Here is a 72,089-nt window from a genome sequence, read left to right on the forward strand (position 1 = left end):
CAAATGCGTAATATCTTCGTTAATTGCTTGTTTTTCCGGTGCTGTTACAAATACGGATGTGGTTGCAGACTCTGTGCTTGTTCGATCCTGTTCACTACGCTCTTCAGTGGTTTGCAACAACTCTGTTCGCAATTTCTGAAATTGTCGCTTCGTTTGCGCTTCTATTTTGACTATGCGGTTATCATATCTTTTCAGCGCTGCTTTTGTGATACGTTTGTATAACACACTGTTTTCAACAATTTCACGCGTTGTACCTGCTGCTTGTCTAGTAATTTCGTTTATCTGTTTCTCTAGTTTCTTGACTTCTCCCTGGGTGTTGTTACGTAATGTTTTGATCTTGTCCTGAATGTCGTTACGCAATGTTTGTACGTCCGCTTATACCTTGTCAATGTCTGTTCTCAATTGATTGTGACCTGTTATTAAGTTTCCTATCACTTCTCGAGATTCTTTTGCCTCGTCTTCAATATGACTAAGGTGTAATTGAATTTTTTTTGTTTTGTTCTTTAATCTCACGTATTTGTCTCGTGATTTCTGCATTCTGAATTTGAATTTGGTTCGCTATGTCTTTATTTTGCCTTGTCACAGTTTCCGTAATTTGTTGTAATAATTCTGCCAGATTGGTGGGTCCTATTGCGTTTTCTTCCGACGTCTTACGCTCTGTGTTTTCGCCCAAGTGCAACCGATTGCATTGAACTGTGCTGTGACACGTTTCTGCTCGCATTCCTTGTACTCTGTGTGAGGGAGCTCTGATTACTTGTACTATGGGTTCTACGTACTCAAGACGCAAATTAGAATCCTCATCGGCTGTCCCTCTACTTTCCTGCTCCTCTGTCGTATGCTGACCTACGTTTTCTATGCCTTGACGTGCATCATCCTCATTATGGTGCGTTATATGTCCTATTTCTCGAGATACTGCATCGTCTGTTGTACTGTCCTCTATTCTCTGTCCATTTTCATGCTGGGTCTCTACCTCAATTTGGTGAAGGTCTCGATCTACCATTGCTAATCTTTCCGAATCCCTTATTTTCTGTTTTAAATGCAATTCATGCGCCCTACTTCGCGTCAACATGCGCTCATACGATCTCACGCGTTTCATAAACTTTTTGTTCACACGACTAGACAATCAATTCACTTACTTGCTGGGTCAGAACCAACTTGTCAACGATGTATCCGCCACCTGTGCGCTTGCATTGAAGAGAAAACTTAATTCTAACAATATTAAAATTCATAACTTAATTATACTATTGTCTCTGCTAGAATGTCTCACTATCTATCGCTGCAGCTACTGTTTTCAACTATTCATGCCTTTCAAAAAAATTTTTTTAATATGATAATTTTTAACAGGATATTTTTCTGACCTATTTAGGCATGTGGTCGACCTTCAATCATGGTATTTTACTATCCTGGCAGGGTCGCCATTTTCTAACATTCTGCGTGGTGTCTGTTTGTTCTATATCGTGTCTCCCTACCACTTTTGCACAACGACGCTCTGAGCATGTTTTTTAGGGAATTGACTAGTTTGGACCTCGGACCTGTTGCTGGTAAGGAGACGCCAGACCACACATGACATGTAGAGTTGAGAAGAGTTCAGTGAGACTAGCGATGATGTAACCAAATACTTAATGATTTCAGCGTCAGCTCCACTGCACTCCCTGTAAAAGTATCTTGATACTAACTAAATTTAGTGGAAGGGGTTCAAGGCTTTACTATTTTTAGTTAGCTGGTAAAATAACGTCGAAAAAGCAGTTAAGTTTACCATTGGAAATTTTATTCTACTCACAAAACATTGTTTATAAATTGCACTATTGATAAAAGGAAATGTTTTAATACAGGATGGTAAAAACCAACTGCATTCAACAAAAATGTGAACGAATATTCCCTGAGTGGGTTTCCAAGTTCTACAATGGACGAAAGATGACCTATGCCATATCACATCTATAATCTAGGTTTAAATTAAGTTTCACAAGAGAGAAAACTATCAAAATGGTCTACAGTGTCCCTCAATTATCTTTAATTACTTATCTAACTTGTCGTAAATTACAGTAGCTGATGTGGCTTCTCAATAACTATATAACAGAAAAATCATCGCATTTCAGATTTTTACTTCAAGTGGCAAATGTGAACACCATGAGCTTTAATGGACGATCGACACTAGTATTACGCAAAAAGGGGGTGTAACAGATGAGACTTCTGCAATTCTGAGTGAAGCTTTATGCACTGTTATGCGGCCTCGCGTGCGTTCATTACCTTGTCGGTGTTCATCAGGGGGTGGCGGGCAGCACAGCTCCGCTCACCTCGCTGTCTCATAAGCAACTCTCCTAACTTCTCCTTACTACAATTTACCGAATTTGGTTTAAAAAAACTATCTGGCTGTGTTTTCATCTGACCAATCAGGGTCTCAATGTTAACCTTAAGCTCCACCTACAAAAATTCTGTCTATCGAATGAGAAACGATATACTTTTCGTGGTGGGGCAATGTTTTTTTATAGTTTGCAACGTAACAGAGACGCGAAAAAGTCTCACGCTAAAACTTGCAGCTGTTGTGGTCCTTATAGTGTTATCGTAAGATCTATACTGTTCTTCTGGAGGGCTCTATCATTTAACATGGGCTCGGGGGTGGTCCTGACGTAACAGAGACGCGAAAAAGTCTCACGCTAAAACTTCCAGCTGGTGTGGTCTTTTTAGTGTTATCGTAAGATCTATACTGTTCTTCTGGAGGGCTCTTGCTTTTAACATGACGTAACAGAGACGCGAAAAAGTCTCACGTTAAAACTTGCGGCTGGGGTGGTCCTAGCAGTTAGCTGGCGACGTGGGTGTCCGTCCCTTATCGTAGGGCCTTCCAGCTTAACACGGTTCTGCTCTCGGCTTCTGTTCTCGTTTCTCCCTTCGGTACTGCGTCTGTCTCACAGTGGGAAGGTATGACATTCATTTAGGCATTCTTGTGTTAGTGTGTGGTATTCCATTTCCTCACTCGTTATTCGTATTAATATGGTTAATTTAATGTCACGATTTATTCGTAGCTATTTGACACACTACTGGATTTGCTTATCATGTCAGGGTTTTCATGGAGGGTGTTGGACTTACCTGACACCTTACAAATGAAATACCAAAAGGTTTTTGATTCATGAAAAAGTGAGGCGTGTAGTGTCAACAATATCCAGCAAAGCAGCCTGTGATCGCTGAAGGTGCCACAGGTTACCTAGTAAATCGCACAAATCGCACATATAGACTGTTTGATCAAAAGTATCCGGACACGCCAAAGACATACGTTTTTCATATTAGGTGCACTGTGCTCCCACCTACTGCCAGGTACTCCATATTAGCGACCTCAGTAGTCATTAGGCATCGTGAGGGAGCAGAATGGGGCGTTCCGCGGAACTCGCGGACTTTGAACGTGGTCAGGTGTTTGGGGTCACTTGTGTCATACTACTGTACGCGAGATTTCCACATTTATAAACATCCCTAGGTGAACTTTTTCCTATGTGATAGTGAAGTGGAAACGTGAAGGGATACGTACAGCAAAAAAAACGTACAGGCCAGTCTCGTCTGTTGACTGATAGAGACAGTCGACAGTTGAAGAGTGTCGTAATGTGTAATTGGCAGAAATCTATCCAGACCATCACACAGGAATTCCAAACTGCATCAGGAGCTATTGCAGGTACTATGACGGTTAGGTGGGAAGTGAGGAAACTTGGATTTCATGGTCGAGCGGCTGCTCATAAACCGGTAAATGCCAAACGACGCCTCGCTTGGTGTAAGGAGTGTAAACACTGGACGATTGAACAGTCGAAAAACGTTATGTGGAGTGAAGAATCACGGTACACAATGTGGCGATCCGATGGTAGGGTGTGGGTATGGCGAATGCCCGGTAAACATCATCTGCCAGCGAGTGTAATGCCAATAGTAAAATTCGCAGGCGGAGGTGTTATATATAGTCTCTGACTGTGACTGAAGGCTAAATATAAATACACAGTAGTAGAAAGATGATAACTCTTACACAGCAAATACAAGATCCAAATTATTCAAAGTACAAGACGATCATCTGGCTAAGACTTGGGAATAAGATGAAATCGGAAATGAGGCCATTTGATTTACCTGACTCTGAAATATACAGGATGTCCCAGATGGAGCGGACAATATTTAAGCACATGACAGGAACGATGATTCGAGGCTAAAAAGTCTAGTAAACATGCGCACTAAAGTGCATAACTTAACAGCCATGAGCGCTTTTCATCTTCGATACTCCGAAACAAATCCCTTCTGCTACAAGTTCTTTGCTTTCCCTATTTTGAGAGGTGGTATTATGGGTCAAAACAAAGAAAAAAGTCCATGGGTTAAAGTCCACACACCTCATGAGCTTTCGTCACTTCGTCATTGTCTTTGCTACTGTGAAACACGTCTATTCTACTGAACGAGGGCTCATAGGTGTTAAGGTACACATTTTAGAGCCAGTGTTTACTTGTGCAGTTTTTCTTGGTTTAGTTCATACTCTCCCCTCTAAAAATATGGAAAGTAAAGAGCTTTCAGTAGAAGGAATTTGTTTCAGAGTATCTAAGATGAAGAAATGCTCCAAATTCTCAATGTATGCATTTTGGAACCCATGTTTATTAGACTTTTTGCTATGAATGAGCGTTCCTGTCATATTAATGAATATTGGCCATTCCTCCTGAGCTACCCCGTGTAATAAAAAAACTATTTATATTTCCTTTATTGACTAGTACCCACCGGATAAAGGAGGTATAATCTTCCAGCCGCGTATTATGCAATTAATACTTCTCGTCACTAAAAGAAATTTATGTAAGTACATAGAGAGCAAGTAGTATCTGGAAACAGATTATAATATGTAGTAACAGTTGCGACCCACCCGTGGTTATGGAAGTTCTATTCTCTCTTGCAAATAGATACATAAAAGCACTGGTTTGGGGATGGTGTTGGTATGATACTTTGAACCCCGGTTTTACCATCACAACGTTCATAGAAACTATTGAGTGAAGCACTTTATCGAAGAATATGCATTGATCATAATTCTGCAGCAAATTTCATTCTAATGTGAGTACAAAGTTAACACGAATTCCGCGAACGACATTAATTGTTTGCGTCTAACATGTACGATCACCAGGGCACAAACAATATTCTGTTAGGTTATTGAGAGGGATACAGCTAATAATAACGAAAATACGCTAATTTTCGCTTTTATTGCGCCAAGAAGCAGACGATTTTGCTGTTTCGATCCAAAAGAAATTTTTTCCAGTGTTAGTTGGGTCCTCGACTGTCTCTTTTACCATACCGTCTGTATGACAGAATTTTTATTATAGTTATCTCTCAGTATTCTGTTGCTAAGTGAAGTTAGTCTTGCTTTTCTTAGACTGTTTCGTATATTAAAAGTTTCAGATTCTTCGCAGATCATTATTTTCCAATTTCTCTTGACTCCTGCAACATTTTACGAATGTCAAGAATCTCATCTCTGGTCCCTGTATCTTAGTAAAATATTTAGTGTTGGTCACTTATGACAGTGAGCAACATATCAGAAATGGCACAAGTATAACAATACAAAATCACGTTCTTGATTCTTTACTCGTTTTCCTAGATAATGCTCTTTAGATGGTTCCATATGCGGCCTACTACTTACCCTGTTTGTGATCGATGTCAAGATCAGCTTGATGAACTTTTTTACTTTCATAGTTTTGTGGGGTTGTAAGCGAGAAACGTTTTCGTAAAGTTTTAAAATTAAGTGTTAGGTTTGTTGCATGTCACAGAATGCTCTGGTTGTCACATGTTATTGTTGTTGTGGTCTTCAGTCCAAAGACCAGTCTGATGCAGCTCTCCATGCTGCTCCACCCTGTGCAAGCTTCTTCATCTCCGAGTAACAAATGAAACCTACATCTTTCTGAAACTGCTTAGTGTATTCATCTCTTGGTCTCCCTCTACGATTTTTATCCTCCTCACTGCCCTCCAATACTAAGTTGGTGGTCCCTTGGTGCCTCAGAACATGTCTTACCAACCGATCCCTTCTTCAAGTCAAGCTGTGCCACAAATTCCTCGTCTTCCCAATTCTGTTGAATACCTCCTCATTAGTTACGTGAACTACACATCTGATCTTCAGCATTCTTCTGTAGCATCACATTTCGAAAGCTTCTATTCTCTTCTTGTCTAAACTATCTATCGTCCAAGTTTCACATCCATATATGGCTACACTCCATACAAATGCTTTACTCCGTACAAAGACTTTTAGAAAAGATTTCCTGACACTTAAATCTATACTCGATGTCAGCAAATTTCACTTCTTCGGAAACGCTTTTCTTGCGATTGCCAGTCTACATTTTATAGCCTCTCTACTTCGATCACCATCAGTTATTTTGCTCCCCAAACAGAAAAACACATCCATTACTTCAAGTGTCTAATTTTCTAATCTAATTCTTTCAGCATCGCCTGATTTAATTCGACTACATTCCATTATCCTCGTTTTGATTTTGTTGATGTTCAACTTATATCCTCCTTTCAAGTGACTATCCATTCCGTTCAGCTGCTCTTCCAAGACATTTACTGTCTCTGATTGTGTTACTATGCCTTCAGCGAATCTCACAGTATGGTCCGTATTGCCTCGCGTGTTCCTACATTTCTACGGAATCCAAACTGATCTTCCCCAAGATGGGCTCCTACCAGTTTTTCCATTCGTCTGTAAAGAATTCGTATTAGTATTTTGCAACCGTGATTTATAAAACATAGTTTGGTAATTTTCACACCTGTCAGCACCTGCTTCCTTTTGTATTGGAATTATCATATTATTCTTGAAGTCTGAGGGTATTTCGCCTGTCTCATACATTTTGCTCACTAGATGGTAGAGTTTTACCAGGGATGGCTCTCCCAAGGCTATCAGTAGTTCTAATGGAATGATGTCTACTCCTGGGGCCTTGTTTCGAGTTAGGTCTTTCTGTGCTCTGTCAAATTCTTTACGTAGTGTCATATCTCCCATTTCATCTTCATCTACGTCCTCTTCCCATTTCCATAATATTACCCTCAAGTACGTCGCCCTTGTATAGACCCGCTATATACTACTCCTTCCACACCTCTTCTTTCCCTTCTTTGCTTAGAACTGGTTTTACATCTGAGGCCTTGATATTCATACAAGTGGTTCTCTTTTCTCCAAATGTCTCTTTAATTTTCCTGTAGGCAGAATCTATCTTACCCCTAGAGATATATGCCTCTACCGTCTTACATTCTTTAAATTTCTCCTCTAGCCATTCCTGCTTAGCCATTTTGCTCTTCCTGTCGATCTAATATTTGAGATGTTTGTATCCCTTTTCGCCTGGTTCATTTACTTCATATTGTATTATCTCCTTCAATTAGTTAAATTCAATACCTATTCTGTTACCAAAGGATTTCTACTAGCCCTCGTCTTTTTACTCATTTGATCCTCTGTTGCCTTCACTATTTCATCTCTCAAAGCTACCCATTCTTCTTCTACTGTATTTATTTCCCCCGTTCTTGTCAATCATTCCATGATGCTCTCTCTGAAATTCTCCATAATTTCTTTTTATGTCAGTTTATGCAGGTCTCATTCCTTAGATTCCCGCCTTTTTGCAATTTCTTCAGTTTAATTGTAAATTTCACAACCAATGGATTGTGGTCAGAGTGCACATCTGCCGCTGAAAATGTCTTACAATTTAAAACCCGGTTCCTAAATCTCTGTCTTACCATTACATAATCAATCTGAAACCTTCCAGTGTCTCCAGGCCTCTTCCACGTATACAACCTTCTTTCATGATTCTTAAACCAAGTGTTAGCTATGATTAAGTTATGCTCTGTGCAGAATTCTAGCAGGCGGTTTCCTCTTTCATTCCGTATCCCCACTCCATATTCACCTACTACTTTCCCTTCTCTTCTTTTTCCTACTGTCGAATTCCAGTCCCCCGTGACAATTAAACTTTCGTCTCCTTTCACTATCTGAATAATTTCTTTTATTCATGATACAGTTCTGCAAAGGGTTTTGACATTCCACGCTCCGATGCGTAGAACGATAATTTTGTTTCTCCTGATAACGACGTCCTCCTGAGTTCATACATACGGATAAATAAAATCTGGGTATTGAAGCGTCGTGGCCTACAATCCTCTTTTATTCATCCTTACCCCTTTGAAAGTTGAATCGTACCCCCACAGAGATTCTTTCCAGACGGTAAGTGATATGTTTACCAAGTTTGGTTGAAATCGGTCCAGTGGTTTAGGAGAAGCTGTGAGGCATACATAGATACATACAATACGTTTCCTTATTCCTGATACGATTTTGATGAAATATAGACTACACAGTGCCCTTAGCTAAGCTGAAGTTACCAGTGAAAACCCTATAAAAATCCTTCTGGTAGTTCTGGAGATTAGAGTGTTCAGACAGACAGATAAGTAAGATTTAGTAAAACTTTAAATCACGGTGTCTTTTTTCTCCTTGATCCGGTTTTGATGAACTACAGCACAAATCCCATAAAAGAAAGTTAACGATGTCACATGCAGTGTGCAGCATTAAATGTTACGTGTGACATACTGTTTATTGGAAACTTACGCTGTGTGCATCTAGAGCGTACAGAAGAACCAGCTGGAAACGTTAAAAGAACAGAAAAGTGACTGATAAATCACAATTCAATGACTGTTAATGGTTATATAATTGAAATGTACTGTTTGGACTAACAAGAAATGTGTAATGAAATAATTTATGTTGTAGACCATAGATGATGCCTCTGTAACGTCCCCTTTGGAAAATAATTAATTAATGTGCTGATAAACCTCTACGTTATTTGATTTTCAAACAGCTGAGCAAAACTGAACGTACTCTAATATTTCTCTCTTTACTTGTTCTGATCAGCACTAAACTGACACACAATATTTTTAGCGCAACGCAATCTGACTTTCAATAATCCCTACAAAAGAATGGCCCTGACTAACAATAACCTATACCTTTCATGAATCAGTTACCTCACAAAAATCTTCGTTACTCGAACTACTGTAATACAGTGAGCGCCAGTACTGCGAGCTGTACAAAACATTGTAACTACTGAAGGCACTAACTACTGATAGGCATAGTTAGCAAATGAAAGAGTTTGATAGAGAACAAACAATGTATTTACCTCAATAGTGTTCAAAAGTCATCATATATATATATCAGTTCATGATATCCAGTATTACAAATTTACTGTTTCTGATGGACACACGTCCAGATCGTCTCTCTCCCCACGTCCAGCACTGCTGGCGGCTCACCTCCAACTGCACAACGCTACGCGCTGTTCACACCCAACTGCCCAACACTACAATAGTGAATATTCCAACAATGCCAACCAGCCACAGATTTCACACAGCACAGACAGTGATTTTCATACAGAGTGCCAGCCTACTTACACCTCGTAAGAATAGATGAAACACGTTGGGCCCTACAGCCACAATAAATTTGGAAAAAAAAAAACACGTTACTTCACCAGACTGCGTTTTAAATTATTTTATTGGCACTACTGGTTTCGGGCCTGCCCATTCTCAGGTGCATCTACAGTAACACATGTGGATATATCGTCCTCGCTCCATCAAAAAATCACGTGCCGTGTACGTTTGTGCACAGCACGATCGTCAGCGGTCGTCATCTTGTAATATTTACTACAAATCAAACAATACACTGAGGTGACAAAGTCATTGTTTTCTTCCCAATATCGTATCGGACCTCGTTTTGCATGGCGTAGTGCAGGAACTCGTGGTGGTATGGCCTCAACAAGTCGTTGGAAGTTCCCTGTAGAAATACTGAGCCACGCTGCCTCTGTAATCATCTACAACGGCGAAAGTATTGCTGGCGCAGAATTTTGTTTACGAACTGATCTCTCGATTATGTGCAATCATGTTCGTTGGGATTCATGTCTGGGAGGCCAAATCATTCGTTCGAATTGTCCAGAATGTTCTGCAAAACCAATCGGGAACCTTTGTGGCCCGTTGCCATGGGCATTGTAATCCATAAAAATGAAGTCCGCGAATGGTTGCAAATTGTCTCCAAGTAGCCGAACATAACCATTTCCAGTCAGATGTCGGTTCAGTTGGAGCAGAGCACCTGGTCAATTCAACCTAAACGTAGCCCGAGTGCCTTATTGACAACTTGGGTCCATGGCTTCGTGGAGTTAGCGCCACTCTCGAACCCGACTATCAGTTCCTACCAATTAAAATCGGGACATCTGATTAGGCCACCGCTTCCGGGTCATAGTGTCCAGCCGATATAGTCACGAGCTCAGGAGCGGCTCTGCAGGCGATGCCATGCTGTCAGCAAAGGCACTCGCGTCGGTCGCCTATTGCCATAGCCTTTAACGCCAAATTTCGCCGCACTGTCCTAGCAGATACATTCGTCGTATGTCCCACATTAATTCATAGCTTATTTTACGCAGTATTGCTTCTCTGTTAGCACTGACAACTCTACGCGAACGTCGTTGCTCTCGGTCGTTAAGTGAGGGCTATAGTCAACTGCGTTGATATTAGTGAGAGGTAATGCCTGAAAATTTCTATTCTTGACACTGTCAATCTCGGGATACTGAATTCCCCAACGATTTCCGAAGTGGAACATTCCATGTGTCTAGCTCCAACTATTACTCCACGTTCAAAGTCTATTAATTCTCGTCGCGTGGCCATAATCACATTGGACATCTACTCACACGAATCACCTGAATACAAATGACAGTTCCAGCAATGCACTGCCCTTTTATACCTTTTGTACGTGATGTTACTACTATCTGTACTGGTGTGCATCGCTGTCCCACGACATATCTCACTTCAGTGTATACAGGTGTTCGTGTATTCTTCATTTGTGTGGCCGCATTGTCCGTCGTTGCTTTACAATTCCTGAGGGTATTTTTGTTCGTCGTTACAGCTATAAGAACATACATGTTTTTTCTGGGAGGAAAATATGAGTTTTCTTGTAGTTATAACGACGGAACGAAAATACCCTCAGAATTTGTTCATGTAACTGATCGTGGACGTGTGCCAGTTACATGAAGAAATATATATAGTGTAATACGTAGTAAACATTACAAGATGACTGGTGACGCCCATGCTGTGGACAAATGTGCATCGCACCTGGTTATTAGATGAATCGAGGACAATGTCTCTACATCCGTTACTAGAGATGCAGTAGATAATGGGCAGAGCCCGAAAGTAGCAGAGCAGATAAAATAGTTTAAAATGTCCTTCTTCAAAAATAAACTTTCAGTAGCTAAAGGCGTATTTTGTGCATATTTTCATGATAAACGCAATTAATATCCTATTTTCATTTTATAACCAAGCAGATCTGTCGATAATAATTCACACATCCCTGAAGGACAACTTCAATTAGTTGAAGAACAAATTAATCATCAGCAAACAGCATTCTGAAAATTCTAATCCACATGTAAATCTGGCACTATCGTCTGGCAGACAGTTCGTGAATGGTACAGGCGTTATTCATTGCAGGAGACAACGGTATGAGTACGTTACAACAAAATAAAAAGTCCGCGACAAATTTTTAAACTGTCGCATTTTCTGATACGCGGATCCTAGTGATTTTAGCGGGAAATTGATGTTCCAGTTTTGGTAGTCTCTTCCCACTTCACACGGATTAAATTTAACAGTCCGTACGTATAAGGAAGTAATCCCATTCCATACAATGGGGTAGAAGAATAAAGTCAGACCACTCGAAACAGAAACAAACAACTGCTTAATCTCTGAATTACAGAAGGAGAAGAAGAAGAAGAAGGAGAAGAAAAATGGAAAATTTCATGAATAATTTATTAAAAGCAGATGCAAAAAACACAAAGACAATCAAACTCTGGCTTCGTTTACGCATCTGTGATAATCGTAAGGAGGCGAAGTGTGTATCTGCAAGACGTCAGACTCTAAACTGAAACCGGGTAACTTTTACGGTTAAAGATCCACACAGGCAAACACAAAGGCAAACACACGTAAAATAAACGGTAACCTGCTCCGCGTTTTTCCTCTCAGATATATATTTTTTTTTTTTTGGAGGGAATTTTGCCCCGTGATTGCACGCCACGCCTCGGCGGAATGGCATTTTCAGCGCAGCTCGCCGCGTAAAATGAACGACAGAGGGCTCCCCGAAGGGCACCGCGGCCCTCGCTGTCTCCTCCGGCCTGCGACACTGCAAAGTGGTCCACGAGACGCCCCCCCCCCCCTCACTTCTCTACCCTACCCCCCACTCTCTACTACGTCCCCACCCACTGGCAGAGTGCTTGGCTTTTATCGGCGCCCGAGCGGCGATCCGGCTTTGCGTAGCTGGCGGGCGGCCGTCTCTCAGCTGATTGCATTTCGCATGCGAAAGAGGAGCCGCAGCCACCGCAGAGTCGGGGCTAATTCTCGCTGGGGTAGGGGTGAGAATAGGGGAAGGGAGGACGGGGGGGGGGGGGGCTGGGTAGTTCTGAGGCCGCGCTGCTATCTCGCCACCGTTTGTCACGCGGCCGCCTTGAAACTTGGCGTCCGCGTTCCGATTAAAGAGCGGCAGCCAACCACACTGCTGCGCTGCTACAAATTTATGCGCCGCTAGCGGTCTCGTTAGGTTGTAACACGGCCTGTTATGGCGGCTGCTACTAGACAGCCGTTACCGGCATCCCTGTGGTGCCAGTACAAAGGGAAGCGGCAGACCGCGGCGCAAGCAGTGCGGGAGCAAATGGTCACACCAGCTACGAGATCACTTCTGAAATTATTTAGACAACAATAATATTAAGGCGCACAGTATACATTATGTGATAAAAAGTATCCGGACACCAGGCTGAAAATGACTTACAAGTTCGTGGCACCCTCCACCGGTAATGCTGGAATTCAACACGGTGTTAGCCCACCCTTAGCGTTGGTGACATTTTCTACACTCGCAGGCATACGTTCAGTCAGCTGCTGGAAGGTTTATTGGGGCATGGCAGCCCAATCTTAACGGAGTGCTGCAGTGAGGAGAGGTATCGGTGTCAGTCGGTGAGGCCTGGCACGAAGTCCCACAGGAGTTCTATAGGATTCAGGTCAGGACTCTGCGTTGGCCCGTCCATTTCAGGGATTTTGTTGTCGTGTAACCACTCCGTCACAGGCCGTGCATTATGACCAGGTGCTCGATCGTGTAGAAATATGCAATCGCCATCCCCGAATTGCTCTTCAACAGTGGGAAGCAAGAGGGTGCTTAAGACGTCAATTTAGGCCTATGCTGTGATAGTGCGAGGCAAAACAACAAGGGGTGCAAGCCCCTCCATGAAAAACACGACTAAACCATAATACCACCGCCTCCGAATTTTACTGTTGGCATTACACTCGCTGCCAGATGATGTTCACCGGGCATTCGCCATACCCACAACCTGCCATCGGATCGCCACATTCTGTACCGTGATTCTTCATTCCGCTGTTTAATCGTCCAACGTTTAAGCTCCTTATACGAAGGATCATTTACCGGCGTGATGTGTGGCTTACGAACAGCGGCAGCGGCTCGACCATCAAATTTAACTTTTCTCACTTCTCGCCTAACTGTCATAGTACTTACAGTTGATCTTGATGCAGTTTGGGATTCCTGTGCGATGGTCTGGATAGATGTGTGCCTAATACATATTGCTACCCTCTTCAACTGTAGGAGGTCTCTGTGAGTCAACAGACGAGGTCGGCCTGTACGTCTTTGTGCTGTACTTGCCCCTTCACGTTTCCACTTCACTGTCTCATCAAAAACAGTGGACGTAAGGATTAGGAATGTGGAAATCTCGCGTACAGACGTATGACACAACTAACACCCAATCACCTGCTCTCTCACGATATCTAATGACTACTGAGGTCGCTGATATGGAGTACCTGGCTGTAGGTGGCAGCACAATGCACCTAATATGGAAACTTTTTTGGGCCTATCCGGATACTTTTGATCACATAGTGTAATTACAGTCACGATGGTACATGTTACACAGGCCATTCAACACCTCGCTACATAGTCGGTTAATGCCTAAGTGGTGTATTAGCTTCAACTCCACCACTGGAGGCTCAGGATTTATTCGCAAGGTTTTCTCCTCTAAGCAGGCAGTTACGCCCAAAATCCTTTAGTACGTTCTTCGAAAAAACGAAAGCCATCAAAAACTAACAGCATCCGAAATCATAAATAAATTGTTCAAGGAATTGAGGTAGAACGCCAAAAATGCTGTAAGAGAAGGAAGGAAGTTTAAGAGTAAAACGTCCTGTCGACAGGGCCGTCATTAGAGAAGGAGCAAAAGCTCCGATTACAAAAGGATGGGGAAGGATATCGACCATGTCCTTTTCAAATGAACTATGCTGGCATTTTCTTGAAGTGATTTGGAGAAATCACAGAAGAGCTAAACCTGAATGGCCGCTCAGGGATAGAAACAGTCTACGTACTGAAAGCGCGTCACAGTGCTAACCACTGTGTCACCACGCTCAGTAACACTGTAAAAGAATCCTTGTAGTACCAGTGCATCGAACAAAGAGCAGATAAGCAGCAGTTGTTAGCATCCCACTTAGTAATTGAATCGACCTCATTCACTTCCGGTACGATGGACGTGGAAGAATTATGGGCAAATTTTAAACACATTGTAAATCACGCATTGGACAAGTATGTGTCGAAAAAGTGGGTTACGGACGGAAAAGACCCACCGTGGTTTAACAGTGCAGTTCGGAGAATGCTCAGGAAGCAAAGGCAGTTGCACTCGCCGTACAAGAAAGATCGGGAGAATGAGGACAGGCAAAAGTTAGTAGATATTCGTGCTGCTGTAAAAAAAGCGATGCGCGAAGCATACAACCACTACCACGGTCATACCTTAGCAAAACATCTTGCTGAAAACCCAAGGAAATGCTGGTCTTACGTAAAATCGGTAAGCGGGTCGAGGGCTTCCATCCAGTCACTCACTGATCAGTCTGACCTGGCAACGGAAGACATCAAAACGAAAGCTGAAATTTTAAATTTAGTATTTGAGAAGTCTTTCACGCAGGAGGATCGTACAAACATACCGCCGTTTGAGTCTCGTACAGATTCCCGTATGGAGGACATAGTGATAGACATCCCTGGGGTTGTGAAGCAGCTGAATGGGTTGAAAATAAATAAATCGCCAGGTCCTGATGGGATTTCAATTCGGTTTTGCAGAGAGTACTCTACTGCATTGGCTCCTTACTTAGCTTACATTTATCGCGAATCTCTTGCCCAACTTAAAGTCCGGAGCAACTGGAAAAAAGCGCAGGTGACGCCTGTATATAAGAAGGGTAGAAGGACGGATCCTCAAAATTACAGACCAATATCCTTAACACCGGTTGGTTGCAGGATTCTCGAACATATTCTCAATTCGAATATAATGAACTTCCTTGAGACAGAGAAGTTGCTGTCCATGCATCAGCACGGCTTTAGAAAGCATCGCTCCTGCGAAACGCAACTCGACTTTTTTTCACCATGGATGAAGGATATCAGACCGATGCCATATTCCTTGACTTCCGGATAGCGTTTGACTGGGTGTCCCACTGCAGACTCTTAACTAAGGTACGAGCATATGGGATTGGTTCCCAAATATGTGAGTGACTCGAAGACTTCTTAAGTAATAGAACCCAGTACGTTGTCCTCGATGGTGAGTGTTCATCGGAGGTGAGGGTACCATCTGGAGTGCCCCAGGGAAGTGTGATAGGTCCGCTGTTGTTTTCTATCTACATAAATGATCTTTTGGATAGGGTGGATAGCAATGTGCGGTTGTTTGCTGATGATGCTGTGGTGTACGGGAAGGTATCGTCGTTGAGTGACTGTAGGAAGATACAAGATGACTTGGACAGGATTTGTGATTGGTGTAAAGAATGGCAGCTAACTCTAAATATAGATAAATGTAAATTAATGCAGATAAACAGGAAATAGAATGCCGTAATGTTTGAATATTCCATTAGTAGTGTAGCGCTTGACACAGTCACGTCGATTAAATATTTGGGCGTAACATTGCACAGCGATATGAAGTGGGACAAGCATGTTATGGCAGTTTTTGGGAAGGCGGATAGTCGTCTTCGGTTCATTGGTAGAATTTTGGGAAGATGTGGTTCATCTGTAAAGGAGACCGCTTATAAAACACTAATAAGACCTATTCTTGAGTACTGCTCGAGCGTTTGGGAACCGTATCAGGTCGGATTGAGGGAGGACATTGAAGCAATTCAGAGGCGGGCTGCTAGATTTGTTACTGGTAGGTTTGATCATCACGCGAGTGTTACGAAAATGCTTCAGGAACTCGGGTGGGAGTCTCTGGAGGAAAGGAGGCGTTCTTTTCGTGAATCGCTACTGAAGAAATTGAGAGAACCAGCATTTGAGGCTGACTGCAGTACAATTTTACTGCCGCCAACGTATATTTCGCGGAAAGACCACAAAGATAAGATAAGAGAGATATGTAGGCAGAGACATATAGGCAGTCACTTTTCCCTCAGGGAGAGAAGATGCTAGTTGTGGTATGAGGTACCCTCCGCCACGCACCGTATGGTGGATTGCGGAGTATGTATGTAGATGTAGATGTAGATGTTAATCACCCGTAGGAGACAAAGGCCACAATATAACGATGAATTAGTCCACAAGTTTCTTCACGTATTGCACAGTCAACGGAAACTGCTTGTAGTTGATTAGATTCCATAGAGCTAACGAATTGTGGTTAGGTTGCTAGCTGTTTCACACACTGTGTCAAACAGCCCCTGACATGTCCTATGAATAAAAATCGGGGGATAAGGTGAGAAAATCTAGGTGTGATGGGGTGGCTAATGGTTCATCGAACTAGGTATTAGAGGACTGTTTTCCGGAGACAGTGATGTAAAGTATGTACATTCTTAATGAAAGTCCTGTTTGATTGGAATATTTAATTGAGTCTGAGGAATATGATAAACATTAGTAGAAGTGATGGTCGGTAAATGACTAATGCAACCTTACTATTATTATTAATTTGAATTTGTATGCATTGTAGAACTGAGAAAACTTTTAAAGCCTTCTGGATTGTAAGAAGGCACATCAGTCACCAGAGGTAGTAAGCTCCTTAGAATGAGTTCGTGGAAGGACCATTGAGGGAGAGCTTAGGGTCAATAAACTTCTCTTTGTTATGCCAGCCCAGGATATCTGACCTCTTCGTTTACAAACAAAGCTAACGTCTGCCGTGTAGCTGATTCTGGAAGAACATTTTACAACGTGGGAGTGGAGTGAAAAGGCTCACATTTTAGCAGAAGACACCTTTGCGTTAAAAATGTAGAAAGCTGACCTTTCTTCAGAACGCATTGAAAGCTAATGGTAAACATCTTGAAGACGAATTGGGGACCCACAGTGCTGAGCCTTTGAAGACTTGCTGAATGCTTTTACTCGGCAAAACGCAAATGTTTACGCAATGTAGAACCTGCCAACACTGGCTAAAGTAATTAAATTGTAATTTAGAAAGAGATATATGACGGTAGTGGCAAGGGGAACCTCATTGGTCATAGAGAGGAGTGGATAGTGAGACGTAACTTTTTTCTGAGTAGGATAGTAGGAGATAAGGTACTGGTTAACCATTAGAGTAAAGGATCTCGTGTTTTGCAAGGAGCAGTTTTATTGGTAGCCCACGGAATGTCCAGAATACACAATCAAAATTCAGTAAGAGACTCCAAACGTGGCAATGCAATGTTTCCTTTTAATTTTCAATCAGAATTCACTCCACCTTTAGCCTCCATCTCAAAAATTGGGAGTCTTCGCTGTGAGAGTTCCATGCTGAGATCCGCCGTTGGACTGCCTTGCTGCCTGAGTTGATGTATTGCGGACATTGAAAATTTTTGTGCTGGTCTGCACTTAGCCACTGGAAAGAACGCTGGTCCCACCAATGGCCGCATCTGCAGCCACTGCAGCCTCCACCTGCAACACTGTGGTGAGATCGCGTCACCACAACGAGACGGTATGTAGGGACATTAGACATTTTATGCTAATTCAGTTACTTCAAGCTTTACTCCGAGGATACTTTATAGCCAATGAAGAGTTTACTTTCAACTCCGAGAGCAATTTTTGATTACAATTAATTCACTTGCGTGATTGTTGGTAACTTCCACCTCCCTCTCCCCCCCTGCCCCTCCCCCTCCCCTCCTCTCCCCCCAGAACATCTATGTCGGAATACGCCAAGATCTTATCATACTAATTTTGTTACAGGTTTCCATTTGTTTATCAATCATTTTGTTGGAATAAATCAAAGTAACTGTTATTTGTTTCTCGTTCAGTAGTCATAAATTTCTCGTCATTCGATTTTGGAGGGTACCATTGTAATTTCTTTTGTGACGCTTCCCAGGATTCCAATTCAGTAACCTGGAGCGCCAACGTACAGATTTTAGAAAGTCCTCCTGCACATGGACGTATGTGTTCAGCCCTGTCAACGCTTCTGTTCCCATCTTGGAAGTGACGACAGTACACTCGTCATGAAGATGCAGAAGAAATGCTTTAATTGGACTACAGTCGTTTAGATAAGTGTGTTGGCTCATGTTCAAGGCAATATGGGCGAATGAGGTCGAAGTGATAGCACTCCAAACATTGCGAAAATAACACAGAACCTTCTCTAGTCTGAACTACACGCTCCACACGCTGCTTCTTAAACTCCTCATTGGGCTGTCGGTGCAGTTGACGCATCATTTGAAAAGAGTTAAAATTACGTCTTGTCGGACCCCGCTGGAGTCTCCAGTCCTGTTCAGTTTCTGTCTGGTTTGGCCCAGTGCAAAGGGGCAGCCTTACGTATTGCTTTGGGCAATTGCCTTTTGTGAGGTACCCGACTCCAAATATCCATTATATCCAGTTCCCTCACTATATTCGGTAGGAAATTGTTTGACATGGACATACATTCTCAATAGCAATTGCGGTCCGGTTTGAAACCGAATATTGACTTGGCGGGATACTCGTCTCTGTATCTTACGGTCTGTTTACAAACACATTTTTACGTCAAGTTGCATGAATGGGAGCGCCAATATTCGTTGTACATAGTTTGGAAAATCCGCGGTGATACACCAATAAAACGTGCAGCGTCATTGACAGCGTGATCTCCGGCATCTGTCATTCTGTCAAGTGTTCTCATCGATCCATCTTGTTGTGATGACCCGACACAACCATACAGTTTACATACACAAAACTTGCTTCCGTGACTTACGTCAGCGATAGAGGGCCACAGGACCGCCTGGAAGCAGTTCTACTCAAGCTACAGCGCTCAAAACTCATCAGATTGGTCTTTTAAGCGGGTGTGTAATTTTTGGGCGGTGAGCTTACGATTATAAAGAGAATCTTTGCAGATATATGATCGTGTTGATCAATATTTTTACTAATACATCACATTACATTTTGCTGGTCGGCGGATGGTCAACAGAAACGAAAGTATTATTCGACTTTACTTCGGAGGCATTATAGACCATTTAATGTTTTCAATAAACGTGAATTATTTACCAGATCTGCTGTTATGTTGCTAAAAACTTGTATTCTCTTCCCTGTGCTGCCAGGCGGTGCTAATCTGGGAACCTTACTGACAGTTTCCACGTTCTTGCCGTGATCTAGCATCACCTTTCATGTCCTACTGGCAGGTATAATTAACCCCAGACTTAATCAATGTTGAAGATGGTATCAGGAAATAAGATCAAGTGCAAAACTTGCGATGCTGCAAAAATATGAGATATAAAACTTCCTGGCAGATTAAAACTGTGTGCCCGACCGAGACTCGAACTCGGGACCTTTGCCTTTCGCGGGCACGTCCTCTACCAAGTTTCATATCAGCGCACACTCCGCTGCAGAGTGAAAATCTCATTCTGGAAACATCCCCCAGGCTGTGGCTAAGCCATGTCTCCGCAATATCCTTTCTTTCAGGAGTGCTAGTTCTGCAAGGTTCGCAGAAGAGCTTCTGTAAAGTTTGGAAGGTAGGAGACGAGATACTGGCAGAAGTAAAGCTGTGAGGACCGGGCGTGAGTCGTGCTTCGGTAGCTCAGATGGCAGAGCACTTACCCGCGAAAGGCAAAGGTCCCGAGTTCGCGTCTCGGTCGGGCACACAATTTTAATCTGCCAGGAAGTTTCATATCAGCGCACACTCCGCTGCAGAGTGAAAATCTCATTCTGGAAACATCCCCCAGGCTGTGGCTAAGCCATGTCTCCGCAATATCCTTTCTTTCAGGAGTGCTATTTCTGCAAGGTTCGCAGAAGAGCTTCTGTAAAGTTTGGAAGGTAGAAGACGAGATACTGGCAGAAGTAAAGCTGTGAGTACCGGGCGTGAGTCGTGCTTCGGTAGCTCAGATGGTAGAGCACTTGGCCGCGAAAGGCAAAGGTCCCGAGTTCGAGTCTCGGTCGGGCACACAGTTTTAATCTGCCAGGAAGTTTCATATCAGCGCACACTCCGCTGCAGAGTGAAAATCTCATTCTGGATATGAGATATAGTTAGACTTATATTGAGGAGTTTAATTACAAACCACAGAAAGATGACTTAGACAAATGTAAACGAAAAACGATTTCTTAAGTACTTGAGCATACGGAAAACGCGGCAGCCACCGTTTGCTAATTGGAGATCACAACTTAACAAGAAAATAAAGAAGGACGTTAGATAGCAAGTTGAGCGAGACGAATATAATCAAATAGTGACACAATGGCAGCAGAACATATAGTGGTACCTGAGCGGCAGAATCAATAATCAGGTGAGAGTGACCATTGTAATATTGAACTATAATTGCTAATGTAGCTTCAGTGTGTTCGTTACTACGAATACCGAGCAATAAAGTGATTAAAATGATTGATCGTTGAAAACCGATAACCTTCGATAATCTCCTGTGCTTGGGCACTTAAGTTTTTACACGCATGACACCTACACTGAAGGTCTGTATGTTCCAGATACAAGAGTCACCTGTGACGGAAGTTCATGTTGTTCTCTCGAACTACCAATGAAAGCGACTGCTCTTGTCGGGTCCGAGTTAAAGCCTCTGGCAGCAAAAAAAATATTCGGCTGACGGAAGTGACACTGTCTTTTTAAATCAGCCAAAGTTGGTTATTCTGGACTGTTATTAAACGCCTTCTCTGAAGTGTTACGTTGCCCGGCTCTAGCGGCTTTTTACCATATACAGCGCTCTGCAGGGGTGTCCCTTTGGTAGAGCGAGTGAGGTGGCGCAGTGGTTAGCACACTGGAATCGCATTTTGGAGAATGACGGTTCAAACCCGCGCCCCGCCATCCTGATTTAAGTTTTCCGTTATTTCCCTACACTGTTTCAGACAAATGCCGGGATGGTTCCTTTGAAAGGGCACGGCCGACTTCCTTTCCCATTCTTCCCTTATCCGATGAGACCAATGACCGCGCTGTTCCATTCATCTCCCCCACATCCAGTAACCAACCTTTGCTAGAAAGCAGGCTCTTATTCAACAACGACATCGTTTTAACGGATGTCATCTTTCTTGGCGATAATTTGTAAATTTTTAATGCCTTTTACACCGTCCGTCCAAAAAGTCCGAAACTGATTTTATTCCTGGTGTACAAGAGACGTCAGCGCAGTAACAGCGATGGCAGCTTGAACTAACAACTGTAAACAACCGATGTGTAACTGACGGGGCAGTCTTAAGCAGTAGACGAAGCAGTAGACGTGCGACCCTGGTGTGTCAGTGTTGTCGAGTCACAAGCCACAATGGAGCAAGGAAGTGAACATCTCTATAACAAGTGTCCAACACTTCCTCCTGAATGTAGTAAGGACGAGAAAAGTATGTACGAAGTTCATCCCGCAACCCTTTTACTCTGAAAAAAAAAAGCAACGATGCCTGGACACCTACCGCAACTTTAATGAAATAAAAAATAATGACGCACGTTTTCTGGAAAAAAATCATCACGGGGTCTTGGTGTTATAAATGGAAACATATCACAAAACAACAGAGTGCAAAATGGGTCTCCTATGGATCCCCGCCAAGACCGAAGAAGGTGCGAATGTGACACGCGAGTTGACCAACATCCCAAAGAAGGATTTTCTGACTTCCCGCAAGGTTGTATGAATATTTTGGTATTAAAATGGTGCAATGTTGGGGGGGGGGGGGAGGGGGAGGGGAGGGGGACTATGTTGAACATCCGAAGCATTAAAATCACCATTTTAACCTTTCTCTCCCTTTTTAATAAATGCAGTGTCGAAACGTGTACGGCTGATGGGGCATATTGACAAGCAAAACTATTCACATATTTATCGAATGCTATTATGTTATCGTCATTTCCCACTCGCCTCGAAGCAGCCTTAAAATTAATATTAATATTTTCACACTCCATAATTAATAATTAGTTTTCATTTAATTTTAACCTCAATGGATTCTCTAAATTCTACGTGATTATGGAATGAAACATTGGTATGGCGTCCCCTTGAAAGTGAAACATCACAATGGGATCAGCGACACTAGCAGATTGTTTGCTTCCGATGCTGTTATCTACATCGTCGCACAATCGTACGGAAAAACAGAATGACTTGGACAAATTTTAATTTAATGAATGAAAACTACATGTAATTTCACATCTATACTCCGCAAGCCACTTTACGGTGTGTATACCAGTGTTCAAAAAAATGGCTCTGAGCACTATGGGACTTAACATCTATGGTCATCAGTCCCCTAGAACTTAGAACTACTTAAACCTAACTAACCTAAGGACATCACACAACACCCAGCCATCACGAGGCAGAGAAAATCCCTGACCCCGCCGGGAATCGAACCCGGGAACCCGGGCGTGGGAAGCGAGAATGCTACCGTACGACCACGAGATGCGGGCGTATACCAGTGTCACTTCATACTTTTTCCTTTCACAGTTTTCTATGGTTCGGGAGAAGAATGACTGCAGGTAAGCATCTGGGTGGGTTCGAATATCTGTAATTTTATCTTCGTGGTCTTCTCGCGTGATACGCGTAGGAGAAACCAATGTATTGGAGCGCACGCTCTCGGAAATTTAATAGTAAAACACACCCCGATACAAAACGCCTATTATACAGCTCGTGCCACTGGAGTCAGGTAAGCGAAACAAATGTATTGGAGCGCACGCTCTCGGAAATTTAATAGTGAAACACACCCCGATACAAAACGCCTGTTCTACAGCTCGTGCCACTGGAGTTAGCTAAGCGAAACAAATGTATTGGAGCGCACGCTCTCGGAAATTTAATAGTGAAACACACCCCGATACAAAACGCCTGTTCTACAGCTCGTGCCACTGGAGTTAGCTAAGCGTCTCTGTGACTCTTTGCCGCTTACTAAATGAACCTGTAACGCAAGGTGCTGCCCCCAATTAATTTTATGTGGTCGTTCAGCTTCAGAACGCTCAATACGATACTCCTAGATATTTTATGCCCGTAACTGCTTCCAGAAATTGTTCTGAAATCTTGTTATCATGCAGTGATGTGTCTTTCTGTCTGTCTATAACTAATATGTTATACACTTTCATGTTGAGGATCAATTACGACTCTCTGGAGAAAGCGACAATAGACTGGATATCTTCCTGCATTTCGCCATAATTTTCTAGCGTTGCGACTTCTCTGAATACAACATCACCCGCGAAGAGCTTCATGGAACTTCCGACGTTATCTACTAGCTCATTCATATAAATTGTGAAAAGCAGTGGTCCTACAACAAGCCCTTTGGGGCACGCTGGGAGCTACTTTTATATCTGAAGTCCTTTCTCCGTTGAGACCGATGTATTGTGTTCAGTTTACTAGAATTTACTCCGGTTACACAGCTTCGTTCAATGGGAAGCAATGGGGAGCTGCATCGAAAGCCTTTCGGAATTCAGGAAGCACGGCATCTACAGGGGTGCCTCTGTCTATTGCTTTCTGCGCCTCGTGGACGAACAACCCTCGCTAAATTTAGATAAATAGAAGATAATACTTATAACAAAAATAGTCCAAGAATATACGATGACAAGATTAGTAGTGAACATTTGAAAAATATCACACGGAACAACGTTTAAGTATTTCGTGGTTATGCTGAGAAGCGACTTGGAATGCGTCGAAAACATTAGCTCAGTAAAAGGAAAGACGAGTAGAAGGTATAGATTTATTATAAGAGTTCTTGGAAAGTAAAGTGCCTCTGGAACGAAAATCTCAAAGAAGTCGCTCGTGTGATCAACTTTAGCGTATTGTTCTAGAGTTTGGAGTTCTCACGAAGTCAGCGTATCTTTAGACATCGAACGAATTCAGAGCGACGCTCTTAGGTTCGTAAAAGACTGGAACAGCCGTAAGAGAGCGTAAAGTAGATGATCGGAGGATTAAATGGCAATCGTTCGAAGAAAGGGAACTAGCTCTAGGGAAATACTGTTCGGTAAATTTAGAGAATCAGCGTTCAAGAAAGACGATGCGACCAAACTGTTGCCTACATCGTATAACTAGCGTAGCGTCTTTAAGAAGACAGGAGATGTTATGGCGATTACAGAGGCATACAGATCGTCATTTCTCTCTTGCTCATTTCGCTGATGGAACAGGACGGAAAATATCAAGTAATCGTACAGACAGTGCCTCTTGCGAGGTATGTATGAAGGGCTTATTTCAATAGTGGTACAAGTCCATTACCTCCACTTTTCTGCCTATAATGCTTCTGAAATTAATGAGTCAAACAAACAGAAATAAAGGTTCATCTCTAACAAGAAGCCATATGCTTGAATATTTCTGGTATCTCAACTGCAGATTTTTCAGCGCTCTGTATCTCAAAATGAACAAAAATGGACTTGAACCATTACTGAAATAAGCCCTTCATATGTAAAGATCGATTTAGAGCTCTTTCGGATACAATCATCATCGATAATCTTTAGGTGCTGTTATGATCATAAGATCAAAGGTTGATTTGATGTATTTCCCCATTCCTATCTTTTATCAGCTTTTATCTTCGTTTCAGCACATCGTTTACATCCTAGAACACCAACTATTTTTGTTATATCTTCATATCTACACCTCTATCTCTCCTTCCGTCAACTCTACAGTTTCTATCAATGTCACACGGTGAAATACTGTCAGGTACAATCTGGAGACGAGGGTCACATACGAGAGCAGGGTTGTCAGTAAGAACTAATACTTCACATTGGAAGCAATTTCATTGAGAAACTGCAGGCCGAACTGTCGGTTTCAGCAGAGAGTAATTTTATTCATAGATAATGAGCGAACGTAGTTTTTGAGAGGAAAAACGTAGTGCATCTGCCCATTTGTTTAGGTTGACTACTGCACGCTGAAAATATTGACAGTTACGTTAAACATTGAATTATGAGTAGAAGTGTTATCACTACAATAAAACATATAACTAGAAACATTATTAAAATTCACGTTAGTAACGCCATTAGAAAAGCATCTGCATTGTACTGCTTACGTTGGATTTTCTAATACATTGCTGATTTTAATACATGGTGTAAGAGGTCCGAGCGGATGTAATTTCGATGTATTGCTCATGCGCTGCCTGCGATATGCAAGGTATAAGAGAATCTCTGACCAGAGAGCAGTGTTGGCTGCAGTGGGAACTGTGTAGCTGTAGCAGTAAGTTGTTGCTAGTCTGCAGTCTGCTCTGGTCTGGTCTGTTGTATCGTGTTGGCTGGTCCGATCGTGGTGCAGCGATGCCGGAGCCTGAGTATTATTGTATAAGGTAAAAAGTAGCGTCGCGCATATGTAGTAATGTTATCTCAAGTCCCATGTAAATGTTTTAAAAATCTCGTAATAATAATCTTCTTCATAAAAAGTAACTTTTTACAACCATTCATTTCAGTTTAAAGAATTTACTAATTTCTCCCATCCATGATCATCCCGATTGTTGCAAAAGAAAAAAAAATCTGTTGCTTCCTTTCATAAATGACAGATCTATCGGCCAGCATTGCACAGGGCTGTGCCAGAAAAATTTATTGTAAGAGCAGATATATATGCGTTATCCGGCGACTTCATTGAGGTAAGAATTTTTCCTTTTTTTATTCAGAATGATCTTTCAGGGCCATGACGCAGCACTGCTGTCGTCCAAAATTTACCAGGTTAAATTCACAGTGAATTATTGAAAAGTCATAAGTGAGCGACAGTTTAATTGAGAGGTTAGTTACATTGCATTACTACCAGGTTACTGAATTTTTTTTTATTGGGACTTTACACTGAATGTGAACGACATAATTATAATTTTTACTGTGGAGAAGTTTAGGAATTTTTCTGTTTTGAGGTTACACTAAATGTGAATGAATTTTGTGGGGAGGTTAAATGTGAAAAATATTTTGTGGGGAGGTTACAATGGCTTACAGTAATTCTATTCAAAGAAGTTTCACTTTTGTCATAGAAACAGCAATGTCTTACCCTTTGTGGACAGAAAGGAGTTTCAAGGCCGCTACCAATCACCAAGATTGCGTACCATACTGATTTCTATTGATTTCCAAGCTTGCGTTTGGAGTCGAAGACACAAAGTCTGTTCTAGCTGAGAACTTCATCAAGCATCACATGGAAGCGAGAGAATCCGTGGCTAGGAGAAAATACCGGAAGAAGCGCCAGACAATTACAGGGCGGCCAACCTTCCCGCTCCCCTCATTCACCCGATTTCCCCCCTGCCACTCGTATCTGTCTGTTTTGGCTATTAATAGTGTTCAAAACTTAGGAGTGGCTTTCGTATGATGTTTCATTACCAAGTGACATAGCCCGATGAAACAGACCATACACAGAAAGGAATGCTACAGTATGCTATAGTACTTAAGGTAACTGAAATGAATACGCAACGATACGAACAGAAATGAAATCTATATTCAAAGACAGTTTTTACCGAGGCGATTGTGACTATGGTTAAAAGATTATCAGGTACATCACAGTTCAAGAGCTTGCTGAATGCTTCTGCCATGATTTGTACACTGACGTCATAGCGAATCATGTGACCTCCTGGACATTATAAAAGGCGGGACGTTGTTCTTAATTGAGAGCATGATCACGACGGACAGTAATGCATGCTCTGGAATGTGACCCCACGCTGACGACAATATTGGTAAGGAGTTCTTGTGGCGGGGCACTCAGTTCCTCCATTAGCTTAGTTGACAACTGCTGGATGGTCTTTGGTTCACATGGAAGTGCTGGAATACGTCTCGCCAACGAATCCTAAATTTGCGCTGTAGGATTTAAGGAGAGGGAACGGGCAGGCCAGTCTATTAGACGAATATACTCTCTTTTCAGGACAATACTATTGTATTTTGTGTGCTTTTCTGATATTTGTCATTTTTGATTAATTTATGTGGGTCACACTTTCTTTTATTTCCAGTTGCACTCTACCTTCTTTTCCTTAATGGGATGAATCTGATTTTGATTTTGACCAAATAATGATTTGAACCTGTGTCTATTTCTTGTATACGTGAGATCAGTGACACGTCATTTGTGGAACACTGAGGAGGTACGAAGGAGGGATATTTTCGAGGATGGGGTTTATCATACGCACGTATATACAGGGTGAAGAAAAACTCGCGTACTCGGACTTCGCAGCGTGATTCCTTACATACTAGCAGTACAAAAATATCTCTCACAAAATTTCGTCCCGAGCATATTTCCGGCAGTAAATGGTCTTTCAAGGCTAGCGATCTGGCAACACTATAATGACATGTACGATAACTATCTCGCCCAGCGCACACGACTAGCGCTGTACAGGTGCTGCAGTAGGTGGCGTTTTGGGTTAGCGAGCAGGACGTCGAGGGTTTGATTCTGTGTTGAAGCGTGTTTGTCTTTATCTGCCAGTTCCGTTCAGCCATATAATACTGTCGTATACACCTTTTTTTAAACCACGTGCATCCACATTTATAGTGCATTCTTGACGAAATGTAATGGTTTGGTATCTGGTAGATGCAGTGGTGCGAAACAATTCGCGTCCACGATGTGCAAGAGGGTTCTTTAATGGTTGACCAATGAAAACGATTGTACTTCCATTTCTGCGTTTATAGTATGTAAGTGCAAATATTTTTCAGAATACCCGCTGTAATTGCTGTAGGATAATTAACACGACAGACACCGTACTACGCAGACTACATTTAGCAAATGAAAACAAATTTGCCTCGATCCAGAACCGAACCTTAGACCTTCCGCACGTTAATCCAGAACACTGCCCACTGCAGCAATTGCACAGCACTACGCTGACACGCTGACAGAGGTATTTATCGTAGATGTGATCACAGCGTTGACAGACTGCCAATCTTTGGCGTCAATTTGCTGCCGGAAATAGACGCAGGACGAAATTTTTTGAGAGACCTATTTGTATGTTAGTATGTGAGGAACTGCGTTGCGTAGTCCGAGTGCGCGAATTTTTCTTCCCTCTGTATATCTCCCTCTCTCACCTCCTCTCCTTTCCAACTTGCTGTATGGTGCTTTGGGAACTATAACTGGGCAATACAACTGAATTCATTTAGTTAAACTGCTACTGTGTTAGTATAGGGAAAGATATTTTTCTGTGTTATTATAGGGAAAAATATTTTTCTTTAATAAATATTGTTTGCCAAAGTAAACCCGGACCAGCACAATCTACTACCCGAGCCCTACTCCAGCCAAATGTTATGCTTCAATTGGTACCAGAGTTTGGCTGTGTATTGTGCCAGTACGGTGGCTATGGGGCTGTAGAATACTAAATTAGGGGTTGTGTCTTGCTTCCCTGTCTGCTTTGTCATGCATACGCTGCAAGGTGTGGCTGTTAAAGGTGAAGCTGTTTTATAAAGTAGCTATTCGTGGTCAGACCCCTGCAAGCACAGTGGCAGAGCATCTCAGCAGGTTCGGCAGTTCATGGGTGAGCCTGTGGAGTTGATGGATGGAGAGTGGACGGAAGTGAGTAGTGAATTAAACAGTGTCTGGTAGCATTTATCAATCACACATTTATCTATCATTGGCATTACTTACAGTGGCTTACATAATGTCTGACTTATCGCTAGTGACCAGTCCAATGACACCTGCTTCTGATACCTGCAAGAAATCCCATCCAAGGATAACATTCTGACTACATTCTGGAAAGACGGCCAATTTAATGGCTGTGCCTATCATTGATAGATATCCTCACGACTCAGGTTTCTGTCTGCTGGACGTACTTTCGTTTAGAAACAGTCGGTACTTTGGCCATTGTAGCTCTAAACATAGTCTTCTTCATGTCGCGATGATGGCATCCGATTTCGGTCTCTGACGAGCATCGAGAAACTCTGTTTGTCCCAACTGAACAGCTTTCTTACTGATATATTTTTCAAAAATATTCAACCAAGTAATGTCCTCAAGTGTAGCCGCACAGTTAAGCATAAACCAGTTACTTAGCATATCACACCGTCAGACCCAGAAGAAGGTCAGCGCAACCCTGTCCGAAACGCTGGTTTTCCTGTATAATTCGTTATGTTATAACGCGTTAGCATACCCGAAACCCTTTTATATAAATTGACTCTGGCTATGGGCGTATAGGTGTTTGAGTGTATAGGTCGTCTTACTCTGTTAGAAGAACTCAGGTTTTAGGGAATTTATGGCTTTGAACACAGCAAGTGTCAATCATACATAACGAAGGGAAAGCTAAAGTCTGAGCTGAATGATTTAAACAATGTCGAGGGTTAAAAAATTATTGTGATTGAGAAAAAAAAATTACAGTCCCATAGGGTTCAATTTTGGGTCTACTTCTCTTTCTTACAAATGTGAATGGCCTTCCACTCAACATTCAAAAAGCAGAATTAGCACTTTTAGCTGATAATGCTACTGTTATAATAAATCACATTACATGAGAGAAAGCAACAGAAAAGTGGTAAATGATATTGTTCAAAGAATTATAAATCAGCTATCGGAAAAGGGACTTTTGAAAAAAAGAAAAGAAAAGGGAAAAAAACGCATTCCATTCTGTACAACAAATAGACTCTTATTAATAATTGATGTCCAAATCAGCAGTAGTCAGTAGGTAGGGTAGAATGCTCCAGTATTTGTGGTTACATACTGACGAAAAATTGAACTAGAAGAAGTATCTTACCGAACTTCTCAAACAATTAAGTTGAGGTAAATTTGCACAATGTATGATTGTTGATTTTGGAAACAAACGAATTAACCTTCTGACCTATTTGCATGTTTCCACTGAATAATGTCTTGTGGAATAGTTTTCTGGAGTAGCTCACCACTAAAGAAAGAAAGTACTGAATGCACAAAAAATGAGCAGTAACAATAACGTGTAGTGTTCACCCACGACCGTCTTCTAGGTACCTCTTCAAGGAGCTAGACATTTTAAATACACCATCACAGGACATATACTCGATAATGATATCGTCATAAATAATCGCTTACAATTTGAGAAGAACACTGAGGTCCATACCCACAACACTACAGGGGGAAATGAAGCAGATTTTAAATCTAACCTAAACTCATTTTTCCTGCACAACTTTTTCTATTCCAAGGATGACTTTGTCTTTAAAAATTGGTAGTCTGTAAAGAACTAAAGAACAACGTCACTATTAACGTTAGCACTAATCATTTATCATGCATACCTGTAAACTGACTCGTTCTACATTATTTCGATAAAATATTCGTTCAAATGATCTGTGGAATATGTACGTAACTAACTAATTAACTAACCAAAGTAACGCGATAGGCTTCATCACGCAGGTCTCCTTTAGTCATCTCCTATCGCCTGCCGAGCAAAATACGTCCTGTTACTTGACGTCTTATGGGGTAATAGTCGCTGTACGAACTTTTCCTTTCTTTACGGTATAATATGATGCATCAAAGGCGTTGAGATTCTCCCTTTCCGACCAAGAATTTCAAGTCTGTTCGCTAGATGACGTTCGGGGTAAAGTTAGAAATCCAGTGCCAGTACAACAGTTGCGGGCCAAGTTAGAACACAGTATTTGTGTAAAAACCTTCCCATATGAATCAGTGAGTGCATTATTGATTAACGTTTTTCTTCTTTCTTTCTTCTTTTTCTTTCTTCAAATCCGAACACTGCTAAGAAAGTTTTCTATTGTTTCAATGAAATCACAAAGCTTGCGTCGTACCATCTCTTGAGATTTGTTTGTCAGAAGAAAGACTGAAATTTAACGTTCAATCATAAACAGGTCGTCGTGGACAAAATATAATCTGGGTTTGGGGAAAGATGAGAAACGAGAACATTCGTGCCTAAGAAACGGCTCCATCCCAACATTTGATTAATAAATGAACTAAATTCCTCAAACGGCTCTGTGATCACTATAATTCTTTTTTTACCATGAAATCCTTTAGTTCGCTTAGCATATTTCTTTCATTTATTACAACGTTTTGGGTACTGCTGTTATCACACAAAAACAAAGTTCAGTGTCAGTTTCAGTGGAATCTATATTTAAGCAAGACTCCATCATCTCCTTCGTCGGCCTGCGGCCCTTACTGAGTTGGATAAAGGAAACAAGCAGAAAAAGTTGAGCTGTGCAGTTTCTCATATATTTGTTTAATCAGCTTGAGTTCGTAGTGGAATTGTGGAAAAAAATTGCAACGAGAGATGTCCTGCGAGGAAATGGCTCTGAGCACTATGGGACTTAACTGTTGTGGTCATCAGTCCCCTAGAACTTAGAACTACTTAAACCTAACTAACCTAAAGACATCACACACATCCATGCCCGAGGCAGGATTCGAACCTGCGACCGTAGCGGTCACGCGGTTCCAGACTGTAGCGCCTAGACCCGCACGGCCATTCCGGCCGGCCCTGCGAGGAAAGTTTACGTTCGTATATCACTTACAAGGGAGACGCTGGAGGGCATTACGTTGAGAATTTCGAAAGATTGTGTTCCAATATGAGTAAAAACGCATTCATTTAGCATCAGAGCAAAATTAAAAAGTTATTATCTCTTTAAGAAGCTATTTTTCTCATTGTCAATCACCCAACTACTCTCGCAAATTAATTTTGTAAAGATTGTCTTCATAATTCCGTTACAATGAGGTGCAGCAAAACTCCTTATTATTCCGCGAAGCGCAGCGATGAATGGCATTCATTAACACGATGAAAAGACGGGATGTTCTTAAAATCACAGAAGTGGGTTAGCACTAATTAAAGCACGAAAGGGCTGTCTGTGGCTGAGTTTCACTTTGTAAAAAAGGAAACATGGTTGCCGTACAAGCTGCTTTATTGTGCTGTTTGAGTTCGTGCTTGCAGCAGGTGGTGTGATTAAAACTCCGGGCGCGGCCTCCACAACACAGCTAGAGGTAGGGCGTACCCGCACGCGGGAAAGTGCACGCCGCGATTGAAGCCAAAGATGTGGGCTCCAATGCGGAGGTGCAGAACCTGAAAAAGATTTCAAGGCAGCGTGAAGTTAACCTCATGTGGAATTTTCATCTACAAATATCACACACAATTATTTTTTAGATATTTTATATCTTCAAGAGAAACACTGAGAATAACAGACGGCCATCGAAGCCAGATTGGTGGACCATAAAACGAGTTTTGAAAGCCCAGCCAGTCATATAACTAGAAATTTTTCAATAATTCTTCATCAAGAAATCATAATTCTGACAAAGTAATTAACACATCGTAATTTTTCTAGACTACTCAGATTTAGTTTAAAATAAAATAAAGCAAACAGAAATACCAGTTGTTTCATCAAGTGCAAATATCCTACTCCCCCCCCCCCCCTTTTCAGTCTATAATCATAGTTCACATTTTAGGAAGTACATATGGTCTTCAAATGTTAGACATTTTAAACTGTACTCGTTCTTAAGTGCCTCTGAGAGTTCACAAATGGCTCAAATGGCTCTGAGCACTATGCGACTTAACTTTCTGAGGTCATCAGTCGCCTAGAACTTAGAACTAATTAAACCTAACTAACCTAAGGACATCACACACATCCATGCCCGAGGCAGGATTCGAACCTGCGATGTAGCGGTCTCTCGGTTCCAGACTGTAGCACCTAGAACCGCACGGCCACTCCGACCGGTTCCTCTGACAGTGTGATACTGTTGTCGTACATGGTGAACATCAATAAAATCGAGAAACTGTATGTACTAATTCCTGACTGGAAATGTAGGGGAAAAGATCCTGTGAACATGTGTCCGGAAATGAGTCGTTTCCACATCAGATGGCGCTGGCGAATGACTGTTCCTCTGATCAAGATTCGTGTGTTTTTTGTATGTTGTAGGTTGTGTGATTTACGCAGCATACTATTAGCAGCATAATGGTGCGGTACCAAAGTTGGGAACAAGCCGAGATTGTGTTTGTGCGTGGCCAAGCAGATAGAAACGGTCGAGAGACAGCAAGGCTATCCAGAACGTGTACCTTAACAGACACCTACCACATCGCACAACTTTTCAAGCTCTTTTCGGGTGTTTGTGTGATCGTGGGTCCTTTCAGACAGACGAACGTGCAACGTGGCGGCGGACTGTGCGTACACTCGATTTTGGCGACCTGGTGTGCAGACCCTTCAACAGCGTGTTCATGGCGACTGTGACGCTGTTCGGAGGGAGACCGAAAAGTGCGGAAGAGTGCTTAGTCCATGATGAGAGGTGTGAACGCGTCCATTGCATCCAATGGAGGCCACTTTGAACACCTGTCGTGACATGGGTGCGCTGCAGCTCTGTGCGTGTTCCGGGACGATTTGTTTTTGTTGTATGCACAACGTCCGTTTTCGGAACCTTGTTTCCTCAATTTGCAGTCAGGAATCCATCCTTGCTTTTTGACAGTTTTGTTATTGTTGTTATTTTTCCCCCAGTATACTTGGCTATATTAAAATACATACACAGATGATAGTCGGTAACAGGGTACACAATGCACTAGTCGATTTTCTTTACCTTTTTCGAAACATTTTTTGAATTTAGAACGCCCGTGATTTTCCGTTTTACGCAAATCATTAATGAAGATTTTTTTTTTTTTTTTTTTGTATCCGGATCGCGCTCCAGCTACTGCTAGGTCTGGGTGCTGACGAATCCTCTCCATTTGGCTCGATCCTCCCACCACTTTTCTTCCTCCACTTTCTGCCAGATCACACTCTCCTGTACACAGATATTCTCACTCCTGTTTTCCATCGTGTTTGGGCGCACTCTAGGTCTTTGTCCAACCATCTTTTTTTGTTCTTCCATAAGTTTGGGAAGTCTTTGCCCACGCATCCTCTAACATGCCCGTAGCATCTTAGTCTCTTTTTTTCGATTTCTTCTCTCATATCTTGTTTAAAGTCCTTCCTAATATCTACATTCCTTACTCTGCCCAATCTTGTTTCATTTCTCCTGCTTGCAGTATGCTCCTGCCTCCACGTCGGGGGGGGGGGGGGGGGGGCATCCTACACTTCAGTAGGCCAGAGTGATAAGATGGCTGAGATCAGGGGCAGGGATCCAAACCCTTGGGGTATAACAGGGAACCCATGCAAAGGGTTATGGGTGAAGACCTTAATGGCAGCGACGACGGAGAAGAATGACTTCGCAAACGCGAAGCTGGCAGATGAGGCAACCCTCCTTTCTGGGGGTTAAACGAGAAGAGTTGTTGTTGTTGTGGTCTTCAGTCCTGAGACTGGTTTGATGCAGCTCTCCATGCTACTCTATCCTGTGCAAGCTTCTTCATCTCCCAGTACCTACTGCAACCTACATCCTTCTGAATCTGCTTAGTGTATTCATCTCTTGGTCTCCCTCTACGAATTTTACCCTCCACGCTGCCCTCCAATGCTAAATTTGTGATCCCTTGATGCCTCAAAACATGTCCTACCAACCGATCCCTTCTTCTAGTCAAGTTGTGCCACAAACTTCTCTTCTCCCCAATCCTATTCAATACCTCCTCATTAGTTACGTGATCTACCCACCTTATCTTCAGCATTCTTCTGTAGCACCACATTTCGAAAGCTTCTATTCTCTTCTTGTCCAAACTGGTTATCGTCCATGTTTCACTTCCATACATGGCTACACTCCATACAAATACTTTCAGAAACGACTTCCTGACACTTAAATCTATACTCGATGTTAACAAATTTCTCTTCTTCAGAAACGATTTCCTTGCCATTGCCAGTCTACATTTTATATCCTCTCTACTTCGACCATCATCAGTTATTTTACTACCTAAATAGCAAAACTCCTATACTACTTTAAGTGTCTCGTTACCTAATCTAATCCCCTCAGCATCACCCGATTTAATTGACTACATTCCATTATCCTCGTTTTGCTTTTGTTGATGTTCATCTTATATCCTCCTTTCAAGACACTGTCCATTCCGTTCAACTGCTCTTCCAAGTCCTTTGCTGTCTCTGACAGAATTACAATGTCGTCGGCGAACCTCTAAGTTTTTACTTCTTCTCCATCAATTTTAATACCTACTCCGAATTTTTCTTTTGTTTCCTTCACTGCTTGCTCAATATACAGATTGAATAACATCGCGGAGAGGCTACAACCCTGTCTCACTCCTTTCCCAACCACTGCTTCCCTTTCATGCCCCTCGACTCTTATAACTGCCATCTGGTTTCTGTACAAATTGTAAATAGCCTTTCGCTCCCTGTATTTTACCCCTGCCACCTTTAGAATTTGAAAGAGAGTATTCCAGTTAACATTGTCAAAAGCTTTCTCTAAGTCTACAAATGCTAGAAACGTAGGTTTGCCTTTTCTTAATCTTTCTTCTAAGATAAGTCGTAAGGTTAGTATTGCCTCACGTGTTCCAACATTTCTACGGAATCCAAACTGATCTTCCCCGAGGTCCGCTTCTACCAGTTTTTCCATTCGTCTGTAAAGAATTCGCGTTAGTATTTTGCAGCTGTGACTTATTAAACTGATAGTTCGGTAATTTTCACATCTGTCAACACCTGCTTTCTATGGGATTGGAATTATTATATTCTTCTTGAAGTCTGTGGGTATTTCGCCTGTCTCATACATCTTGCTCACCAGATGGTAGAGTTTTGTCATGACTGGCTCTCCCAAGGCCATCAGTAGTTCTAATGGAATGTTGTCTACTCCCGGGGCCTTGTTTCGACTCAGGTCTTTCAGTGCTCTGTCAAACTCTTCACGCAGTATCTTATCTCCCATTTCGTCTTCATCTACATCCTCTTCCATTTCCATAATATTGTCCTCAAGTACATCGCCCTTGTATAAACCCTCTATATACTCCTTCCACCTTTGTGCCTTCCCTTCTTTGCTTAGAACTGGGTTGCCATCTGAGCTCTTGATATTCATACAAGTGGTTCTCTTCTCTCCAAAGGTCTCTTTAATTTTCCTGTAGGCAGTATCTATCTTACCCCTAGTGAGACAAGCCTCTACATCCTTACATTTGTCCTCTAGCCATCCCTGCTTAGCCATTTTGCACTTTCTGTCGATCTCATTTTTGAGACGTTTGTATTCCCTTATGCCTGCTTCATTTACTGCATTTTTATATTTACTCCTTTCATCAATTAAATTCAATATTTCTTCTGTTACCCAAGGATTTCTATTAGCCCTCGTCTTTTTACCTGCTTGATCCTCTGCTGCCTTCACTACTTCATCCCTCAGAGCTACCCATTCTTCTTCTACTGTATTTCTTTCCCCCATTCCTGTCAATTGTTCCCTTATGCTCTCCCTGAAACTCTCTACAACCTCTGGTTCTTTCAGTTTATCCAGGTCCCATCTCCTTAAATTCCCACCTTTTTGCAGTTTCTTCAGTTTCAATCTGCAGTTCATAACCAGTAGATTGTGGTCAGAATCCACATCTGCCCCTGGAAATATCTTACAATTTAAAACCTGGTTCCTAAATCTCTGTCTTACCATTATATAATCTATCTGATACCTATTAGTATCTCCAGGATTCTTCCAGGTATACAACCTTCTTTTATGATTCTTGAACCAAGTGTTAGCTATGATTAAGTTATGCTCTGTGCAAAATTCTACAAGGCGGCTTCCTCTTTCATTTCTTCCCCCGAATCCATATTCACCTACTATGTTTCCTTCTCTCCCTTTTCCTACTGACGAATTCCAGTCACCCATGACTATTAAATTTTCGTCTCCCTTCACCACCTGAATAATTTCTTTTATCTCGTCATACATTTCATCTATTTCTTCATCATCTGCAGAGCTAGTTGGCATATAAACTTGTACTACTGTAGTAGGCATGGGCTTTGTGTCTATCTTGGCCACAATAAGGCGTTCACTATGCTGTTTGTAGTAGCTAACCCACACTCCTATTTTTTTATTCATTATTAAACCTACTCCTGCATTACCCCTATTTAATTTTGTATTTGTAATCCTGTAATCACCTGACCAAAAGTCTTGTTCCTCCTGCCACCGAACTTCACTAATTCCCACTATATCTAACTTTAACCTATCCATTTACCTTTTTAAATTTCTGACCTACCTGCCTGATTAAGGGATCTGACATTCCACGCTCCGATCCGTAGAATGCCAGTTTTCTTTCTCCTGATAACGACGTCCTCTTGAGTAGTCCCCACCCGGAGATTCGAATGGGGACTATTTTACCTCCGGAATATTTTACCCAAGAGGACGCCATCATCATTTAATCATACAGTAAAGCTGCATGTCCTCGGGAAAAATTACGGCTGTAGTTTCCCCTTGCTTTCAGCTGTTCGCAGTACCAGCACAGCAAGGCCGTTTTGGTTAATGTTACAAGGCCAGATCAGTCAATCATCCAGACTGTTGCCCCTGCAACTACTGAAAAGGCTGCTGCCCCTCTTCAGGAACCACATGTTTGCCTGGCCTCTCAACAGATACCCCTCCGTTGTGGTTGCACCTACGGTACGGCCATCTGTATCGCTGAGGCACGCAAGCCTCCCCACCAACGGCAAGGTCCATGGTTCATGGTGGAAGACGAGAAGAGTAGCACTGCCTTTTGGTGGAGGAGAAACTCCAAAGGTTAAGGGAGACAACCCCAACAGAAAATCCTTTGTTGCGTTAGGTCTAGCAAGCCAGTAGGAAAGTCTTCATATATTGCTTTCAAAACACAATGAATATTATGAAAGCATTGTTAGTAATTGATTTCGGATAGTATGTAGGAATAGTATGTACGAACCTGAAATTTGCTTTTGTGAGAATCGAGACAGCAGTGAGCTTAGAATGTTTTACTGCGTGTTTATACACCGAAGCGCCAAAGAAACTGGTATGGGCAAGCGTATGCCGTCACCACACTCGTCACACGGCTCATAACTGCTCAACCTGGGCAGTACTGGGCCGCCATACAAACAGCGCTCACCACACTGTTTATACCCATACATGGATAACACGCCACACCCGGCCCCCATCACAAACAAACAGACACTGACACAGATCCTTTTCTGGAATGCAGACGGGATCAACAACAAAAGGGCGGAATTTGCCGCGCTCATGGAGCGTAAGGGTATCCTTATCGCACTACTGAGCGAAACTAAGCTCAAACCACGCAAACAACTAAACTTCACCGGCTACTGCGTCTATCGTACCGACCGACCGGACGGCTCCGGTCATGGCGGAACAGCCATCATCATACACAAAGACATAGAACACACAAACATAGTGCTCCCTGAACTTGAAAAACTAGAGGTAACCGCCGTCAGGGTCATGTTCAACGGAACCTACACTACACTGGTGTCAGTATACAACAGCCCTAAAAACATCAAAACACGCCACATCAGCACAATACTCAACATATCACCGCGCGTAATCGCCGCTGGAGATCTTAACGCAAAACACCCGGACTGGAACTCACGAATACGAAACTCCAACGGCAAGAAACTATAGGAACACGCACTAGGACGAAACTACATCACACTAGCGCCGACCGAACCGATGCACATTCCCTACCGGAGGGGACACGGGCCAGAAGTGTTAGACATGGCCCTCATCAAGGGCATAACAACAACACTCAACGTTGCCGTTGAAAACGATCTGCCCTCAAATCACCAACACGTTATACTGTACATTCAAGAAACACTGCAGCACATGGAACAGCACAGGATGTTAGACTACCGGCGCGCGAATTGGACCCAGTTCAAGGAAACGCTTGACAGTCGCATCCCACCCACCCACGCGATTAGCGAGACAGCCCAAATTGATGAGGCATTTGAAACCCTCACCAGCGCTGTCCAGGACGCAATAGCCGACACCATACCAATCCGCACACCAGAACAACACAGTACTGCCCTGCCCCAGGAGATCCTGGACCTAATCTCAATGAGGAACCGCCTCAGGAGACATTGGCAGCGTACCAAGCGCCAGCACATTAACAGGCTCCAGGTTATAATCCGGGAAAAAATACAAACATTTAAGACACAACAGTGGGACCAGAAACTCGAAGGGCTGGACACCACGCGACCTGGCGTGTGGCAGCTGGCCCGACACTTCACCAGTGAGGAACTGTACACCCCCACCTTACAAGGGCCCGACGGACCAGCATATTCTGCGGAAGAAAAAGCGGAACTGATGGCCCTCACACTCGCAGCGTCATTCACACCGAACCTGGATCCCTCAGACCCAGCGTTCACACTTGCTACGGACCAGGAGCTCACATGCATTTTGGCCCAACCAGCGCGCAACATCATCCGACAAGCTAGTACAGCTGAAGTCAAATGGGCCATCATGCATACCACCGCTAGGAAGGCCCCTGGTCACGTTGGTATTCAAAACCGTGTCCTCCAGGAGTTCACGGACAAAGCTGTAGACTACCTAACACACATCACGAATGCCATACTCAAGCACCAACACTTCCCCGCCTTTTGGAAGTCGGCCAAGGTTTTGATGTTCAGGAAGCCGGGGAAAGACCACTCCCTCCCACAAAATTACCGACCCATCAGTCTGCTGAGCGCGCTCAGCAAGATCGTTGAGTAGGTAATATTAAAACGACTCACCAGGCACTGTATCACAAACGACACCCTGAGACCGGAGCAATTCGCTAGAATTGCAGCCGTCTTCCTGTGTCATGTTTAACTTAATTTAATTCATTCCTTCATTAATGAAGTGTACCAGCGCTATCTTCTGCCTTGTGGCCGTTGACGATCCGGTAACCTGCCCTGCTCGTTGACGTAGTTTTCGGCAGTGTATTTTCCTCGTCATGTTGATGCTGTCCAGCAAGGCGTGTAGTTCAACAGCTGAGGTGATGTTGGTAGTTTTGGGCGTTTATTTTGACTTGGCTGCATTGGGCACCAGTATCCACAACGTTGTGGTATTGACATCTTGTTGTCGATTTGCTGGTCGGGTGTAGCAGAACTGATCTTGTTGGTTGGTTCGTCGGATGGATTTCGGTTGGGTTGTCTTCTGATTAAGAGGTTTTCGGTCTGGCTGCCTGTCTCACCTAAACGTGCATTAGTGTGACCTTCCCAGGCTGACCCTTGGCACCTTCTGAGCGCCGCTCCTTGTGTTTCAAATAGTGATTTCCTTTTTAGTCTTAAGTACTCTATGTAGCCTTCAGCCGAGTTTTAGCTTATTAAAATTGCAAGGATTCTTCTTAGGCCTTAAGCTGTAAAAAAATTGTTTCTTATTTGGTATGTGGCTTTCAGCCGAGTTTCAACCTTTCAATATTAAAACTGAAAATTCTTTGTGTCTAGGCCTTAAGCCGGAAATTTGTTTCGAGTTAGTGTGTGGCTTTCTGACGAGTGTTCAGCCTTTTCAAATCAGAAGTTGAAATATTTTGTCTAGACCTTAAGCCATGTAGCCATGTAGCCATGTAGCCATGTAGCCTTCAGCCGAGTTTTCCAGCTTAAATTAAGAATTGGAAGTTTCTTTGTCTGGGCTTTAAGCCGTGAGATTGTTTGGGTTTCATATATGGCAGAAAAAAAATGGTTCAAATGGCTCTGAGCACTATGGGACTTAACTTCTGACGTCATCAGTCCCCTAGAACTTAGAACTACTTAAACCTAACTAACCTAAGGACATCACACACAACCATGCCCGAGGCAGGATTCGAACCTGCGACCGTAGCGGTCTCGCGTTCCAGACTGTAGCGCCTAGAACCACTCGGCCACTCCGGCCGGCTTCATATGTGGCCCTCAGCCGAGTTTTAATGTTAAGCATTTTAGGATAAAGCCTTTAGCCTATTTTACTTGAAAATTAGAAGCTCTTCCCTTTAGGACTTAACCTGTAAAATTGTTTTCTGCGTAGTGTGTGGCACTTAACCAAGTTTTAATCTGCCTTAAATTTAAAATTTAAAATCGTTGACTTGCCCTTAAGTCATAAGATTGTTATTCCTTAGTATGAGGCCTTCAGCCGAGTTTTACACGAAATATTTTTATATATGGCCTTCAACTTTTTCAAATTGACGGCTCATCTTCGTAGGCCTTAAGCCATTAAACTGTTTTGTCGATAAGCAGCCTTCAGCCGAGTTTTAAGCCTATTTAGACTTAACATGGAAAATCTATGTCTCGGCCTTAAGCCGTAACACTGTTCCTGATTAATGTGTGGTTTCAGCCGAGTTCTATGGGAAAAATTTAAGCTAAGGTTTTCAGCCTATTTATGTTGAAGATATTTTTTTTTTCTTAAGAACCTCCAGAAGAACTCCTGTACCTCAATTCCTTGCTTGTGCCTTGGATTTTCGATGTGGCCTTCAGCCGCTCTAAATTATATCAAACGAGGTCTTTCGTTAAAACCTCGAGAGTTTTTGATTCTTGCTTGTGTGATTGTCTCTTTTAAGAAACAAAGTTGATATGTCGAGTGGAACTGAAAGTAACTTATTTTGGCCCCTTTCCACAAATATAATCTCATCTTCTCTGTCCTGCTAGCCCAGGGATTTCAAACATATTGTGCTTTGACTAACTGATAACAGTCTAGTATTGGTATCAAACCGCGCAAACCCCCATCTCTTACATTTGGCCAAACACAATCTAGTAGCTGTTATGAACCATTTTTAAATGAAAAAATGTATGAAACCGGCAAACATCGAAACGACTCCCTATTTAAATGACTGAATTACCGTAAAATGATTATTGTTTTCCCAGTACCATAAACTGAGTTGTTGCACTTTACAAATTTCCCCTAGTGTGATTCATTCCCTCTTTCTACAGCCAGAGTTCTCACGCTGAAGCATACGCAGCTAATAGACAAACAATATTTATTCATTAAATGCTTAGCATTCACACGATAATTCACATTAATAATTAAATTTGTTAAATCAACACCAATTAATGAAAGAGGTAAGCGTCACAAAAGATGAAGTATAATTTACAAAATATTTATTTAGGTAATTTAGGGATTTGGCCTGTAAGATGCTGACACGTTTCGGTTACAGCCGTAGCTACTAGCAGCTACTCCCGGAGCCGAATGCACATCCGTCACGCGAAAACTATGACTCATTGTCTGTATCATCTGGTCATTACCGTCTCATGCACACACACACACACACACACACACACACACACACACATGTGAGTTACAAGAAACTACACCTCAAGTGGTTAGATTTGGATATTCACCGCAATAGGAACTACTGTGATCTAATCTGTAGATAGTCCACCTATGGAAAGTACAGCATTCTGCAGTAAATCGAGCACAACTTAGATGCGACAAATGTGCCAGAGAGTACTCAGAAACGGCAAATTAATCATAACACCCATTGCCCAACATGTAACTAGTAATGAGACTTAGAGCTTTCTCTCTTTGTCGAAATCACAAACACCTTCATGATTCAAGTACTTGAAGGAAAGGAAGGAAGGAAGATTGGATTTAACGTCCCATCGACATCGACGTCGAGAGATGAAGCACAAGCTCGGATTGTATCAAGGATAACGAAGGAAATCGGCGGTGCCCTTCAAAGAAACTATCCCAGCATTTGTCTGGAGTGATTTAGGGAAGTCACGACAAACCTAGATCTGGACGGCCGGACGCGTGGTTGAACTGCCATCCTCCCACATGCGAATCCAGTGTGCTAACACTGCACCCTCTCGCTCGGTCTCAAATACTTGAAACAAGATCCTCTCTCTTAGGTAACGTAATACTTTTTACCGTACCACCCAAGGTCACATTGAAGTAGTTACTTTGCAGTGGAATGTACGCTATTAGGAATCTTCCTGAGACGTTTGGTCTCTGCTACTTGCCGTCGACGTAGAATGAAATGTATGAAGAATCACTCAGTACTCTGGACTTGGCTGCTTCTATCTCACCTGCAACGATAAGCTATTTCATAATTTTGACTCAGCAATTGGACACAGTGGCGAGTCAGTGTTTTCTTCAGCATAGGTTAACCTACGTACTTGAACAAGTGCCCTATGCAAACTAATGCTTTATCATGGAATCACCGTCCAAGCTCTGTCAACAGAGAAAAGTTGAAAACAGGCTTATAGGTCAATTATAATCAGATTAAAAATTACGCATAACAAATATCCTGCAAAGAAAATCAGGTTAACATTGAATGCATGGAACAAGTGGATGAGCTTTGAATTCAGAAAATGGGTGAGTGTGGAAAATCAAATTCATTTTTCAAACTTACAGCTTCTGTGAGACTGAAAAGGAATGTTTAAAATCAGGTGTATCACTAGTTTTAACTTAGGCAATGAGAAATGGACTTTTAGTGTGAACACAACCAGAAAACTGTTTTCTCAGTGAACAATACATAAATGAATGTTGGGTAGACAGTAGGACAAACGAACGGATCATACACTGCTTTGCAGAAAGTAAGGACGAGGTAGACAAAGTAAAATAATATATTAACTACTTGGTAGAAACGAATGAAAATGCGGGAACATGTTGCTGGATGTCTCCCAGTCTTGCACAGAATCTTGTCTGGTTGATTTGGGAGAGAGGACCAAACAGCGAGGTCATCGGTCCCATCGGATTAGGGAAGGATGGGGAAGGAAGTCGGCTATGCATTTCCAAAGGAACCATCTTGGCATTTGTCTGAGGAGATTTTGGGAAATAAGGATGGCCGGATGCGTGTTTGAACCGCCGTCCTCCCGAATGCGAGTCCCGTGCGCACAGATGGTGACGGCACATGAAGCCAGATGGGGCTGGCCACGCAACACGAAGTAGTTGCAGTGACAGGAAACGACAGTATGTGTGTGTCAATGTGGGAACAGTTACCGTGCATTGTGGTGGTGCCCTTCATTACATTTTGTCCCGTAGACAACATATGGATGGCCTGACATGGCGCAGGATCATCAGGAGACAGGAACAAGTGAAAAGTCTAAACAGTGTAGCCCAGGAGTTTGGCGTTTCCCACAGTACTGTATCACACGCTTAGGGAGTGTTCCGAACAACTGGCACAGCTAACTGTAGAAGAAGAGTGTTCGACAAAAGTCAGCTACGACGGCAGATGACAACTACGCTGTGCAACAGCCAAGAAAGGACCCTGTGTTTGTATGTTCATCCTCATCTTCAGGCTGTAGTATCGCATCAGTGGCCAGCGTAACTGGATACGCAGATAATCTGAAAACTTGGGTGTCAGCACTCTAACCATTAATTCCGAACTCAGTTGATGCTTAGAGTGCTGACACACAAGTTTTCAGATTATCTACGTATCCAGTTATGTTGTCCACTGATTCGATATATACAGGGCGAGTCACTAACTATTTCCACCAAGAATAACTCCGAAAGTATGATGGGAGCTGAAAAGTTTGTGGGACAAAAGTTGCATGGTACAACGGGGGCCAAAATATGACGTTGGCCTTTTGTTGCTAGGTAGGTCGCTTCAGAGATATGAAGGTCAACTTTGTTTATGGGATGCTATAGTTTGGTACTTATTTTCTGAAGCAGCTATCAAGACGAATCCAATGATGTGTAACGGTAAGATCTTTGGAGCTCAACGAAGGTCAAAAAGGCGGCATGAACGTCCATTTACAGAAGGTGTTCGAAGTGATGATTGGTATCAATGCAGTGATGCAATCTTCTTATCATGGACTGAGTGGTATTCCTTATCATATTGGCACTTATCGTAGCACGTGCTCTGACAGTTATCTCTCGCGTATCTTCAGGTGTAGTTGAAACGTCTTTATAAAAAATGTCTTTTACGAACCCCCACTAGAAAAAATCGAGAGGTGTCAAGTCTGGGGAACGATCCGGCAACGACACATCTTCTCCGCATCGACTCCAACTATTTGGGAATTGTCTCCGCAACCCATTTCTAGCCATCAGTGAAAATGTGCCGGACATTCATCGTGTTGATACTACATTCTATTCCTTGTTCCTAAAGGTATTTCTTCCACTAACAGATCTAACGTTTCTTGCAGGAATGTGGTGTACTTTCTACGATCCTTTGATGAAACAGGGACCTTTAATTCTGTCCTCCAGAATCCCACACCATACATTCACCGACCACGGTTTTTGGTGTGCAACTTGCTGCAGCCAACATGGATTTTCTGTTGCCAATTAATACGAGTTATGCAAATTAACATTTCCACTGTTCGTGAATGTAGCCCCGTCAGTAAAAAAAAATCAAATTAATAAATGTGTCAACCCCCTGCATCTGAAGTTGAGCCCATCGCCAGAATTCAATGCGACGCATACAATCCGTACCAATTAATTCTTGGTGGAGACTGATATGGTAAGGATGATATTTATGGCGATGCAGAAAACGAACAACACTACTCTGGCTCATGCCAGATTCCCTTGCAGTTTGACGCGAACTAACACAAGGTTCTCGAACCACAGTGCCAAGAGTACCAATTTCCGTTTCCTCGTTAGTAACATTCCTTTGCCGGATATGATTCCGATGCGTTGAAGACCCAGTTATTCTCAGTTTATCATACACGTATTTAAATGTACGACGTGTAGGGTGAGTACGTTGATGATATCTTTCAGCGTATAAGTCTCTAGCTCTCACTAAATTTCATTGGCATTCTTCGTAAATGAGAAGCGTATCCACTTGTTCTTTGAAGGAATGCATTATTTCTCATTCGCTTGATTCTATGATACTAGTCTTACCGTTTCTATTAGTGTTATATTGCGAAACCCCTAACTGTGTTTAGATGTCAATGGCACGTTAGATGGATACGCCGTATTCGGTGAATATTTACTATTTGCACGATATACGAGAGAGAATTGTCAAAGCATGTGCTTCGATAAGTGCCGAAGTGATAAGGAATACCACTCAATCCATTATAAGAAGATGGCAACACTGCACTGATACCAATGGTGATCAGTTCGAACACATTCTGTAAATGGACGTTCATATGCCACCTGTTTGACCTTCGTTGACCTTACTGTTACACATCATTGGATTCGCCTCGATATCCGCTGTCAGAAAATAAGTACCAAACTACAACATCCCATTTAGAAAAACGGAGTTTACCTTCAGATCTCTGAAGGGACCCCGCCTAGCAACAAAAAACCAACGTCATATAATGGCCCCCGTTGTCACATTCAACTTTTGTCTCACAAGTTTTTCAGCTACTATCACACGTTCGGAGTTATCCTAGTTGGCAATAGTTAGTGATTCACCCTGTATAGGGATCGTATCAACCCCTTCCGCATCAACTACAGCCTGAAGATGGCGCGCTGAAGCTCCGAAACTGGTTGCAACAAAATAAATAAAATCATAAGGACGGCTGTAGGGGTTTTATTTTCTCACAAAAGAAAGTATCTTCGTCAAACAGCGGGTACAATTGAAGCCACATAGTAGGAGTGCAAGACATGCAAACTCACATTGCACCGTGGTGCGTCGGCCGAAAGGATCCGGTCTCTTAGCCCAGTGACCAGTGCGTCGTATTCCGTTGACACCCGCACATCGGCGTACCGTTTGCAATGGTGCCAAGAGCATGCGTACTGGACCATCGAGATGTGGGATCGCGTGCTCTTCTCGGAAGAGAGCAGATTGTCTGAGTAGTGATTCTGGACGTATCCTCGTGTGTAGAGAGGTGGGAACACGTATTTCACCCAGGAACGTTGTAGAACATGATCGTTTTAGTGATGCAGGAGCTATGGTTTAGGGAGGCATGGGTGTACTGACCTCAAAATTTTCGAACACGGAAAACTCACCGGTCAACGTTGTTGTGACTCTGTACTCCTCCCCATGTGCGTCTTTCGAGTGTTGCGTTCGGCCCTGACTTCATTCATGTGGACGAAAAAGCACGACCACATCGAACGGCGCAGATGGAGAAGTTCTTGGAACGAGAAGATATTCGGCGAATGGACTAGCCTGCCCGTTTCCTCCACTTAAATCCCATCGAACACGTGCGCTAAACAGGGGAAGGGAGGCGGTGGAAGGTGTAGAGTAGCATGTCCACAGCACCGTCGACCATCCATGCAGTTGTCAACCGCACTGGCGGATAAACAGAACGCCCTACCACAAGAATTCCTTACCAGTCTTGCGGCCAGAGTGGAGACACATGCACGATGTACAAATAATTGGAGTTCAGAAAGGCCATGTAACACTGTGACTCCACAGAACGTGATGCATGCGCCAGAGAAACGGTGTTCTACATGCTATACGTACACTCGGTGTAGCGACAGGTGGGAAAACGTAAAGAGCCCAGGGACGTTGTCAAACATGATCGTTTTAATGACCAAACTGTTGTGCAGTGAGGAGGCTTCATGCTGCATGGGCCTATTGACCTCCAAACCTTTGAAGCCTACTGCCTTGCTGTGACACTGTACACCTTCCGCGTGTGTGTCTTTTCAGAGATGTATTTGGCTTTGAGTTCATTTTGATGGTTGGTGATGGGCGACTACATCGAACACCACAGATGGAGGACCTTTTGGAACGAGAGGATATTCGGAAAATGGACACGCCTGCCGCGCCCCCCCCCCCCCCCCCTTGGGAAAATCTATAGTAGAACGCCAAAGACCACCCATTAGTTGTCAACAGCGCTGGTGGAGGAATGGAACTCCCCACCACAAGAACGCCTAACCAAACTTCTGGTCGAAATAAGATCAAGTTGCAGAGCATGCTGTGATGTTTGTGGTGATCAGAGATCCTACTAAGGACCTTGTCCTGCCGTTTGTAATGTCCAAGGGATATCATAAATCGCGGTCACTGCAATGTAATGAAATGAGCGTTTGGCGTCATTGGCCGGGAGGCCCCTTGCGGGGCAGGTCCGGCCGCCTTGGTGCAGGTCTTATTACATTCGACGCTACATTGGGCGACCTATACGCCGGATGGGGAAGAGATGATGATGAAGACAACATAACACACCGTCTCTGAGCAGAGGAAATCTCCGACCCAGCCGGGAATCGAATCCGGGCCCGTTTGACGGCAATCCGTCACGCTGACCACTCAGCTGTCGGGGCGGACTTCAGTGTAACTATGATCTTTGAATGAAAGTGTCTTTTTGGTTCGTTTCACTGCGTATTTCTTTCAGTTAGCTTCTGTGTTATACTGTACCAATTATTTCTATGAATGGTCCAAGTTTGATCGAGCTGTTGTACTTGCTAGTGAAACATCAAGCGAAATTTGCTTTCGTTCTCAAGTTCTGCCACGCCAGTGTAGAACCGATGTAAGTGAATTACCTCATTGTGACCGAAATGAAAATGAAACCGATGTTAGAAGGGAATGTCTCCTGCCGACTGGATGGTAGATGTCCCAAAGAAATGCTGCAATCGCTGAGAGAGGGATATATGACGGTACAGAATGGAAGGTTAATAGGTTGCACTAGAAAACTTGCTGGAGCTGCGTAAAAGAGCGTAAGTAAAGTACGAAACGCATGGAATTTTCTGGAGGATGCTTTTGTCCAGTAACAGATGTACAGTAGCCGATTAATATGATGGTGACGATGATGAACTCCATAGAGCGTGGCCGCTAATGCTACAAAATGTAGCCTCTTATAAGTAACTAAGCTTTATGTGACGTGATGTAGGGACAAAAATACTGTTCATTTGCCAAATGTAACACTCCATGCTAGTTCAAAATTAAGACGTGACTATAAAATCTGTAGACAACACCAGTGTCGTACGTAAGCGAGAGACAAAGGACAAGAGTTAGGACGCTGAAAAAAATTATAGCACTTTTTCCAAGAGTAAATGGTCACATACAAAATTGTAGCACTTTCGAGACAGAGCTATCCACGGAATATGTAGATATAAAGCCGTAGCATGACTAACAGCGAGAAGTAACATCGATGAAAGTGCAGGATGACAGAAGCAAAAACGTTTCCGCAAATGAGCCATTTATGAGATAATTACGAATGTGTGCTTAGCACTCGCCACTGAATTCGTTACTAAGTATTGTAATAGTTAGTATATCTATATATCCTATTGATACTGGCACGCTAGAGGTCGTCTCACATAATCAACATAATATGCCAGTGCCCCACCACGCACATACAATGTTACCCAATTCTGCGGAAAGGGAACAGATTAAAACAGTCCTGTATGATATAGGTCAGGGGATCTTGGATGGTATAGGCGCTGCACTGACTACCCATCTTCTAATACGTTGGCTGCGAATTTTACCGGTGCTATATCAAGCACCTACCACATTCCTCAAAGCTGCGTCGGGGTAGATCCTCAATCAACCATGTAATACCACGCCATATCCTCGTTCATCAATTTTTGTTGGTACAGTGTGTCGAACAACGAGACGATCACCTAGTACCCCTAACCATTCATTCAAAGATAAACGTTGCTGGTGTGGTGACTCGCGAAGAAGATACGGATTTACGTCAAACTGGAACCAATTTGACAGGGAATTAATAGAATAGTTTATATTTCAAATACATTCTTACTAATTAGGATCCTACGGTATTTTTTAGTAAAGTCAGTGGTGGCTCGGAATCGTACATTCACAGTTATTAACTCGCAAAACTCGTTTGCCGGCCCACGTTTACTAGAAAGTTTTTGCCTCTGTAATCATATACTTTTATACATGTATGTTTTCGCTAGTAATTATGATAAATCCGGTATAAGCAAAAAGGCTGCGCAATCTTATTTGTGATGCGACGTGTTGGTCTGGATATAATAGCTCTTCTTTGACATGCGTTTACCAATGTTCGGAAATGGACAGGAATTCCTTATCGACAGTACACTGCAACAAAAAATAATGCAACGTCTTTGAAGGTGATGTTAATTTATTGAGAAATGATGTGACAGGTATTTCATCACTGTAGGAATACGTGACAACAAATTCAGACCTAATGACACGCGCTTGTCACAGTAGAGGGTGCACATAAATTTGCATCAGTCCAGTGTACCCCACCACTACCGAGACCACAGACGTGTATTCTTGAATGAAAACGGGAAACGTCCCCTAAGAAAAATTTATGAATGACTGTGCTGATTAACCTCTTACATTATTTGCTTTTCAACCAGCTGAGCAAAACTGAACGTACTCAGACATTACTCTCTTTACTTATTCTGATAAACACTAAAGTGACACACAATATTTTTAGCGCAACGCAATCTGACTTCTAAATCTTCGTTACTCAAACTACTGCAATACAGCTAGCGCCAATACTGCCAGCTAAATAAAAGATTCTAACTACTGAAGTCACTAACTAATGATAGGCACAGTTAGCAAAAAAATGGCTCAGAGCACTATGGGACTTAACTGCTGTGGTTATCAGTCCCCTAGAACTTAAAGCTACTTAAACCTAACTAACCTAAAGACATCACACACATCCATGCCCGAGGCAGGATTCGAACCTGCGACCGTAGCGTCCGCGCGCCTCCAGACTGCAGCGCCTAGAACCGCTCGGCCACTCCGGCCGGCGCGCAGTTAGCAAATGAAAGATTTTGATAAAGAACAAACAATGTATTTACCTTAATAGCTTTCAAAAGTCATAATATATGTATCAGTTCATGACATCCAGTCTTATAAATTTACTGTCTCTGATGGACACACGTCCAGATCATCCGCTCTCAAAACTACGCCATCTCTCTCCCCACATCCACCACTGCTGGCGGCTCACCTCCAACTGCACAACGCTACGCGCTGTTTACAGCCAACTGCCCAACACTACAATAGCGAATATTACAACAATGCTAACCAGCCACAGACTGCACACAGCACAGCCAGTGATTTTCATACAGAGCACTACGTGGCGTTACCAATATAAAAACCTAAACAGCCTACTTACAAACGACCTTATAGATGCCGAATGATATCCTGCGAATGATTTTCGCAGGCGTCTTGCACATTTCGTTGCGATTCGGCCTTGGTACTTGCAGGCGATCGAGAACGAGGAAGCTTCTGCTTCATCATGTCCAGTCCGTGTTCACATGGGTACATTGTGCCCAACGTGTGCAACAATCCGTCCATAGGTCCATCCATCTTGTTGTGACCTATGAGGAAACGTTGCGTCCCAGCAACTGTATGTGCATTGTCCTGCTGAAAAAACACGTTGCATTCCCTTAGCATAAATGGCAATGGAACCTGTGCAATGTAGCGGACACTGGTTACTTTACCCTGCGGAAACAAATCTGAAGACCCCTCACGTCATGAAGACTCTGATGGAACTCGCATGAGTGTTTGAATGCACGGTGGAATAGGCAGCTCATCAGGGCTACGCCGTGTACATTTTATTGGCAGGACACTGAGAAAATGTAACAGATCTACTAAGGAGACTGCCTACACTACGCTTGTCTGTCCTCTTTTAGAATACTGCTGCTCGGTGTGGGATCCTTACCAGATAGGACTGACGGAGTACATCGAAAAAGTTCAAGTAAGGCAGCACGTTTTGTATTATCGCGAAATATGAGAGTGTCACAGAAATGATACAGGATTTGGACTGGAAATCATAAAAGAAAGGCGTTTTTCGTTGCTACTGAATCTTCTCAAGAAATTCCAATCACCAACTTTCTCCTCCGAATCCGAAAATATTTTGTTGACACCGACCTACATAGGGAGGAACGATCATCACGATAAAATAAGGGAAAGCAGAGCTCGTACGGAGAGATATAGGTGTTCATTCTTTCCGTGCGCTATACGAAATTGGAATATTAGAAAATTGTGAAGGTGGTTCGATGAACTCTCGGCCAGGCACTTGAATGTGATTTGCAGAGTATCCATGTAGGTGCAGATGTAGATGTACGTCCATCATTCGCACACGGACAGAGTCTACTCTCATCACTGAAGACAACAGACGCCATTCCAGTCTTCCGTCTTTCAGAGTAGCCATGTGTGGCGCAGTCGTGATGTCTGCGATAACTTGGCCAGTGGCATACGTGACCTTAATACTGTGCAGGGTCACCAGTGACGCAGCAGCTGCAACATGTGCCCAGATTTCTTCTCTGGAATATGTTCGGTCGGCCACCGCTGCCCGCACAATGCGTCAACCTTGACGTGCGACTGTACTACGCAGACGTCCAGAACCTGCTCTACATGTGTGAGAATGTTCCACAGATCACTGTTGCAAGCAGCAACGCACTACCGGTACACTGTGCCCAACATGCGCACCACCCGTCGATGCGTCCACCCATCTCCCCACAGGCTCATGATGTACCTCCTTCAAACGGCTAAAGCTGTTCAACAGGAACACGTACTCGTCGGTGGGCCATTATTGTACCCTAGAATGAATGTCACCAACATTGTTCAACTCTAAATGCACCTCAGTTACTGACTGCAGATGAAATGCAGAGGGCACACACACAGGATTCCTGAGCGCCATCTCGTCGCCAGTGGCTGTGACAAATGAATCATTAACACTATAAGACCAGAGTATGAAACGTCCCCTTAGAAAAACGACTGTGCTGGAAAAGCTCTTACATTATTTCATTTTCAAACAGCTGAGCAAAACTCAACGTACTCAGACAGTTTTCTCTTTAGTTATTCTGATGAACACTAAAGTGACACACAATATTTTTAGCGAAACGCAATGTGACTTTCAATAATCGCTACAAAAGAATGGCCCTGACTAACAATAACCTATACCTTTCATGAATCACTAACAAAAATCTTCGTTACTCGAACTACTGCAATACAGCGAGCGCCAATACTGCCACCTAAATAAAAGATTCTAACTACTGAAGGCACTAACTACTGATAGGAATAGTTAGCAAATGAAAGATTTTGGTAGAGAACAAACAATGTATTTACTTTAATAATGTTCAAGAGTCATCATATATATATTTATCAATACATGACCTCCATCTATACAATTTTTTTTATTTTTATTTTCTTGGCGGACACACGACCAGATAGTCCGCATATAGTAGCATCTCAAAACTCTGGCATCCCTCTCTCCACATCCACCACTGCTGGCGGCTCACCTCCAACTGCCCAACACTACACTAGCGAACGTTCCAACAATGAGTCCAACCAGCCACAGACTGCACACAGCGCAGTCAGCGATTTTCATACACAGCACTACGTGGCATTACCAACATAAAAACCTAAACAGCCTACTTGCAAGTATGCACATGTATCCTGGAGCCACTGAATACAGTCCTTGAGACTGTTGAATTTTTTTCCAGGAAGTGTATAATGGAAATTGCAACTAGGAATTACATTTCCTGCATTGTGAAAAGCTTACCAGATAGACAGTGGCAGTCGTCTTGTAGATACATAAACAGAGCTTCAATAGTTTGTAGATTTGTTCGGCCGGCAGGTCTAACATTATTAGTCACGATATTCACTACTTCCTCTTCATTAATTAATAGAATGGTGTCTAACATTCAAACAGAGACTAACCGTGGCTTTAGATATGAGGCTTGCATCCGGGTAAAGTGTCTGGACACTACAAAATTTGGCGACAATTTCTGACGTGAAACGTTATATGACATGCAATTGTGTCGCTCACGAGTGAAACTTTACAGAAAACATTTACTCTATAAAATTACTTTCATTTCTGAGCGTGTCCTCGCGGGGCAGATAGACCTGTTCTTTCGCACGGCCACAAGACTAAGTAAAAATAGAATTTTAGACTATCTGGAGCAGCAGATATGCTGCGATGACGACGATTGAAACGGTGTTGGAATATGGGCTGCATGAAACGTTGATTACGGAACGTCACCAAGTTTCGAAAAATGTACGAAACGGTCACCGTTTATTGGTAATTACACGCAGACCCATAATGTGTATAAGAAATGGCTATCCGATCTACATAATAAATATAATCTTTAAAATTTAAGGCATCTGCCATTATAACACAACCAATTTTCAGAACGCACAGTAACTTGCAGCTTTAGGAAGATTAATAAAGGCGTAATTGACTCTAACGTACATCCAGCAAGAATGGCATGACAGAATGGATGGTAGTCCTCAGTTAATTTTCATTTGCTATAAACTTTTTCACAACAAACCAGCAGAGCGCACAGCACTTAGAGACAGCCCTAACATAACAGTAATTAGAAAGGGTCATTAGAGATATGGAAACGCTTGCGCATCTGGCAGATGCAGGTCCTGACGGAAGGAAGGTAATTAATATGAGCTCACTCTGCTAACCTTGGAGACCGGCGTGTTATTTTCCCGCATACACTCCCCATCTCTCATGCTTTAAACTTGTGTTTTATTTACGTTGGCCCTCTCGGAGTTTATGCAATAAAATGCGCAGCCAGAGACGTAAATTCCAGTGCAGAACTCTTTTCAACCGGCGGATACATTTTATGATTATAACTTGGGATAAACTTTACGCTTCTGGAAGTGTGCTTAGAAAACTGCTTCGCTTATATTTTACTGTGGAAGATATTAACAGACACATTCCCGCGAGGTTACGTCCTAAGTAATTACACCTTCAGCTCTACGTTTACTTCTTTTTTTGTTTACAGGGAGAAAGAAATTCCCCTAGAAACCTCAACAATGTTTAGGGATTTTATTTTTCTGCCCTTGTTCACCTTTCAAGAGAGTTACTCTAACTCTGCTGTGTGATTTTGGTAATTTGTTAAAAGTGGGATGACATAACTGTGACCTGAAAACTATTTAGCCTCTAAAAAGTTTCTTTCTTATTATAAGTACATTATTGACTAACGGAAGGTTGATCTACTGGTCGGATGTCGTTTACCTCGTATTATGAACACTTAGTGTCGAAGATACCCTGATTGTAAGACTGTTTACAACAGTGTGTCCCAAACCTTTAGGCTTAAAATTATACACATGACTGATTATTCTAAAATAAATATGTTGAGAGAATGAGGTAAAGTAGTAAATGAAAATTTCTTTTGTCTATTGACGTAAACAACTCACACTTTGCAGTAAGAAATTAGCCTCACAGCGACGGTTAAAAGTAACGACCGCCAGCATCAACTCATGTTCTGCAACGGTTCATAAATCGTTTGACAAACTTCACAAAATACAGTTTTCGTTACTTAATATCACAGAAGTGAATCACATTGTTCTTATTTCTGACACTTCTGTAACAAACTAATGAGAATGAAGAATGGATCTTTTATACGTGAATTATTGTTACTAAAGCATAAGAAACCAGATTGCAATAATAACAGCCGAAGGAAATGAAACGGAAACAACGGTGGAGAAAGAAGTAAGACAGTTTGTATCTTATCCTCGATAGTATTCAAGCTGTACATTGAGGAAGCAGTGAGGAAGCCTAAGAGAAGGAGGTGCCACGAAAATTCAAGAAGAAGAAAAAAAATCTTTCAGGTCTGTCGATGACATTATACAAAGTGTGGCTATAAAATAACGGGGTGGACGGTGTCACAGAGTACGTATGGATGTGCGGTAGAAGAACGACCAATAGCTGTGAAGACTGAAGCCTTTACAGTCGAATGCAATATCTCTGCAGTCCGTAGACGAATCATTGTGGCTGTGGCCTTTCTGTAAGAGCGATTGTTTTGTTTTGCCGGAAAAGTGATAACCGTAATGATACAGCAACGAGTGGTCTTGAAGTTTCACATGAAACTTGCAAGAACTCCTACTGAAACGTATGTTTTACTAAAAGAAGTGTATGGCAAAGACTGTTATCACCTTCGCAAGTTTGTGAGTGGTTCAAGCGCTTCCAAGATTGTGGAGAAGACGTTGAGGGTGACTCACGCCCTGGAAAAATATCGAAAAAGAAGGTAACTTGATTCCATCTGACTGTCAGCTGAATAGGAATTGACAAAGAATGCGTCAAACAAATCTTTTGAGATCAATTTGACATTAGAAAAGTGTGTGCGAAACTGGTGCCGAAAATTCTCACCATCGAAGAAACAGAACGTCGCGAAAATATCTGTACTTTCGCTTTGAGTACCGTTGAAAATGATACAAATTTCTTGTGATGACTCTTGGTTTTTCACTTACTAAGCGCCAACCCATGCACCGGAAGGCTCAACTTCACAAGAGCGAAAAATCTCATAATCTCATACGAGCAAATCAAGATTCAAAGCGATGATGACTTTCTTCGATATTCATTGAATTGTGTATCTTTATAGTATTCCTGAAGGGCAGAACGTTAATCTACACTGCTAAGTTGAGGTTTCTGCTCAACACCGTGAGAAAATAAGGGGAAAAAATGCAGACTCGAATTGTGCAACAACAAGTCATTTGCTCTCCATCAAGACAATGCTCATACCGCATTCGCTGTTGCGAGGTTTCTAGCAAAGTACAGCAACCCCGTGTTAGACGAACCACCTCATCCGCCTAACCTAGCAGCAAGTGACTTGTCTATTCTCCAAGGTCAAATCTGCTTTAATAGGAACAATATTGCAGTCCGCAGAAGCTGTGAAAGAAAAAGCGGCACGCGTCATCAAGGATGCTCACAGGGGATGATGTTCTGAAGTGTTTCCATCACTGGAAAATTCGCATTGAGTGTTGTAGTGGTGGAGGAAGGGAGCATATTGAGGGTAAAAATCACTAAATATACAGTAACATATGTTTTTGGATGGGTCCGCCTTTAGCAGAACACAATTTTGTTTCTTGTCCCAAACAAAAAAAACACAATTTTGTTTTTTGTCCCAAACAAAAAACTAAATTGTGTTTTGCTAAAGGCGGACGCTACCCAAAAACATATATTATTGTTAAAGCAAACACAGACAAAAGAGCTTCAACCTCAAGATAAATATACAGTTTTTTTAATAAAATGTTTTACAACGATAGTCCCGCTATTTTATAGCGACAGTTCGTACTTCGCCCAGAGACAGCAAAGAAAGTTACAAGAGCAGTTGGATGAAAAGATGTCATAAGATGAAATTTAGAAACATCAAACAAAACGTAATGGAATGTTGTCGAATTAAATCAGGCGAAGTCAATGGTCTGAGATTAGGTAATGAGACACTAAAAACATTAGACGGGTGTCACCATTTGGGCAGAAGCATAGACGATACAAAATTCAGGCTGACTACAGTAAGAAAACAATTTCTGAGAAAAAGAGTAGTTTGATCACATCTAACATAAATTTAAGTGCTAGGATGTCTTTTCTGAAGGCATTTTGCTGGAGTGCAGCCTTGTGCAGAAGTGGAATGTGGAACACAAGTAGTTCATAGAAAAAGTGAACAGAGGCTTTTGAAATGTGGCGATACAAAGGAATGATGTCTGTTACATGGGTGGAACTAATAAGTAGTGGGAAGGTAGCAGATCGAATTAGGGAAAAAGGAAACATACGTCAGTTAAAAGCAATCGTCTCAACGTTAAGAATGTCCGATATCCCGCCTCTACCACGGTTTTCAGTTGACTGATCTGATCATTATAGAAATGGCAAGAGATCATTCCACAGAAACCAATGCTTATTAATAAATATTTGCTATTAAAAACAGTCTTGATCACAATTTATTTAGTACGGTGACCGGTTTCGGCCACTACTGTGGTCATCTTCAGACCAATGAGTAAGAACCTCCTTCTGCTAGAGAATCACTACTCACTTCAAAAGTAATTAATTTATTGCTAAGTCAGGTATTGGGAGACTACAAGAAGTTTAGAGGGTTACGTACTAAAATTATGAAACTTAATTCCAAAATATCTAAGTAGTGATTCTCTATCAGAAGGAGGTTCTTACTCATTGGTCTGAAGATTACCACAATAGTGGTCGAAACTGGTCACCGAACTAAATAAATTGTGATCAAGACTGTTTTTAATAGTAAACATTTGTAACATATTGATCACTGTCACTCTCATAATGTATTCAAAAGTAACTTATTAATAAAGTTAAGCAATGGACTTCACTAATAACACGAACTGTTACGGGACCCTGAGCACTGTCTCAGAACTTTCTATTAGTCTCCTTTATGTTCATGGGATTCATTGACTGTGAAACTAAAATCGTTGAGTAAAGTAGATTCAGAATTTATTTCACAAATGACATATTAAATCTTAGATGGATTAAACATTCATTACTAAAAGTTTCAATTCAGATAGTACATAGATGTTCCACTGATGACGGTAACTAGTTGTTGGGATGGTTCTGAGATGCTCGGCGATAAAATTTGATTAGAAGATTCTGAGATGGACACGGATGACAATGTCATTACCAGCACTCACTATCATTGTTATTATGGTGAAGTTACATATGTTTTAGGTATGCACCGATTTCAAGGCGTAAAGATGACAAGGCTGAAGACAAATTTTTTGCTGGTGCACGCCTAACATTCCAGACGTTATCATTTCTATCCTTCAAAAAATGGTTCAAATGGCTCTGAGTACAATGGGACTTAACATCTGTGGTCATCAGTCCCCTAGAACTTAGAACTACTTAAACCTAACTAACCAAAGGACATCACACACATACATGCCTGAGGCAGGATTCGAACCTACGACCGTAGCAGTCCCGCTTCTTTCTCTGACGCTTATCTGCCCCTATCATGATGGTGTTGCAATACATTCTTACCAAAAGCAGGGATGCTCGGAGTCGAACCGGAGAGGGACGTAGATTGCTGCCATTGAGATATGTGTTCCTCTGAGTCTGTCCATCTACGACTATTTAAGGACAAAAGTCTGACTCTGAATCTCTCCAAATGACTATGTGCGATAATTTTCGCAAAAAAAGAAAAACAAAAAACAAAGAACAAAATCCGAATCGTTCACCCAAATGCCGATGCCTCAATATGTAAAAAGTACAATCGTCCGTGACTGGCACCTACAACTTGTAACGGAACATATTAAAGCCTTTACTTTAATGAAGTATGCGATACCCTCCAAATTCAACCAGTTTAACGAGTATTTATGATTATAGAAAAGTTATTGTGTATGTCAACAATGATTGCACAACATGTCTCCATAAACAGTCAACCCACTAAATTATACTGAATAACTGACCCACACAAAAGTTAATATCACTTGATCACTGATACAGCAAATGTCATCATGTAAAAACACTAAGTTTATCTTAAATAATTAATATGAAGTACGAAAAATGGTGGCCAACTTAGGTATTTTGGATCTCCTTCAATAAAAATCGCCTAGTGAAACCTATTTGTTCACTAGGAGCGTTTTCACTCAGTATTCACGTAATCAATCCTATTTTAGACGAAAACCAATGTAATTCTTAAGAATTCATATTACTTAATTATTTATGCAAATTAGAGAAGTCAATTGACAAACTTCTAAAAAACGGCCTTTTTGTAACAAAGTATTATTCTGTCAAGTCAACAAATCTGTCTGTCATTTTAATAACATGTTAAATTATGTCACTCGATGCAAATTAATAACTTATCTGCACAAATTATGATAACAGATGTAAATGTGACTTATAAACTACACTCCTGGAAATTGAAATAAGAACACCGTGAATTCATTGTCCCAGGAAGGGGAAACTTTATTGACACATTCCTGGGGTCAGATACATCACATGATCACACTGACAGAACCACAGGCACATAGACACAGGCAACAGAGCATGCACAATGTCGGCACTAGTACAGTGTATATCCACCTTTCGCAGCAATGCAGGCTGCTATTCTCCCATGAAGACGATCGTAGAGATGCTGGATGTAGTCCTGTGGAACGGCTTGCCATGCCATTTCCACCTGGCGCCTCAGTTGGACCAGCGTTCGTGCTGGTCGTGCAGACCGCGTGAGACGACGCTTCATCCAGTCCTAAACATGCTCAATGGGGGACAGATCCGGAGATCTTGCTGGCCAGGGTAGTTGACTTACACCTTCTAGAGCACGTTGGGTGGCACGGGATACATGCGGACGTGCATTGTCCTGTTGGAACAGCAAGTTCCCTTGCCGGTCTAGGAATGGTAGAACGATGGGTTCGATGACGGTTTGGATGTACCGTGCACTATTCAGTGTGCCCTCGACGATCACCAGTGGTGTACGGCTAGTGTAGGAGATCGCTCCCCACACCATGATGCCGGGTGTTGGCCCTGTGTGTTCCGGTCGTATGCAGTCCTGATTGTGGCGCTCACCTGCACGGCGCCAAACACGCATACGACCATCATTGGCACCAAGGCAGAAGCGACTCTCATCGCTGAAGACGACACGTCTCCATTCGTCCCTCCATTCACGCCTGTCGCGACACCACTGGAGGCGGGCTGCACGATGTTGGGGCGTGAGCGGAAGACGGCCTAACGGTGTGCGGGACCGTAGCCCAGCTTCATGGAGACGGTTGCGTATGGTCCTCGCCGATACCCCAGGAGCAACAGTGTCCCTAATTTGCTGGGAAGTGGCGGTGCGGTCCCCTACGGCACTGCGTAGGATCCTACGGTCTTGGCGTGCATCCGTGCGTCGCTGCGGTCCGGTCCCAGGTCGACGGGCACGTGCACCTTCCGCCGACCACTGGCGACAACATCGATGTACTGTGGAGACCTCACGCTCCACGTGTTGAGCAATTCGGCGGTACGTCCACCCGGCCTCCTGCATGCCCACTATAAGCCCTCGCTCAAAGTCCGTCAACTGCACATACGGTTCACGTCCACGCTGTCGCGGCATGCTACCAGTGTTAAAGACTGCGATGGAGCTCCGTATGCCACGGCAAACTGGCTGACACTGACGGCGGCGGTGCACAAATGCTGCGCAGCTAGCGCCATTCGACGGCCAACACCGCGGTTCCTGGTGTGTCCGCTGTGCCGTGCGTGTGATCACTGCTTGTACAGCCCTCTCGCAGTGTCCGGAGCAAGTATGGTGGGTCTGACACACCGGTGTCAATGTTTTCTTTTTTCCATTTCCAGGAGTGTATATATCTTTTTAGTAGTTCTTTGACAGTGTTATAAATACAAGCAGCAAGAAGGGTCGGGGAGGCAGTCGGAATGTCACTTTGGTAAAGTGTGTTTGTGTGTTATTGTTTGAGGTGGATAAACAATGCAAAGAACATGTAAAGGAAGTACTACTTTGTGTTGTGTCATGGTCTTTGGTGTACAGTGGAGTTAAGATGGCCACCAGAGTAATAAATATTTGAAGTTTGCATATTTGTTGGTTTCGCTCGTTCTTTATCATCCAAAGCACATAAAAAAACACGGGGCCTCATGTTTTTAACCCTATACAACCAGATTTAGAGCCAGCATCAGCATCGAGACACAGCAGCGATCCAGTAAGCAGCAGCGATTACCACAATGCATTGTAATGGTGCCAACCTAACATCAAGTGCTAACAAGCTCCGTAAATTGGAGTGAAATAGTGCGATTATAGCAATTAGGAATATCTACGACTAGGCGACCATTACAAACTGCACCTGAAGTTTCCTAGCCAATAACTTGATTTGCTGCCAATACGGGCCAATGGTATAATTTTGTGATGACTTTTATCCTTCGTTCAGCGGCTCCATAAAAAGTACTCTCCCAGTCAACCGTTTTACCACCCTTCTCAGTCTAAAAGTGGAACGCAGGCTGTCTACCAATGACACACTACGATTTTCTTATTTCCACTATTATGCCATTGCGCGAAAACAAAAAGGTAAAACTTATTCAACTCCCTCGACTTCGGCTTGGTGGGCCGTAAGTCACGCAATAAAGCAACAGCCGGTGGTGTCTTTTTGTTACACTTTTTAAAGGTGTAATGTGCTGCTGGAACCTATGCTTTCGCAAGCCCAGCTAAATGTTCCTCTGAAATCCCTCATGCCAAACTGCATTCTGCCGTATTGTCATAGGCTCTGGCAGTCTGCAGCCTGCCGCCATCGTGGAGACGGTCCATCAACCCACACAAAGTCCCATTTTCCTGCTTTCTCTCGACCGTGAGTTCATTGTCCAGCTTCCGAAAGGACACCTGCATCCCAAGGGAACCACCCCGGTGACGGCCCCTCGCTCCCTAGCGCTCTCCCGCCACGGATGGCAGTGTCCACCTCTGCGTATCATGATACGGCATACATGAAATCCCACTAGAAAAGAAAGACGCAGAGGATCAGTAGTGCCGCTGCAATCACTGTCCTAACATTCCTTAAGATTTTAAGTGCAACTGTCCCGTTTTACGTGTCGTTATCATTTTACCCTGTTTCATCTCTGCTTAAATACTAGCGGAAGGGTTAGCTCCGACAGACATACTGGATTTCGTATTTCTTCATCCATCTGATCAGAAGACCTCACCCTCGTAACGGCCTTCAGCGTCCTCTTTCCGCCTACCTGCTCTCTCTCTCTCTCTCTCTCTCTCTCTCTACCCTCTAAAATGAAATATGAGAGTTCCTGCTGCGCTCGTAAATTGTAAACACGCTTTTAGTATCTCTGAAGGCTGTTTTCGCTTCTCTATGCGCTGAACCTCACCTACCAACGTACACTTGTTTTTCGAATTCCCATCGTTTCCTGAGATTTTTCTATGTTATTAACTCGTCAGTTACCTGAAGTGTTTCTTGTCTTATCCAAGGTTCCTAAGTAATTAACATCTCTGTATCTATATTTTGTCGGTCCAACTTAATTGCTAATATTAGAGAAGTCCATTTCCCTTTCACTGCACTGCCTACGACGATCCTTCATACCTTAGAGTCTACGGCCTCAGAGAGCCTTAAATACATCTCATCAGTCCTCATTCCACTTCTTCCCACGTTAAATCTACCTGACAATTCTCTTATACTTCAGACTACTGTACATCGTACTAAATTGTGGTCTGAGTTTACATCTGCTCATGGGTACGCCTCATAATGAAATATCTGATTTCTTAATCTCCGTTTCACCATCATGTAATAGAGCTGGTATCTACCCGAGCTCCCAGGCCTTTTCCGAGTACATTTTTTCCTCTTGCGATACTTGGACATTGTTTTCGCTATTACCAGCCTATACAATCGTTCTGCTCTGACGTTTCTTCTATGGAGCCCTTATCCTACAGTAACGCCATCTTTGATTGCATTAACCTACGTCAAATGCTCCGGTCCCCTGACGATTATTAGACTGTCATCTCCAATTAAACACTGAGATACCCAGTCAGTGACCTCACATTATCCCCCAATCTCTTCTTCTTCTACTTTTAGCGAGTATTCCTAATTTTTTTTTTTTTCCGGGCGGGAAGGAGCGCCTGGTCCCCGGCACGAATCCGCCCTGCGGATTTGTGTCGAGGTCCGGTGAACCGGCCAGTTTGCGGATGGATTTTAGGCGGTTTTCCATTTGCCTCGGCGAATGCGGGCTGGTTCCTCTTATTCCGCCTCAGTTACACTACGTCGGCGATTGCTGCGCAAACAAGTTCTCCACGTACGCGTACACCACCATTACTCTACCACGCACACATAGGGGTTACACTCGTCTGGTGTGAGACGTTGCCTGGGGGGTCCACTGGGTGCCGAACCGCACAATAACCCTGGATTGGGCGGCGGAGGGGTGAAGTGGACTGCGGTAGTCGTCGTGGGGTTGTGGTCCACTGCGGCTGCGGCGGGGATGGAGCCTCTCTGTCGTTTCTGGGTCCCCGGTTAACAGACAATACAATAGAATACAATTCCTAAATTTTCGTTGTTGATGGTGGTTTGCTGGCGGTTCTGATGATAACAGCCTTGTCACTGAACTGATCGCAGTATCTCAATCTTGGCCCTACTTTCCTTTTCGTAGTGAATCCTGCTCCATCACACAATTTTTGCTCCTGTTGGCATTACACTATATTCACCTGACCACAAATCTCCATTTCAACTCACTGACGCCAACTTTATCTAGATTGAACCTTTCCATTTTTCTCTCCAAATTTTCTAGCATCCCTACCATATTCAGACTTCTGACATTCCATGCCCTTCCGCTGGTTATCCCATCTTTTTCTCAAGGTCACCTTCACCCTCGCGGTTCTCTTCCAGAGATCCAAACACAGGACTAATCCGAAATTATTTGCCAATGGAGAAATCATCATGATGCCTCTATCACCTACGGGCCACGTATCCTGCGGATACAGTTGGTTCCCATTGCCTTTATAATTGCCTGTCATGCTGTTGGTCATTGCTTATTTCTCCATATTTTAGGGGCAGTTCTGAAATTCTTTCCCGTCCTCCACACTCTTTGACAAGGTCAATGGCAGACTGAGCGTGACTCCTTAAGACGAAAATTGTCAGTGGTCACTGTTGAGACTTTTATTCAAATTTTAATCAGTGACTGGGATCGATCCTGAAGACAAAACGTTTTGATTACTTGTGAAAGAAACTATCCCTAGACCAACGTGACCAAGTTATATGAAACTGAAACGACGTGGACGCACAGTTATTCACAGAATGGTGGTCAGTATAGGCGACCTCGGATTACATATCCACAACTATTTGCAATTTCGCCACTTATGTACAAGTATGTTTTGTTTCATTTTCGAACCCTCTTCTTACGAGAGCAAGACCTCCTCAACTATGTCAGAAAAATATCGCCCTTCATATTACAGAGCCTCTTTTTGTAAGAAACCTTTTCGACCTAGTTTTTGGCCTTCTTTCCCTCAGTCGGTAAAAACAGATCCCTTACTGGATCACTTTGTTGTCTGTCTGTCCCTCCGACTGTTGAAAATCATTTTTCTCAGTTATGGGTAGACATAACAAGTTCAAATTTATGTCGCATACCATGAATTATGGTCCCTTCGAGGTATATAAAAATTAAGCTTCTAAGTGAACGCAGTCAAAAGATTCAGCCATTATACCACATTTTCAGAAACTCGCCAACTCATTTACTAAAAATTATAGGGTACTTTCCGTTGACCTATAATCATGATATTTTGTAGAAACAAGGTTTCACAGTAAAAGTAAAGAAAAATCAGCAAATTGTTAATTTGCATTTGTATCACTCACAAAAAATATTTCTTTTGTCATTTGTTATGCGACTTCAAACTTAAAATATTGTCGAAAGTCTTCGAATTCCCAGGAAGAATACCTCGTCAGTATCAGTGACGATAAAACGCCAACATCGTGAAGGCTCTCTATTGCTGGGACGAAGGAATTGCCTATTTATGCAATTACATTTGTATGTAATTCACAGAGTTCGAGCCCTATTCGCCACCTTTTTTTGTAAAAGCACCTTATTTTCGATGTGCCGTTACTTCGGAATTGTTTTAGCTCCATTTGACTAATGAAGAAAATGATTTTCCGTCTTAGCTGCTGGGTTACAATTAAATCATGAAATTGAGAAAAGTTAATAAGAGTTTTTCCGTGAATCCCCGGCAGCACATCAAGAGTGTGCCGCGGCAGGATCCTCAAAGAGGGCAATACCAATTTTCTGCGGCGTCATTATCCACTCCAATAATGCGTTCAGACAGTAACAACTTGGTCTACGAGCCCTCAAGTTCTTTTCCTCCTTCTTCCTTGTGATGTTAATCTAGGATTATGCATACAAGGGAAATCCAGTCGTGACGTTTGCTCTTCTGCTATCAAGTGCCCACGATCTTTCGGGCTTCCAGGAGACTATGTACTTTGCAAAAATCTTAGTAAGAGAATGCGCACACGGTTGCCAAGTCGCCCATTATTTACACTGACGATTTGTGTGAGGGTGAGTGCTCGTTAGCAAAAGAGTGACTGTATTTACACGAATAATTTACAGAGGGCCTGGTGCAGTATTCCCTTCCCCCGTTTTTCCCCAGACGAACTGTGTTGATTAAAAAACCGCCGGGACACAGTAGTTAAATGTTTGAAGAGCGGCGACCCGAATTCTCACCACGGTTGCCGGCCTGCCGACCTGGCGCTGCGGAGGTTTTTGTGAACACCACTTCCCTATTCAGCTCTTAAATAAGGGCGATGCTTCCTGGCTCGTTACCTTGTTTTACCTGGTTTGCCACCAGCGACAAAGCGAAGTATTGTGTTGCCCTGCACGTGTTAAAAAGTGCGCTCCCACACCGTTCCCATGTTTTAATTTCTGTCGAGCTGGTTCTCTAGGCCACTGCTGAAGAACTATCTCCGAAAAGTAAAATGCGCCCACCGAGTCTGTCGATCCCTTCGCCAACGACCGACCGCCGTGTCATCCTCCGCCAATAGCATCATTGAATACGATATGGGGTGGTGTGGGGTAAGCACACCATTCTCCCAGCCGTTGTTAGTTATCGTGATTAGATTAGATTGATTATTCATTCCATAGACCCATAAAAGAGGGAATCCTCCTGGGTGTGGAACATGTCAGATAAACATATTACAAAAATGTAATTAGAAAAACTTGAGTTTCATTAATTTTAATGATCCTAAGAGAATAAACAGTAAAATTATGTACATGAATTAAATTTAAACTTCTAATATTTACAGGTTTAATATTTACATCTGCCTTCATTATATCCATCATTCAGACATTTGCTAGTTTCTTGGCTATTACAACCAAGTATTGTCAAAAATTAAAGTAAATTATTCATTTCAGTGATCCTCATTTAAGAAGTCAGATTATGTACAGGATTTGAAATTAAACTTCCACTATTTGCAGACTTAAGACTTACATCTGCTTCCCATATATCCATCAGTCACACAGTAGGTAGTTACTTGGCTTTTACAACCAAGTATTGTCAAAAATTAAAGTATAAATTTTCATTAAAAAGGGCTACTGCACTTTTTCAGAAACTCATGGATGGAATAGAAGGAGTTGGCCACCAAAAATTCTTTTAAATTATGTTTCAATTGTGCCTTGCCTGAAACTAAACTCTTAATGGTTGCTGGTAACTTGCTGAAATTATGCGTTGCTGAATACTGGACTCCCTTCTGGACAATAGTAAGTGATTTTAAATCTTTATGTATATTGTTCTTATTCATAGTATTGATACTGTGTATTAAGCAGTTAGTTGGAAAAAGAGATTATTATTTACAACAAACTTCATTAAGGAATAAGTATACTGAGAAGCTGTGGATAATATGCCCAATTCTTTGAATAGGTTTCGACATGATGTTCTTGGATTAACACTACTCATTACTCTTATTATATGCTTCTTACTCTAAAACTTTTTCTCTGTTTGTGGAGTTACCCCAAAATATGATACCATATCACATAATGGAGTGAAAATAAATAAAATATGCCAGTTTTTTTATATTTATATCTCCTGTATCTGACATCATTCGCATTGCAAACACAGACTTGTTTAGGCGCTTTAGCAATTCGTTAGTATGTTGCTCCCAACTGAATTTATTATCAAGTTGTAATCCCAAGAATTTTACACTCTCAACTTCTCCTATTTCCATGGCGTCATATTTTATACACACACCAGAAGGAAATCTCTTGGAAGTTATGAACTGCAGCTGCTGCTACCCGTGAAGTACCAGGGTTGCCCAGAAAGTAATGCACCGCATTTTTTTTCTTCAACAATTCTTTATTGAACATAATGAAAATTACACATACGGAAGAATGATGTTTTATCTAGACGACCGATTTTTCTACGTAATCTCCATCCCGTTCTATCGCCTTCCTCCAGCACGAAACATGGGCGTGTATGCCATGTGTGTACCAATCCTTGTCCTGGTGGCGCAGCCAGTGCTTGGCTGTGTGAAACGCCTCATCATTGGCAGATGCAGTGCCAACTCCCGAGTCATAAAGCGTCTGTCCTCGCGAGTGACAGCATCAGATCGCTGCAGCATGGATGGTCTCCTCGACGGCTGCAAATTGTGGAGCTCCGCTGAATTGCTTCTGATGATCTCACCTTCTGTACCTAGCGACTAACTTTACTTCTGTCGACAGCAGAGGCTCCATAGACGTGGCCCAAGTTTTTCTGAAAATTCCCCACTGTTTCTTTCTCTGAAGTGCGAAATTCAATGACGACACCTTGCTTGTAACGCACATCACCTACAGAGGCAGAGAAACTGTCCTGCAGCGACGCTATCTGTCAGAAGTGAAACTTGGCCCGCTCACTCGAGAGACTTCAGATACTACGTACGTAACGTTTCGTATCCCTAGCATTGTTTTCGGTTGAAAAAAAAGTGTGGTGCGTTACATTCCGGGCAACCCTCGTAGTTCCTCAGCTGGGACTGCGAGACTGACTTCCATGCCTTCCTCCACTAATGGCGTCACAGTATGGAGAGGTGTGAGTTCAAAACACCGCTCTCCCGGCCATTTTCAGTTTTCGTTACCTGAAGCCGCTAGTACTCGGCGAAGTGCTTCCTCAGTTGGGATTACAAGAGCGACCCATCGTTAACGACCGACCGCCGTGTCATCCTCTGCCAATGTCATTTTATGCGGTATGGAGGGGTGTGAAGTAAGCACACCACTCTCCTAGCTATCTTCAGTTATCGTGAGCTGGGCCACTACTACTAGGCGGAGTAGCTCCTCATTTGAGATCACAAGACTGACCCATCGTTAACGACCGACCGCCGTGTCATCCTCTGCCAATGTCATTTTATGCGGTATGGAGGGGTGTGAAGTAGGCACACCACTCTCCTAGCTATCTTCAGTTATCGTGAGCTTTGCCACTACTACTTGGCCGAGTAGCTCCTCATTTGAGATCACAAGACTGACCCATCGTTAACGACCGACCGCCGTGTCATCCTCTGCCAATGTCATTTTATGCGGTATGGAGGGGTGTGAAGTAGGGACACCACTCTCCTAGCTATCTTCAGTTATCGTGAGCTGGGCCACTACTACTAGGCCGAGTAGCTCCTCATTTGAGATCACAAGAGTGACCCATCGTTAACTACTGACCACCGTGTCATCCTTTGCCAGTGGCATCATTGGATGCGGTATGGAGAGATGTACTGCTCTCCTGGCCGTTATCAGTTTTCGTGACCGCTACTACTCGGTCAAGTATCTCCTCATTTGGGATCACGACGCTGAGTGCACTGCGCTTAAGGAAAATACAGCTGCGCTACCAGGAATCAGTCCCGGGCACTACGTAAGACAACCAGCCGCTCTAACCACTCATTTACGGGCGCAGACGAAGAACCAACTACAGTAGCCTTCATTCTCTATGTGAAATTACTTTACTTTTTTTTCTTTTTTTACAAACGGTCACCAGTACAAAATGGTGATGGATGATCTAAATACTGAGATAAACACGTTTAAGTAATTAGGACGGACAGGTAATATACAACAAGTACAAGAATCAGGAGGGAACAATAAGAATGGAAGAGAAACGTAGAAATGTTCAGATTTAAAAAGGTAAAAGATGTTGATATAGTTTTCCGCTCCTACTATTGAATCTAAATGTCGATGAAGCAGTGTCGGAAATAAAGGAAAGTTTCAAGGGAGGGATAATAGTTCAGGTTGAAAGGGGGGCAATGACAAGATTTGTTGCTAACGTTGCTACCCTTAGTGAGTGTGGAGAAGAATTACGGATCTGTTTTAATGGAATGATCCGCGCAGTGAATACAGATTATGGATTGAGTTTAAACCGAAGAACGCGAACGTAACGAGGATCTGCAGATATGAGATCATCATAAAATTTACATCAAAACTGCTGGTCACGATGTACACGAAGGTAACAGCTTGTGATTCCTTGGAGACAAAAAGACATGGCAGAACTGAGCTAGGATGGCATAAAAAGTAGACTGGCGCAGGGAAATGGGGTATTTCTGGCAGAGGAAATCCCCCAATATTCGAAGAAGAAATTACTGACAATGTGCTTGTTGAGCATTGCAGTGTAGGGTTGTGAGTCATGCCCTCTAGGAAAAGGAGAGCAGTGGAGCGTTTGAGATATGGTGCTATAGAGGGATTTCAGAACTGAGTCAACTGTTACGGAATAATTCTTTGCAGAATTAACAAAAAAAAAAAAAACTGACGAGGAAAAGGAGAAGATAACAGAACACGTGGCAAGACAATAGGGAATAACTTCCATGGTATTACAAGAAGCTGTAGTAGGTGAAAATTGTACAAGGGAGACAAAGACTGAAGAACATCGAACAAAAAATTGACGACTTAGGGTACAAGTGCTACTCTGAAATGAAGTGGTTTTGCAGAGGAGATGAATTAGGGGCGGGACACTTTAAACCAGTCAGAGGACTGATGACTCAAAGAATCGTCCCTCAGTTAGGTTGCAGATATAATTCCTCGGATTTCGCTGTACATCATTGTGGAGGAAAAAAGTTAATTGCTTAGAATACATCTCAGGAGCTCTACCGGTTTTATTGTCGTCATAGCGATGTATGTAAGCTCACTAGACAAAATATTACTAACCACATTAAAGGAGCTCTCTGATCGCTTTGTATAATGATGATGGTACGGTGGTGTCGCCAATGTCCTTAGCGCCCGTATGAAAACACTGTTCACTGCTTGACCTGGAGGAATATACTCATAATGAACTAATCCTCTACTATCAAAGAGTGCGATCAACATTGTCTCTGTTCTAGAAGATTGTCGTTTGGCTTTTCTTCGATGCTGGTGATCCAGGACTTGGCTATTCAGCACTTTCGCCAATAATCTCTCTGTGACAGAAATGTCGGATCATGTCTAGCCCTCTCCATTATTTCACCATAATTTCTTTATCTTCCCTCTTTTTGTTGGTCTGTTAGTGTGTGAGGGACGAGGTTAGCAAAAAATTTCCGTTTTCCCAAGTCTTCACGTAAAGTCTTATGCCACACGTCACGATTCAAATTAAGTTCATGTGATATAACACGCCAGTTACATGGCGGTCTTCTTGAAATAATACCGTTCGCATCGGTATGTGCTGTAGACTGGCGACCAGCTCTGGGATCGCCTTGCACTGAACCTCTGCCTCCAGGAAACTTTTTTTGGTTCAAAATGGTTCAAATGGCTATGAGCGCAATGGGACTTAACATCTGAGGTCATCAGTCCTCTAGAACTTGGAGCCACTTAAAGCTAACTAACCTAAGGACATCATACACATCCACTCATCAAACCTGCGACCGTAGCAGGCCCGTGGTTCTAGACTGAAGCGCCTAGAACCACTCGGCCACCGCGGCCGGCCGAAATTTTTGTGCCACTCGAAAACACGACTCCTTGAAAGTGCATCGCCTGCATCTCCTTCTTTAATCATTGTCCACGTTTCACTTGGGGATTTACAGAACTTAACACAAAACTTAATATCACTCTCTGCTCACATGTAGCATCCTTTGTGTCACCGAAATTAATTCTCCATGAACCCAAACAGTGAATTGCTAAGCGTAGCCCTGTCACGTAATGAGTTTGCCAGAAAAACATGGCGAAGGTCATTTCAAGGACGCACAGATTACAGGTAACATGGAAACAAATTTTTTTTCCTTTTTATTATTACAAACACAGAAACAAAATAATCTGCCCTGGAACGTTTCTGACAAAGAGAGTACAATTACAGAAAAAACGCAGAAAAACACGTGCACAGAAATATAAAAGTCACGTATTGTGTCAGGACTGTAACTTAGACGAGAAAAGGGGAAAAGTGTTGCAAAGAATTAAGATAGGATAGCAAAATTGCATAGCAGACAATTGTCGCTAATCGCCGGAATAAAAAGGATGAGCTAGCCACTCTGCAACACACTAAAATCTCCAGCCTAAAAGATTACACCGGGGACAGACATGTCTCAGAACATTAAAATCTTCACCACACTCGCCTCGTCATCAGAGAGAGCAGACCCCACATACATCTGTTTCTATCCATTTATCACAATATAATATGCACTGAGTTAAAATGTAGCTTACAGTGATTTTCACGCAACAGACATCGCAGATAGAGGGGAGTCCAATCAACAGAGCAGGAAGCCATGTGTGTGAGAATATCTGCCGCAGGACATTATGCTGAAATGCTTACGAATGTATTAAAAACAAAAGAAATGCTGTTTTATTTCTATTACCAGCGCCACATACGTATTGTGTACCTGCATTCATAAACTATTGACAATTGTTAACTGACAGGTAGCAAAATGCTTTAGAAGGCCGTCCAGTGCAGGAGAACCTTTTTAAGCCGTGGTTGTATCACGATAAACTAGCTAAAATTCTCTTGTAAGCACCAGGAAAACTATGACCCCGGAAGAAATGAGCTATAAACCCTGCGCTGCAGTAAACGCTATACAAGCACAACAAAAGGACGACACAGTTTCATGTTGTTGGCTACACATTCTCTTAAGTGCTGTATTTCAACCAGAGAGCTTCTAAATGTCAGTTCCGTCCGTTTATGGGCGTTTGAACTATCCGCAGTTTTTGTAACTTACCTTATAATATTGCTGTAACTCATTTCCAGCTCATAATACGCGACCTGAAATTCAAATAACCGCCAATCCATTCATCTTTGGTGAAGAGTTCTTTTCGCACATGAATAATCGAATCGGCATTGTGTCAGTTCAGTACCCACTGTACTCTAATTATTAACTCTTGTACACGATGTCTCTAATAGGGGAGAGTTGTCTAAATTGTACCACTCTC

The sequence above is a fragment of the Schistocerca nitens genome, chromosome 7, assembly GCF_023898315.1.
Source record: "Schistocerca nitens isolate TAMUIC-IGC-003100 chromosome 7, iqSchNite1.1, whole genome shotgun sequence".
Lineage (NCBI taxonomy): Eukaryota > Metazoa > Arthropoda > Insecta > Orthoptera > Acrididae > Schistocerca > Schistocerca nitens.